Source organism: Symphalangus syndactylus, chromosome 23 (genome assembly GCF_028878055.3).
Source record: "Symphalangus syndactylus isolate Jambi chromosome 23, NHGRI_mSymSyn1-v2.1_pri, whole genome shotgun sequence".
Lineage (NCBI taxonomy): Eukaryota > Metazoa > Chordata > Mammalia > Primates > Hylobatidae > Symphalangus > Symphalangus syndactylus.
In genome coordinates, this window is record NC_072445.2 from 26,735,192 (window position 1) to 26,807,280 (window position 72,089).

The following is a 72,089-nucleotide window of genomic DNA, read 5'->3' on the forward strand; positions in this document are numbered from 1 at the left end:
GAGGAATAAATCCTCTGAAGTGGCTAAATTCTCACAAAAGAAAAGAGAAAAGAAAAAAGGTGGTGTGGTGGAGGAAGAAAAATGGCCAGCAAAAGAAAAAAGATATTTTTGATTTTGACTACTTAAGGGGCTTTCTTTACATAGCAAGGCCACCTCTTTGCTAGCCAGGCCAAATTGAAAGAGCAATGGCTGTTGCCTTACACTGCAGTTCCATAGCTAAGGGTTCTGCCATCTTTTTTTTCCACCACAACAGCATGATTTTGGTTCCTAAATCAAGCCCTTTCTGGTTTGATACTTGGTACTTCTGCAATAGCAGCAATTTGTTCTAGCTGAAATATGGTAATCAAATTTAAAAACTTTTTTAAAAGGAGCTCAATGGTTAAAAGTTAGCTTAATTAAAAGCTACCATCCAAGATGTGTGTGTGTGTGTGCACGCATGCATGTGTGTGTGTGTGGTGGGGGGTGGGTGTTTGTATTTAAAAGGACATCATGGTTTGTTTGTTTTTCTTCTAGGACTTCGTCTCTTTTTTTGAGCAAAAGATTTTTTTCTTCTCAGTTGGCTGAATTCTGTTTTCTTCATTTACTTCTGTTGTCTCTCCTTTCTCTTGCACCCTCTGCTGCATGAGGGGCCTAAAATAGTTTATAATAGCCTGGGGTTCCTTAAAGAAAATGGAGAAAGCACCAGACTCCCTATTGGGGAGAAACTCGTTTTTCCTTATGGAACTCCAAGAGTGTAAACAGACAACTTGTATCAGCTCTCAAACTGCTTGCATTTGTATTGTGTTACCTGATTTATTGACTAAAATAGGTATTGCAACAGAGGCTACTCTTCAGTTTTTAAGGAAGAGTGTAATTTAGACACTTTGAAATGTCTTCGCTTAAAAAAAATTGTTTTAAGTGCACTGAAAAAGCATTACATGATCTAGCCTCATAATAATTCTCCCTTTTTGGAGACCCAGGATTCAGTGTGGACTCTGCCCAGATTTCAGAGATCTAGGTAAAAAAGAAATAATCCCTTTCTGAATAAAATTGGTCTCCTCATACAATCCTATGATAGAGTTCTATAATTTTATGTTTGATTTGGCATCCATCTTTAGTCTCCCTTTAGCACCACTAGACTTTTTCTGTCTGTACCTTGAGATGTAAATTTTGCTATCTGATTTTTCATCTAAGAGTTGTTTCCTTCAATATGCAAGTTTAGGGCTATTTAGCTGACAGCTGCCAGGCTAATGAAACAGGTTATCAAGAGTTTGCAAGTCTAAGACAGGGGAAAACAAAAGGAGGTCTTAGGAATCTATAAGATGTGCTTCTACCAGTATGCCTAATACATCTATGTATCTATGTGTTATGTACACCTTTCACTACTAAAAATATACAAAAGAGCTGTAATTAATTGGCTTACAGAAAAATAAAGGTGCTGAAATCAAATGCTTTATCAGAAAAAAGAAGACTAGCCAAATGCTTTTTCAAGTTTACGTGATTTAAGTAAAATCTGTAATAAATAAGCTAGCTTTAAAATTATTGGCAAAATAATATTAGAAATGTCTTAAGAATTGCCAGCATACATTTTTGTTTGCATTTATGGATCAAGTCATTTCATATTTATCCCTGCCAAATACTATAAGGTGTCAAAATTTGGCATAGGGTTACGAAAGTATAAACCCAGCCTAAAACAGAATGATCTTTGTTTGTGTTAATTTTTAATAAATAAGACATTGATATTGGTTTAATGAAAATAGCTACATCTTGAATTATTTAGTAAAATTACCATAACTTCTAATCTTGTGGCCTTAGGGAGTCTAGTCCACAGGCAATAAGGTTTCTCTTGGGAAATGACTGTTATCTTTGTTTCAAAGCTAAACTAAACTAAGTTCCTTCCACAGTTAGTTCGGCCTATGCCCAGGAATGAACAAGGATAATTTGGAGGTTAGAGGCAAGAGGGAGTCAGTTAGGTCATATCTTTTTCACTGTGTCAGTTATAATCTTGCAATGGTGAGTTTCATAACTTTAAATGATGACTATCACAGTTTTCATAAATAATCTAGGTAAACAATTAAAATAATTAGGTAAATGTAATGGGATAAATACTTATAGATAAACGTGTCATAATTTAGAATCTAAAGTTGCATTAGATTAAATAATGGATATTTCATTATTTGGGTATTTTACAATGAAAATATATTATAGGAAAATATTTTTTCTAAAAAACAAAATGTGTCCTTTTTAAAAGGTGAACAATTTTTGTCAAATTCAAAGCTTATTTTAAGGTTATATATAAAACAAGATAAAAGAAACCAGGAAATGAGGCAGATGTAAAGAAAGTTGCAGAAATAAAAGGTATTTTTTGCTAAGAAAGCTCAAAGAGAAATAATTTTATATGAGAAAGAATCTTGTATGGTAAATTTAGTTCTCGAATAAGATGACTGGTTGTTTAAGAAAGAGGGATGTTCAGGACAAATCAGAAAGTCCAAGCATGTCATGAGTCATCTGTGTAAGTCACAATAAGAGGATTTATTTAAAAAAAAAAAAAAACAACTTTCAGCCGGGCACGGTGGCTCACACTTGTAATCCCAGCACTTTGGGAGGCCGAGGCAGGTGGATCACCTGAGGTCAGGAGTTCAAGACCAGCCTGGCCAACATGGTGAAACCTCATCTCTACTAAAAAATACAAAAAAATTAGCCAAGTGTGGTGTCAGGTGCCTGTAATCCCAGATATGCAGAAGGCTGAGGTAGGGAGAATTGCTTGAACCTGGGAGGTGGAGATTGCAGTGAGCCAGGATTGTGCCACTGCATGCCAGCCTGGGTGACAGAGTGAGAGTCTGTCTCAAAAAAAAAAAAACTTTTATATGATCAAGTTGTATATGATTAAAGGGAAATTATAATGGTCTTTCTAGAAATTGGGTTTGATGTAAAAAAAACACACTTATACACTAAAGAATTGATTAGAACAATAAAATTTTCTTAGGAGATTGATTTACTCTTTTTCTTTTTTTTTTTCAGAGATGGATTCTTGCTCTGTCACTCAGGCTGGAGTTCAGTGGCACGTTATTTTTGTATTTTTAGTAGAGACAGGGTTTCACCATATTGGCAAGGCTGGTCTCGAACTCCTGACCTCGTGATCTGCCTGCCTCAGCCTCCCAAAGTGCTGGGATTACAGGCACGAGCCACCATGCCTTGCTGGATTTACTCTTAATAAATTGTAAGACATTTTAATTTTTTTAACCCAAAGTTCAACTTTTATTGCATCTCACCATTTTTGGTTTTCTCTCCCCTTTCAAAAGGTGTAAAATAGTAATGCTCACCTTCATCTCATTTTCAGCTCATGTGAGTTTTTTTCCCCTCGAATTCTGTTTGTTGTGGCCTGATGCTAACAATAAAGGTCTAAAGGAAATGTTTTCTTCCAACATAATATTTTGTGCACTGCAGAAGGTCTTTTGTTTTGCTTTTTGGTAACTGACTAACAGATTTTACATTTTATTGAAATAATTCCTATGCCATTATTATTAAGTTTTGGTTTGTTTAGAAAAAAACTGAGATTAAAAGAAAATTTTTTAAAAATTAAAGATATTACATCCGTGTATCTTTCTGTATGTGCTTTTAAAGTACTTGTGACATTGAGTTACAGGGCTTTGACTCCTGGGTCTAAAAAGGACACCAAGTCTTGCTAAATCTTAAACACTGACAGTAATTAAAGCCTCATCTTCAGGCCTGGTAGAAGATGTCAATCAAAATAAACTGCATTCCTAAAACACAAGGCCAGAAATTAAAGCTACTCAACTCCTCAAGGCCCAGGGACTGTTTTGTGGAAGAGGTGTGTGTTTAAGATTGTAAGGACTGATTTTGATAGAGAAAATAAGTTCAGTTTCTCTATAAATTAACTGTTAATGTCAAAGGCATACTGATGCAAGACCATCATATGGTACCCTGTGTAGGATTAACAAGGTTTTCTGGAAACATTGACCGACTCCTTAATAAAGGTTATAAAGGTTATAAAGGGCTTATTGAAGTTATATCTTATGGTCAGGATTAAAATTTTATAGATTGTGTATAAAATTTTGGAAAGCAAATTTAATTGGCTTCATGCTGTTTTTATTAGGGCTTGTTTGGGAAATTAAATCTCCTCTCTAAAATAATGAAAGTTTTTGCCTTTTTTTTTTTTTTAATCCTTGAGTTATCACTTTGGTTAAATAAATGACTTTTTACAATGACCTGCGATCTTATTTTGTGATATCAAGTGTTTTCAATCTTTGATATTTGACAAACTTTCCAAAATCAAATTATAAATTATGTCTTTTTCTGACCTAATTAATCCTTTAAGATATTATGTTCCCTAAAGTCCAAAAATGACATATTTGGCTTATTTGGTATAAAAATTATACAGGAAGCATTGTGAAATATGAAATGGTATTTAGTTTTCTTTGGGCTGTATTTGTATAAGTGTGTTATTGGTATCTGTTCCAAAATAATAGGAAACTCCTAAAATTCTGACATGACTTAGTGTATGTTATCAGTAATTATAATTGTTATGTTAAATTATTGTATGCCACAGAGGTAACAAATTTTCTTGTCAATGGTGTCTTTGACTGTGGCTGCCCTAAAACTTTTTGTCATCCATGGACAATTGTTGTCTTGTTTTGTTCCTCTTTTGAAGGTAGTTTTATAATCAGCTATAAAACTCTTAACACGTGTCCTTGAATGCAGTTTTCTGATAACTTTGGAGATTGTGACATTAGAAAAGAGGAAAAACTTTCAGGACTCATGGAGAGCTGAAATGTTCACAAATATCAAGCAGAACAGAAATTAACTGCATGGACTGAACCAATAGAAGACTGAAGTAATCTTTTTGACTTTTTGCACAAAACGTTGCTGATCCTTTGTTTTGTTTTTCAGAGTCAAGGAAACTTTTTTTTTGAGCTATTGACAGCTTTTAACAAGTATACTCCTATGAACAAAATTTGGAGCTTGTTTCTCTCTACCTGATTTCTCCAGAATTTGGAAACTATTTGTAAGTATTCGTGATTTATGGCAATATGGTTATTTGCATAAGTGAAATAAGAATCTGTTTTTATTTGTAACAGGACACAATTGGAGAAACTGGTTATTTTACAGTCTTTGGCTGGAATGGTGTGCTTTCCTTTAAGGTATTAAACTTGACTTATAGAGCCAATAAAAAATTCTTGGGGAAACTGGCCTCATACCTTGTCTGCACAGTCCCTGAACAGTGTTCCTGACCTGTGGTAAGTAAAGAATGTCACTTTCTGACAGGCCCAAGAGCCCTAAATTATGTTGGGACTCAAAAGGAGAATAATTCACCCAACTCATAGGTATTTGATGGTACAAATCCGTGGCTGGGCTTGGCTTTAAAAAAGCCTTATCTGAGATTGCTTCTATGGAAGAAGTCCATCAAAGCTAATTTTAAAAGCCTATGTGAAAAATAATTATTCTTGCTTCACTTCATACAAATAATCTGGCCAAGTATAATAAAGCAAATTGGTTCTTCTATGATTTATCTTTAGTAAAAATGGGAAACTAGAGAGAGAAAAAATATGTTTCAAAAACTATAGTACACCTGTTGTTAGATTTTAGTCTTGCCTAATGTTTTTCTATTTTTATTATTTTCTACAGTTTAGACTGAATTCTTATTTTTCCTGGCTACAAGTCTCCAAAATAATGTTTTCAATTTTTTTCCTTCATTTCCTTCCCCTCACCCCATTTTTCCTAATTTGAAATAGTTGAAAACTAAGCTGTACTTTCTAAAGTCCTGCAAACTGAATCTAGACAACTTAAACTTCAGAAGAAAATAAAAGCAATCTATTTAGATACATAAGCCACTTTCATACCTACCTACGGATGTATGGACTTCAAAGTAATGTGGTCCATATAGATTTTCAAGGATTGTTCTCTTGTTTGTTGTTTTTCTCCCTTCATCCTACTATTTTCTCTTCACAGGACATGAGACTTCTCAACCTGCTAAAAATGAACTTTCCTAATAACTTGGGACCTACCCCTGTAGGAATAAACTATCCTAGCCCTGAGAGCACAGACTCATTTTCTTCTAAAATGCTTTCTTCAAAAGATTTTTAAAAAGAAAATTGAAGAAGTGTGAAAGGAAAATAAATCTTGGGGCCCCAACATCACTAAGCTAAAGGGAAAAGTCAAGCTGGGAACTGTTTAGGGCAAACCTGCCTCCCATTCTATTCAAAGTCACCCCTCTGCTCACTGAGATAAACGCATATTTGATTGCCTCCTTTGGAAAGGCTAGTCAGAAACTCAAAGGAATGCAACCATTTATCTCTCACCTACATATGACCTGGAAGCCCCCTCCCTGCTTAAGTTGTCCTGTCTTTCTGGAGATAACCAATGTACATCTTACATATATTGATTGATATCTCCTTTCCCTCTAAAGTGTATAAAAACAAGCTTTGCCCTAACCACCTTGGGCACATGTTGTCAGGACCAACTGAGGCTGTGTCATGGGTGCATGTCCTCAAACTTGGCAAAATAAACTTTCTAAGTTAACTGAGACCTGTCTCAGATATTTTTGGGTTCACATACTCATCCAGCCCTGGTGTACCCTCTGAAGAATGTTATGCCAGTGCATGAGAAACTGGTTATATACTTGTACCATTATTAACATTAAACTATTGAGCACTTAGTGCTCCTGTCTACATTTCTTAAAAATTCTTAAAATTTTCATTTCTTAAAAATTCATTTAACAAATGAAAACTCAGATTTCTTAGAAGCTTTGTTACTACTCGACAGGAAATGTGGCATACTGTGTATTAGAACTGAGGGAGAATCCCAACTCTGGTCCCTCCTAGCTCTGTAATCCTAGGCAAACAACTCTGCTTCAATTTCATCATCGATGTAATTGGTAGTGAGGAGAAGCAGTAAGTTGCTGAGTGGTTGTGAAGATCAAAAGTAACATATATGGAGCATCTGGCACATATTAGGAGCTTAATAAATTGGTACTTCTTTTACAACCATCAAGGAAAGGTAGGAATTTCAGGAGACACAACATTGCTAGACTGCAAGTAGCAGTGAGCTTGGAAAACACTAGCCGTGGATGCTTTTGCTGCTACAATGGTAAGAGGTCTCAATCTCCTCTTACTCAAAAGCCCAGCATTTGTAAAAGCTGGGGTTAACAGCTTTCATCTGGCCACCAAAAGCCACCTCGTTGGCACTTTAATTTTTAAAGTTTTGTGACTGCTACCAGTGTTTTTTCTTTAAGTATCATTCAGACAAACCTTCGCTGGCTCCTCTACCTTCTTCCTCTCCAAGCAGAAGCCTGGATTAAATATAAAACAGCTTGCTCATCAGCAGCAACCTCCATGACCTTGGGTAGTGGCGTTGTGGAGTCGTGCTTCAAGGCTGGCAGGCCCCAGCTGTCAAGGAAAGGTAGGCCAGTGAGTTCCTCATCAGATAGTTGCTATGAAGGCTCATTTGGTGTGGGCAGCTCTTCCCTGGCACAGCCAAACTGTCATCCTTCAGAGGAGTGTTCTGCCAAGGGGATGGGTACCAGACAAGTAGGTTGCTCTGTTTGTCTTTGATCTGGAGAAGGAAGGGGAATCAAGACATTATTCAATGTCTGTTATGATCAGAAAGGGTTATATTTATTCCTCCCCACAAACTGAGTAAAGCAGAGCTTCCCAAAAAGTTTGCACAGAACATTAATGTGCCCTGTATAGTTACCAAGTGCCAAAATGCCAATTGCCCTCAGCCTTTGTGAAAGCAAAACAGGACTTCATTCAGGTGATCAGAGCTCCCTGATCTGGTCACCTCTCACTGTAGATGGCAACATCCTTTGCAGTAAAAATATTCTCATTTTCAAAGTGTACAATGTTATGAAAAAGTTTGGGAAAGACTACTATAAGGTATTACCTTGGTTTACAGAGGAGGAAGTTGAAGCTCACAGATTAGGAAGCACACCCAAAGATCACACTTGCAAACAGCAGAACCAGCATTTGATTCCAGGTTAGTTTGCCTTCAAAGTCCAAGTTCATTCCACTTTCCTCACATTGCTGAAAACAACACAAAACCATAAAAACAATAACACCAGGAATCTGAGTAGATCTTTTTGGTTTAGGAAGTGCTTTGACAGAAGAAAGGAAGACATTAGAGGTGATGGAACGAACACTTCTCATATGCCTACAATGTACCTCGTGCTTTACATTAAGAGTCTTATCTTTTTAACAGTTTTAATTTGTTTTACATAACTTATAGTAGATAAACATATATGTTTTCTACTATATTTGTAAAAATGGTACATTTTTTACAAATTTAATTTGCTCTTTCATAATTTTCTCTCCATGCCCCACTACTTTTTTTTTCCTGTTTATTTATTTTTGTATATTTAGGGGGTACAAGTGCTGCTTTCTTACATGCATATGCTGCACTGTGGGCTTCTAGCATACCCATCACCTGAATTGTGAACACTGTATTCAATAGGTAATTTTTCAACCTTCATCCCTCTCCTCATTCTCCCACCTTTTATAGTCCCCAGTGTTTATTATTCCACTCTTGTCCCCCACTCCTTCTAATAACTGATTCAGTTCTTAGAGAAACATTTAATGACAGAAACTGGACTTAATCCCATTTCTTTTGACTGCAAATTCTGGACCCTCCTTGCCCCAAGAGCAATGGAATAATTAATTCAAAAGAGATTTTCAACATAAAATAGTCATATTTACTGGACCAAGACTGTACAAAATAAACTTTTAAATTTCATGCTATTTTTAGGTTTTTTAATACATTTCTATTTCTCTCTGTATACCTTCTGATTTCCTAGTTCATAGTTTTTGGGTTTCAGAAGGACATCTATGTCATGTGCTGGTGGAGGAAGATACGAGGTAAGACCAAATGGCAGATTGGTTAGGAGTTGAATCCCCAATCACTTGAAGTAGAGGCTTGAGAGATTAAAGTAACTCGAGAGTTAGCATAGCTAGAAGACTCTCCAGTGATGATTTCTTTTTAAAGGAAATTGTCTCTAAATACAATCCTTAACGAAATCCATGGAAATAAAACAGTATCATTTCATAATATAATTCACCAAAATTCATGGTATCAAAAATGAAAATTCTCTGTCTAGAGATGTCTCTCAAGCATACAACAAAGCCATTTTGTCCTGTCTAGGAAAAGCGAATGTAACTGTTGTGAGAGATCATGAACCATTTCCGTGTCCAGGGAACTAATCGCTGCTTATGCTGTGTTCAGTAAGGTCAGGGGCACAATCCTGTAGTTGTAGGCCTTTGTGATGGGGAAATCTGGTAGATTTTCTGAGTCATAATTTGATTACAATGGTGATGGCAATAGCTGAAACCTTGACTGTGAGAATTTGTCCTTGAAGATAAATTATTACTGAGGTTACATCTGGCATTATTTTCTTTTTTTCATTATGCAAAACAAGTAACTAAGAATATGGTCAAACCCCATCTCTACAGAAAATACAAAAAAAAAAAAAAAAAAAAAAACCCAAAACAAAACTAGCTGGGCATGGTGGCGCAGGCCTGTAGTCCCAGCTTCTCAGGAGGCTGAGGCAGAAGAATTACTTGAATCTGGGAGGCAGAGGTTGCAGTGAGCCAAGATTGTGCCACTGTACTCCAGCCTGGGAGACAGAGCCAGAGACTCCGTCTCAAAAAAAAAAAAAAGAAAGAAAGAAAGAAAGAAATATTTTACAGTTGTTTTTTAAATGTTTAATAGCTTGGATTAGATATATGTTCATAAACCTGCTGTCAAGTTAGTACCAGTGTTGATCTGGGTTGCAAGGAACTTAGTTTGAAAGTTTGGATAATATGTAAAGTGCCACAGTTATATAACTAAGGCAATTATCTGTCAGTTAGATTAAATTTGTGTTTGTTTAACAAATACTAGGCACCCACTCTGTATGGGTCCTGTTTTCGGTGCTGGGGATATTGGGTGAATAAGAAAGACAGCATTTCTGCTGTCATGAAGCTTTCCTTCTAGAAAGAGAAGACAGAAAATAAACACAATACATTGGATCACTTTAGGTGCTGTTTTGAAATAATAGAGAGCACCTGTTGTTACGAATGTGTCAGACTGTCTTCTGGTTAGTTTTGCTAATAATTTACCTACAGTTGGAGTGATTCTGCAGGTCAAAAATGCTGCCAGCTCTTAGAGAATTTTCCTTTGCTCCTGCTGAAGATAAAATCGGACAGTTATAGTAGAGAATTTTTTTTTCCCCATTTCCCTTCGAGTAGGGCATACAGCATTCTTCTTAAATATGGAGTGGGTTAATCAGCATAAATTGTAATTGGAAGACAGATGCTTTAGTTCTCTTTGAGAATCCCTAGTTTCTGTTATGAATCTGTAGATCCTTAGAAACACAGTATTTAACGAATGCCTAAAGCCTGAAGGGTTTATGAGAGATTTATGAGATTTACTCAGCACACCAAAATAGTGTCATCATGTTAAAGAAATTTGACTGATATTTTAAATTGACTTACCATGTTGTTATGCGGTGAAGGTTTTTATTTTTTTCAGAATTTACTTGGGATACAAACAATAATGAGTGGCATGCCTTTGATAGTATTACATTATAATCTTTAGGAAGACCATGCTGATATAAAGTTCCAGGCACAGGATGATAGAAAACATAGAGAATGTAAAACAAGAGGAAAAAGTACAAGTAGTCATGTTTTTCAGAAATCTGGTACACTTGATGATGTCAAATACGTAAGAAATAAATAATTCATATTAGTATATTACACTCAAAGTTGCTTATAAATCCTGTTTTTTTTCCCTCATAAGAAAATAACATAAATTCTGCTTAAAGACAGACTCCTCAATAAGGGTTTCTTCTCTTTTATCCACTCTTGTATTTTCTAGATGTAGAAAGGAGGTTCAGAGTCATTACATTTTAACTACAGTAATATGTTTTGGGGTTTCCAAGTTTTAGTTTTCAAGTTATGGCTGGTTTATACAGCTTCAGGGCTGTTCTGTATTCAGATGATTATAAAGTGGTTGGTTTGAAAGGCCAACATAAGTCTGCAAATATTTACTTCAACTTTTAAAGTCTGTTAACAGCTCAATTCAGGTAACATGTTGTTGCATGATTAAAGAAAGCTGAGTTTCCTTTAACTGTACTTAGAAAGAATACTGTTGAAGTAATAAACAACAATGGCTATTATGTTTTTTTTTTTTGAGGCTTATAGTTTTAGTAATCGCATTAGTGACTGCATTCCAGAGGTCCAGAGCTTAGAAGGACATACAAGCTGTAGTAAAGATTGTGGAAAAATTACCAGAAATAAAAAAGGAGAAAGAGAGAGAGAGAGAGAGAGATGAAGAAAGGGAGAGGGGAAGGGAAGGGAAGACCAACAGCCTGGATTAGGGGTTTGGATTTCTTACTTACTAGTTCATTCATTAAGTCATTCATTCCTTCTTTCAAAATATTAGTGTGCTGGTGATAAGACTTTAAGCAAATAAGTGAACCTCTTAGCCGAAGTTCTGGGAAAAAATTAAAAATTTTTTTTTTTTTTGAGATAGGGTCTTCCTCTGTCACCCAGGCTGCAGTGCAGTGGCACGATCTCAGGTCACTGCAGCCTCTGCCTCCAGGGTTCAAACGATTCTCCTGCCTCAGCCTCCCAAGTACCTGGGACTACAGGCACCCGCCACCACACTTGGCTAATTTTTGTATTTTTAGTAGAGACAGGGTTTCACCATGTTGGCCAGGCTGGTCTTGAACTCCTGACCTTGGGTGATCCACCCGCCTTAGCCTCCCAAAGTGCTGGGATTACAGGCATGAGCCACTGTGCCCAGCAAGATTTTTTTTTTTTTTTTTTTTTTAGTAAGAAAAACTGGAAAGGATAATAATTCTGTCTGTGTCTCACAGTTATTGTGAGGCTTAAACAACAACATATATGAAAATGCTTTGGAAAAATTCTCTAGAGAAGAAAGTTCTTCACAGGTGCTATTAATAAAAGGCATATGCCCATTTACCATCTTATTTCTGAAATCATATTTGAGGTATTTCAAGCAGCCTCCCGTGGGGCTCTGGCCCAGTAGCTCACAGTGCAAGATGAACAACATGTTTATCTTGTGAGAAAGCTAGCAGAGTGTCTTAATATTTCAGCTGAGTGTATGAGGGCACAGTTGGAGCACAGCAATCTCTCTTTGATTAGTGCACAAAAACTACTGATTTGCATATTTAAGATATGATGCCTCATTGTATGGGAAGAAGTTGGGCAGATGATTCATCTGGAAAAGATCAAGGAGGCTGATTCATTTAATTCAGGGCTTATTTCTGCAAAGCTGTTTTTGAATGTTTGCAGATCTGGATCACATAATTATGGCATTAATTGAGACATTAGTTTGTGTTCATCATTGTGTTCAAATTCATAAGCATCCTGTTATTTAATTCTCACTACAACCATTTGAGGTGAACAATAATATCCTCAGTTTGCCGTTGAAAAAAGTAAATTTGGATGACTTGAGCATTTTTTTTTAAAGTTTACATATCTAGTAATTGGCTCAGGGCTCTCCTGCAAAGTTAGCTGTTGTCTCTGAGGACACCAGGGTCAGTGACCTGGGGTCAGTGATCTTACCCACACCCCGTCCCTATTTACTGTAGCATTTGCAGAAGATGCTGTGTTCCTTCTCACCTCCTGCGATGGTGGCATCATCCTGGACGGCAGCTCTCCCTCTAGTTAGGTCAGTCCATCTCTTGCTTCTCAGTGATGCTCTAGTTCCAGCAGTCAGTGAATACTCTGCAGGGGTTAATGGAGGAGCTGGGAAGTGTAGGGGTTCAATAAAAGGAAAGATGAATAGATTTAATGAATATTTATTAAGTGCCTACTAGGTATCAGGTACCGTGCTAGGTACTGGGACAAAATAACAAGCAAAAGACAGGATATTTCTCATAGAGCTTATAGCTTAGTTGGGTGGGAGGAGACTAGTGTTAAATGAAGAGCCACATAAATGAATGCACTGTTCCCGGAATGAACCGAGGATCAGGCTGCTTATTCTCATGGCCCAATAACGAGATGCAGATGAACTGGGAAAGAAGAGAGTTTACTTCTGTAACCGGGTACAGAGAGAAGGCCGGGAAAATATCAGCAGACCAACTTAAAGTTACAAAGTTTTGCAGAGCTTATATACCTTCTAAGCTACATGTCTACGTGTAAGTGTGCATTCATCAGAAGACATAAGTTATTAATTTCTTCTAACCTATAACTAAAGTCTGTGTCCTAAAGACCTTCCTCTGGAGCTCAGTAAATTTACTTAATCTAGATGGGTCCAGGTGCCAGAGGTAATTACCCTTATCTTGTCTCCTTGCTAAATCATGGAGGTTTGGGGAGTTCCTTCAGACCCCAGTAAAACTTGTTTAATCCTAAACGGATCCTGTTAAGAATTCCTTTGTTATCTTGTCATGCTTCAAGGCCCAGGAAAAGCCTAGGCAAAACTCTCAGTGGGCTTTGGTTACCTTCCAGCCTTCGTATAAGGGCAACGGCTCTATCATGTTTTTTTTTTGTTGTTGTTGTTAGTTTGTTTGTTTGCTTTTGAGAGGAAGTCTTGCTCTGTCGCCCAGGCTGGAGTGCAGTGGCATGATCTTGGCTCACTCCCATCTCGGCTCACTGCAACCTCCGCCTTCAGGGTCAAGTGATTCTCCCGCCTGGGCCTCCAGAGTAGCTGGGATTACAGGCACCTGCCACCATGCCCGGCTAATTTTTGTATTTTTGATAGAGACGGGGTTTTACCATGTTGGCCAGGCTGGTCTCGAACTCCTGACCTGAAGTGATCCACCGGCTTCAGCCTCCCAAAGTGGTGAGATTACAAGCATGAGCCACTGCGTCCGGCCTTCTATCAACTTATTTATTTATTTATTTTTTGAGGCGGAGTCTTGCTCTGTCCCCCAGGCTGGAGTGCAGTGGCGGGATCTCCGCTCACTGCAAGCTCCGCCTCCCGGGTTCACGCCATTCTCCTGCCTCAGCCTCCCGAGTAGCTGGGACTACAGGTGCCCGCCACCATGCCTGGCTAATTGTTTTTTTTATTTTTTAGTAGAGATGGGGTTTCACCCTGTTAGCCAGGATGGTCTGCATCTCCTGAGCTTGTGATCCACCTGCCCTCGGCCTCCCAGTGTGCTGGGATTACAGGTGTGAGCCACCGCACCCAGCCTCTATCAACTTTTTAATATTTAACTTAACACTCAGTCAGTGCTGAAACAGTTGTCGTGGAGGCCTGTGTGTTCAGCTGTTAGTGAGACCTGGCCTGCTACAGCACAATTTAAAATTGTGATGTTTCATGACAGTGAAAGAGGGCTATGACAAAGAATAAGGGGAAGAAGATATAGTTTGGATGACAGGGGTGTGTTTTTCAGAAAAGGCCTCAGTGAGGAAATGGTGTTTAAAATGACATGCTTATAAACTATGTTTGAATACTGAAATACTTGTATATTGATAATTCTAAAATAATACAACTATTAGCCTTTGAAATTTGTAGTTAATAGTAGGAAATACATTTATTTTTATTACTTATGCACAGTTTTCTTACCATTTTTAAAAGTAAATTGCAGATATAAGTGAATACTTCTATGTATGCTTTAGTTAGAAATTCCAGGAACTACTATTTGATTATCTTCATATCACCTGGAATAAGCCATGAGCATTACTGATTTTTACAGATAAAATGTCTCTTGTTTTGTGAAGGATTTTTCTGTATTTCCCAATTAACTGTTTCTATATATATAATAAAAATTGTCTTCTCACCATTCAATGTGTCTGTTTTAAGGTTAATATTGTACCAAATGTGGACTAATCCTCATTTCTAAAGCTTATGTAACCACATAGTGTTTTATGTCCAATAAAATGTGATTTATGTACTTGGTTTACAGCATACCTAATTTTTCATAGAGGAAATGGACATTTTGGCAACCTTTAATGGTGACAAAATGAAACACTTAGAATCTTTTTTTTTGGGAAAATAAGATATGTACTTTCTACCTTTTGGATATGAATTTTCACTTGTTTTCTACGGACAGTTACTTCTCAAATAGTGTACATTACAAATAAAGTTATCATAATTAGTGGGAAAGAATATTGATCAAAATATTTTATATTCCATCTTTGCCTCTGTTCAAAAACTTCATGTAAAATTGTATATGTATATTTCAAAATGTAAAAGTAATGTTTGTAAGGATCTTCACAATTATCAAAGCATTAAATGTACCATTTATTTTTTATTTACTGAATAAAAGGGAAGTTTATTAAATGATACAAATATCACATTTTCTCTGTTTTGATACTTGTTTTTACAGTTTATAGTTTATGTTATCTGAATCCAGGATTGTTTCATTTTTTTAAATAGAGATGGGGTCTCCTTATGTTTCCTGGGTTGGTTTCCAACTCCTGGCCTCAAGCGATCCTCCTGAGTAGCTGGTATTATCGCCAGGCATCACACCAGCTGGCCTTTTTAAAATTATTATTATTATTTTAATTTTATTTTTTAAATTAACAAAATTTTTTTGAACTAAAAGTAGATCTGCCATTTGATCCAGCAATCCCACTAATAGGTATCTACCCAGAGGAAAAGAAGTCGTTATATGAAAAAGATACTTGCACATGCATGTTTATAGCAGCACAATTTGCAATTGCAAAAAATATGGAACCAACCCAAATGCCCATCAGTCAACGATAAAGAAAATGGAATACTACTCAGCCATAAAAGGAACGAAATAATGGCATTCGCAGCAACCTGGATGGAATTGGAGACTATCATTCTAAGTGAAGTAACTCAGGAATGGAAAACCAAACACTGTATGTTCTCACTTATAAGTGGGAGCTAAGCAATGAGGACACAAAGGCATAAGAACTCTGGGGACTTGGAGGAAAGGGTGGGATGGGGGTGGGAGGGATAAAAGACTACACAATGGGTACAGTGTACACTGCTTGGATGACAGGTGCACCAAAATCTCAGAAATCACCACTAAAGAACTTATTAATGTAACCACCACCTATTCCCCAAAAATCTGTTGAAAATTTTAAAAGAATCAAATACAATACAATAAAATATATAAAATTAAAGAAATTTTTAAATAGGGATGGGGTCTCACTATGTTGCCCAGGCTGGTCTCAAACTCCTGGTCTCAAGCGATCCTCCAACCTCAGCCTCTCAAAGTGCTGGGATTACAGGCGTGAGCCACCATGGCCCACCAGATGCTGACTGGAGTTTGAATTCAGGATTTCTTTTATGATCATTGTTTATGATTAATGTTAGGAGTTAAATTTTTTTTTCAAAAAAGTCTTATTTAAATCAATGGCACAACTTACAATTAATGGCATTTTAGAATTGGCATCATATGGCATGATTTATATGTTGTCAGCCGCAAGCCTTGATTTCATCCACCTGGGGTAGAAAATGAAATACTATTAAATTTTAATGTCCAACTTTCCATGGTTCTTCTCCCCAGGCTATGATCCCTTGACCTCTCCCTCATCCTTCACTTTCTCACGATTCTCGCTAGGTATTTCTGGGCGTCCTGGACGGCGTGCCTTACACCAGGTTTATAACCCGATCCTCCCCTGGAGGTACCTGCTGCTAGCTCTCCCGCTCTGTTCCTGGCCACGCCCACTGCCTTCCGGTGGCCTGAGGGAGGATTACCTGAGACATCCCAGCGTCTGCCTGCGTGCAGTCCCCAGAGGCTGTCCGCTCAGCACGGTTTAGTAGTCGGGTTCTCGGCGACTTCAGTTTAGTCCCCAAGGCTTGCTCTCCTTGGTCCAGGAGCAGCTCTGCTCAAAGCCAAAGGGTCTCCAGGTGTCTCAGGGAAGCTTCTGTCACAAACTTACTGCAACCTTTGTTTCTCCAGCCTTCCACACACACACAAGTCTCCATGGAATCACAGGGCAGTTGCAACTCACTCCCCTTTCAACAGGAAAACTGCAACAGCCCCCTTCTACCCAAAAGGCATCACGTCATTTAAAATAAGGATGAGGCGGCCGGGCGCGGTGGCTCACGCTTGTAATCCCAGCACTTTGGGAGGCCGAGGCGGGCGGATCACGAGGTCAGGAGATCGAGACCACGGTGAAACCCCGTCTCTACTGAAAAAGACAAAAAATTAGCCGGGCGTGGTGGCGGGCGCCTGTAGTCCCAGCTACTTGGAGAGGCTGAGGCAGGAGAATGGCGTGAACCCGGGAGGCGGAGCTTGCAGTGAGCCGAGATTGCGCCACTGCACTCCAGCCTGGGCGACAGAGCAAGACTCCTTCTCAAAAAAAAAAAAAAAAAAAAAAAAAGAAAAGATAAAATAAGGATGAGGCAGGGCGGTCAGTAATAACAACGGCAACCACAATAGCTGTCACTCCATTTTGATGTTAGGAAACTCAACAGAGAAAATCAGAGAGGTTGCATGAGTTGCTTAAGGTCACAGATCTAAGAGGATGTTACAATTATTAAAATTTATAAATTTGGGCTGGGCATGGTGGCTCATGCCTGTAATCTTAGCACTTTGGGAGACTGAGGCAGGTGAACACTTCAGTTCAGTAGCTCAAGACCAGCCTGGGCAATACAGGGAGAACCCGTCTCTACAAAAAATACAAATAATCAGCTGGGCGTAGTGGCTCGCACCTGTAGTTCCAGCTACCTGGGAGGCTGAGGTGGGAGGACTGCTTGAGCCCCAGAGGTTGAAGCTGCAGTGAACTGTGATTGCACTACTGCACTCCAGCCTAGGCAACAGAGTGAGACCCTGTCTCAAAAAAAAAAAAAAAATCTATAAATTTGGTGAGTTGCCCCAAAGAGTTGGAACTATGACTTCTTCGGGTATGTTGAGGCTGGTTCTGGGAACATTGGAATTACTGCAAACTGGAACCAACTGTTGCTATTGGAACAATACTGCTACTACTGGGGAGAATAGGGTTGGTGTGATAGTAATGGTTCCCTTTTAGACTTTCAGTTCTTTAGAACCCGGCTAACTCTGTTTCTGCCTCCTGAATAGACTCATCCTGATGCAACCAACTCATGTCTTTTTGTCTCCTCCTCTCCACTACTGTGTTGATATTATTTAGAATTTTAGTCCTGGATTATTACGCTATAAATATATTTTTCTCTCTCTTTGTTCGTTTTTGAAAATAAAAACAGCATCTTAATTTCATATGTCTTTATCAGATAAAAATTTTATTTTTCATTTATTATGTTTTTTGTTAAAAAACAGCTTTATTAAGGTATAACTGACATACAATAAACTGCAAATATTTAGAATGTATGTTTTGGAAAGTTCTAACATAGGTATATACTCTTGAAACCATCACCCTAATCAAGATAATCAGCACACTTATCTCTACCTTCCCCCTCCCGCCACCGCCAAACTTCCTTGTGTTCCTTTGTAACCCTGCTCACCCACGCCTGCCTGCCTGTTTCCCCTGTTCCCAGGCAACCACCCACCTTCTTTCTATCACTATAGATTAGTTGCATTTTCTAGAATTTTTTATAAATGGTTAAAACAGTATGTACTCTCTTTTATCTATATAGCATAATTATTTTGATGTTCACTTATGTTGTTGCATGGATCAATAGTTTATTCTTTTTATTGCTAATAGTATTTCATTATATAAATGTGCTAAAATTTGTTTATCCATTCGCCGAGTAATAGACATTTGGATTATTTCCAGTTTGGACTATTACAAATAAATTTGCTATGAACGTTTATGTACAAGTCATTTGTGAACATATGCTTTTTTTTCTCCTGAGGTAATTCTTTGGAGTCGAATGCTGGATCATATGGAGGGTGTATATTTCACTTATTTATTTATTTGGAGACAGGGTCTTGCTCTGTTGCTGAGGCTGGAGTACAGTGGCATGATCTCGGCTCACTGCAACCTTCACCTCCCAGGTTCAAGTGATTCTCATGCCTCAGCCACCTGAGTAGCTGGGATTACAGGCCTGTGCCACCAGCTAATTTTTTTATTTTTAGTAGCGATGGGGTTTCGCCATGTTGACCAGGCTGGTCTTAAACTCCTGTCCTCATGTGATCTGCCCACCTCGGCCTCCCAAAGTGCTGGGATTACAAATATGAGCCATTGCCCCTGGCCTGTATATTTACCTTTTTGGGAAACTGCCAAACTATTTCCAAAGTAGTCATATTAATCTGTTTGCTTTGCTTGAAGCTGGGTAATTTATGCAGAAAGGAGGTTTATTCGACTCACAGTTCTGCAGGCTGTACAAGCATGGCACTTTGCATCTGCTCAGCTTTTGATGAGGCCTCAGGAAGCTGTTACTCATGAGGTGTAGGGGGAACAGGTGTGTCACATGGTGAAAGCAGTAGCAAGAGAGATGCCAGGCTCCTTTAAACAACCAGCTCTTACACAAACTAATAAAGAACTCACTCATCACCAAGGGGATGGTGCTAAACCATTCATGAGGTATCCGCCCCATGATCAAAATACCTCCCACTAGGCCCCACCTCCAACATTGGGGATCACATTTCAGCATGAGATTTGAACTATATAAGTGGTTGAGTCATTTTACATTCCAACTAACAGCATGTTAGAGTTCTAGTTCCTTTAAAGCTTTGGCAACAGTTGGTATGGTTAGTGTGTGGTGGTATTTTATTACGGTTTTAATTTCTATTTCCCTAATGACTATTGGTGTAGTCTGTCTTTCATGTGCTTATTTCCCATCCGTCTACCTTCTTTGGTAAAGTGTCTGTTCAAGATAAACCACATTGTGCACCATAAAATGTCTCAATAACTTTAAAAGTGTTTAAGTCATATAAAGTGTGTTTTCGGACCGCAATGTTATTACATTAGAAATCGGTAACAGAATGATATCTGGAAAATCCCCAAATATTTGGCCCCCAGTGTTGCTGTTAAGAAATCTGCTGCCAAATCTTCTTGTATCTTTGGAGGAGATATGCTCTTTTTTTCCTGGAAGCTTTTAGTATTTTCTCTTTCTCTTTGTTCTTAAATGTGCAATAATCTTTCTAGGTTCTTAATCTCTCCTATTTGGCATGCAACCTTTTCCATCTGACTTCTTTTATCTTTAATTTAGAGATAATTGTTTTTATTGTTCTCTTAAATATTTGTCCTCCCTTTATTTTGTCTTCCTTTGGACTCCTGTTTTCAGGATGTCAGCATGTCTACTTTTATCCTCGATGACATTTAAATTTTTATTTCTGTATGTCTCTCTTTATCCTTTTTTCTGCCTTCTGAAAGATGTCCTCAGTCTGCTCTTTCAGTTTTACAATTTTTCCTTTGGCTGCATTCAGCTTGCTATTTATCCCATCTAGGAGTCTTACTTGGAAGCATAATTTTTTATACGTTATGTATAATGTCTGTCTGTCTTTATGACTTTTTTCCCACTTCCTATTACCAGTAGCTTTTTGACAATATTGGTTGTGCTTATTTGTTTCAGTTTTTTGAGACAGTCTCACTCTGTCACCCAGGCTAGAGTACAGTGGTGCAATCTCAGCTCGCTGCAAACTCCACCTCCCAGGTTCAAGCGATTCTCCTGCCTCAGCCTCCCGAGTAGCTGGGATTACAGGTGCCCACCACCATGCCCAACGATTTTTTGTATTTTTCGTAGAGACAGTTTCACCATGTTGGCCTGAGTGGTCTTGAACTCCTGACCTCAAGTGATCTGCCCACCTCCACCTCCCAAAGTGCTGGAATTATAGGCGTGAGCCATCATGCCCAGCGTGGTTGTGCTTACTTTAAATTCTTAATTTGTTTGTTCCAGTATTTCTGCTTGATATCGTGTATGTTCAGTGTGTATTTTTCTTTTTACAGTGGTTCTAACCTCAGGAATTTTAAGCTGTGAGCTGATGTTCCCCTGGAGTTATCAGGTACCAATGTGACATACCAATACTGGGTCCTACTTTCTGTCTTCCTTATGGTTTTAAGATTAAGGAGTTGAGTCCCAGGGAGTCCCTTAGGTGTTGGAACTATAGTCAACAACCCATCTGTTGCCCCTCCACTAGGCATTACTCTGCTGGGGATTCTCCTCTAAAGCCTTTGAAGGGGAGCTGGTAGTCATCTCATAAGTGATGCATCATTTACCACACATGAGGAGGACTGGAGGAGTGAGTGCTCAGGGAAGCTGGTCAGCCTCCCCTTTTTAGCGTGGGTGATTGCTGCTGCCTCCTGACTCACAGTGGTTATGGGACAGGCAATGGTCCAAAGGAAAGAGGAGAGAGAAGGAGAGCAGAACCTAGCAGCACTCTATCTATTATTCTAACTCTGCATTCCTCCCCACCCAAAGTTTGTGATGGCCTTTAGGCCATCTCCAGGGGTTTCTCACAGTTTTTTCCTAGAGCTGATTCCCCAGAGCATCTGTGGCCTGTGCCTGATCTTGCCTGTACTTCAGGGGCCAGCAGTGGGGGATAGGTTACTGAAAGCTTTTGAGTTTTGCTGTGAGAGGATTAATCTTTCAGCAGAGCGCAATAAAAGGAGGAAGGAAACTCTGTTACCAGTCTAAGTAAGCAATAATGGAGATCTGGATTAATGGTTTGTATGTTGAAGTGAGAAGACTTTTTTTTTAAGTATAAATGATTTATCTGTTAGTTGAGCCCAAGCTTGAAGAAGCTGCTCTTTTATTTTGCTTTTTGTTTTTCTTACATATGTTTATTCTTAGCCTTTTCTTTTCTTTCTTTCTTTTTTTTTTTTTTTTTGCAGTGAATTCTGCAAACTAAGCACTGGAAGAATGTCAAGATGTTACAGTGAAAAAGGAAGCTAAACGAGGCCAGATTGGAGAGCAAATTGTTATTATTTAAAACTTATGGACCACCTTGAATATGCCAAGTCCTATTTAAGAAACTACAGAAACATGATTCCTTTCATTTAACAGCTAACATTTTCAGGAAGTATACACATTTCTGTGTGTGTTTCACTCCACATACTGCCAATATTTAAACTTGCTTAGTTTGAGGAATTTCCTCTTATTAGTTTCCTTTTTCTCAACTTTTTTTTTTAGGGTGGTTCTCTTTCTTTTTTAAATTTTGTTTCTGTTTTCTTTCCTCTTTAAAAATAAAAATAGAGACTATGATCAAATATTGCATATGTTCCTATTACTGGGTTGAAAGTTGGTAACTGAAACACTACCTTTATTCTGTGATTTTTCTAAAAGCAGGCTGGATGAACTATTTGTTACCCTTTTTGCAATTGTTCAGTGTGTTTGTCTCTCCGCAGAATGGTAACTGGCTGATCTCCATTTTCATTTCAGGTTAAAATCAAGGAAATCAATTTGAACTGTAGCACGCCAGTTTTGTGTTAATTACAAACATGAAAAATGTTCAGTTTTAAGTAAGATAATGTTGTTTATTTTTCCCCCTGTTTTTTATGCCTCTAATTCTGCTATAAATCGTATGTAAAAAGAATTTGGTGAGACGCAGTAAGAATTCTCATAAAATGCTGATGGGAACGAAACTTCTGCTGACCATGAAGGGTACTTATAGATACAGTGTAGCTACTCCCCCTATGCTCCCACCCCCACCATATACCAGTGGTTCTCAAACTTTAACATTTATCGTAATCACCCAGAGAGTTTGTTAAAACAGGGATTGCTGGGCTCCACCTCCAGAGTTTCTGATTCAGTAAATCTGGGGCAAGGCTTGATAATGTGCTCTCTAACAAGTCCCCAAGTCATAGTGACACTACTAGTCTGGGGATCAACTCTGAGAATCACTGCCATATACCGATATTTCTCAGTACTGACTGCACCTGGGGATTTTAAAGAGAATACAACTGCCAAAAATTACCAGTGCTCAGGTCTGTTCCCACTGGTTCTGATTTAATTGGTTGGGAATGAGGCCAGGATACCTGAATTTTATAAAAGTTCTTCAGGAGATTCTAAGTTATACTTAGGTTCAAGAAGCACTTCCTTATACTCAATCTCCACTCGTCATCCAGAGAAACTCATGTAGTTTCTGTTCCACCTTCCATTAAAACCTTCAATGTCAAGATATTATCAAGATATTTTTATATAGATTGGGATGCCTATTAGTCTTGGTCACCACCAAAATGCAAGTCACTAAGTATTTATCCCCTCCCTTACTCTTACTATTTCTCCATGGTTTCTCTCCACTAATCCATACCTGCTCCTACTTTGCCTTCCACCATGAGTAAAAGTCCCTTGAGGCCTCCCCAGAAGCAGATGCCGCCATGCTTCCTGTACAGCCTGCAGAGCCATGAGCCAATTAAACCTCTTTTCTTATAAATTACCCAGTCTCGGCCGGGCGCGGTGGCTCACGCTTGTAATCCCAGCACTTTGGGAGGCCGAGGCAGGTGGATCACGAGGTCAGGAGATCAAGACCATCCTGGCTAACACGGTGAAACCCCGTCTCTACTAAAAATACAAAAAATTAGCCGGGCGTGGTGGCGGGCGCCTGTAGTCCCAGCTACTCGGAGAGGCTGAGGCAGGAGAATGGCGTGAACCCGGCAGGCGGAGCTTGCAGTGAGCCGAGATTGCGCCACTGCACTCCAGCCTGGGTGACAGAGCGAGACTCCGTCTCAAAAAAAAAAAAATAAAATAAATAAAAATAAAAATAAATAAATAAATAAATAACCCAGTCTCAGGTATTTCTTTATGGCAATGCAAGAATGGACTGATACAGGTAATAAATCATTCATTCATTCAAATAAAGTTACCATAGTGTTGGGGATACAGAAAAGAGCCAGCCCCTTAAGGAGCTCAAAGTCCTGAGATTACCCTTCCTTCATTGTGATTTAGTGCCACTTTTGAAGACAAAAAAGAAGTAAGAGTCTTATTTCATGAATATGTGGCAAATGTATGACTCATTACATTTATGGTTCCACTAAGTTTAAATTAGGAGGAAGTTCCTAATAAGTACTTTTAAGCAAAAAAATAGTTGTGATCGATTGTAAAATTAGACACAAATTATCTCATCTCTTTATGCATACCCTTTGCAATGTGAATTTGTGGTCTTCCCATCATGAGGTGAATTCTATTTCTCCACCCGGTGAATCTGGGCTTGGCCATGTGACTTGATTGGCCAATGGGACATTATTAGCAAATAAATGCACTGCAAGTAGAGGCTTGAAAGGTGCTTGTGCATTGTTGGGGCTTGCTGTCTTGCTGCTCTTCGAGCCTTGAGATAACCATGTGAATGAGCCTCTGGATGAAGAGAGACACAGGGTCATGCCATCCCTGTTACTCCAACTAACAAACACCAGCCACCAAACCTAAGTCGGAGGCTCTCTTAGCCCAGCCAACTCCAGCTGAACCACCAGCTACCCTATGGATGTGTGAGTGAGCCAGCAGCCAGCAGCTGTGCAGGCCCAGACCAAAAGAACTACCCATCGGAAAGTAGGTGTTGGATTCTTTCCAATCCACAGAACCAAGGACAATAATACATGCTTTAAGACACTACATTTTGGGGTGCATTGTTACACAGCAAAAGTTAACTGATACTATAGAATTTTTAGTTATCTTAAAATTTTTTAAAATTTAATTTAACCTGCTGCGACTACTGGATTAGGATGAGTTCAGAAAGTAAAAATAGAGTCTTAAAATGTAACATTTCTCACAGCTGGCTGTCAGTTCTATTGAATTTTTACCTAAGGATTTAAATGAATTAGTTGACAGAGAACTTTATTTTTTATTGTCTCTGGTGCACAGCATGAAGTTGAAGTTGGGTGAGGGGTAAAATTTTCGGTTAGTAGCTGGATGAAAGATCAGCCGATTCTCCCAGCTTTTAGTCTTGCTCTTCCTAGTACACTATCAGTCAGCGTTTTCTTAAGGAGTGATTGGTATTTACTGCCTTTCAGTTCAACAACAGGCTACTTTTTAAATATAAAAATTACCACTCTGATTTCTATCCACCATCTACTCATCACTCAGTCACTCATTCCTACTATGCAATGGCTCCAAGGGATATATCCTAGGAAGCCATAATTATAGTCCTTGGCTGTAAATCCATTGGATGCAGCAGTTGTCTCTGTGCTGTCTCTCTCTCACCTGCCACTCCTCAACCCACTGTAATCTGGTTTCTGCTCTCCCATGCTAATGAAACCTTCTCACCAAGGCCACAAAGAACTTGGTATTGCTAAATCCAATGGATACTTCTCAATTTCTATTTTAACCTCTTAGCAGCATGTGACATTGTTGATCACTCCCTTCTTGAAGAACGTTCCTCCCTTTGCTTCTGCTATACCACTGTCTTCTGCTCTTCTTCCTGTTACTCTGACCATTCTACAGTGTCTGTTGAGGGCTCTTTTGTATCTCCCCATCTTTAAATATTGGTGTTCCTTCAGCTTAGGTCCTGCGTCTTTTCCTCTTCTTCCTCTACACACTCTTCCTGGGCAATCTCCTCCCTTGCATACCTTTGATTATCTTGTATGTATTCATCTCTTCCAAAGCAATGTCTCCAATTGAAGTCACTCTCCTGACCATCAGAAATCCAGCCATCTACTGAAAAACATCTCTTGGATATCTCTCAGGCACCTACCTCAATCTCAATATGTCCAAAACTGAAGACTGAAACCTCCGCTTCCCCCACCTGCACACTGCTTTTTGCTCCCTCAGCTCTTTTTGTATCCCATCTGCAGTGTCTGACATGGCTGTTTACCTAGTTACCCAAGACAGAAACCCAGGCATCATCCTTGAGTTCTTCCATCTCCAGTTCATTCATATGTCCCACCAGTTCTACCCCCATGAATAGTTCTTGTTTAAATCCAGTTCTCCTCATCTGCACAGCCACATTACCATGTTACCCAGCCCTGAGCCATCCTCTTCTCTTGCCTAGGTTATGAAGCAGCTTTGTAACTGGAGCACTTGCCCCGGCCTTGCCACTTCCCCTCCATTTTCCACACAGCTGTCAGAAAGACCTTAGAATGCAAACCTGGTTATGAACGTCCCTTCTGTTAAAACTCTTTAATTTCTTACCACTTCCCTTTGTATAAACACCCATACAGTTCATGATTTAAATTAGGGGAATGATTCATAATGTGCCTAACTCTCCAATCTGATTTCTTCCAAACTTTGTCATCTAGCCAACCTAATTTCTTTTGGTTCATCAGTGTTCTCTTCATCTCTCAGCATTTGAATATATAGTTCCTTTTGTCTGGAATACTCTTCTCCCCTCCCTCCCCTATTTGGCTTGACTAACTCTAGTTATTCTTTCAGGGTCCAGGTTACATGATCCATTCTCTGAGAAGCTTTCTCTGATGTCTCAGGTCTGGAAACCCACCCCTTCCAGCACCTCCAGGGATTTCCTCCATTAGCGTTTTCTGAAATGTGTGCTTTTCTCTGGGAGGGAGACCACATGGGATTTTCTCAACTTTAAAGCTCCAGCAACTACCACTGGCCCTGGCACACATCGCCGGTTGTTGTGCTGAATTTAATTAAATGTTAGGATTGTTTTCTCTTTCTCTCTTTTCCTTCCTTCCTTCCTTCCTTCCTTCCTTCCTTCCTTCCTTCCTTCCTTCCTTCCTTCCTTCCTTTCTCTCTCTCTCTCTTTCTTTCTTTTCTCTCCCTCTCTCTTTCTTTTTTCTTTTTTTTTTTTTTTTAGACAGGGGTCTCATTCTGTTGCCCAGGCTGGAATGCAATGGCGTGATCCTGGCTTACTGCAATCTCCCCCAAAGACCAAATCTCCCAGGCTCAAACGATCCTCCCACCTCAGTCTCCCAAGTAGCTGGGACTACAGGTGCGTGCCACCACCCCTGGCTAATTTTTGTATGTTTTGTGGAGATGGAGTTTCGCCATGTTGCACAGGCTGGTCTTGAACTCCTGAGCTCAAGTGATCCCCTCACCTTGGCCTCCCAAAATGCTGGGATTACAGGCATAAGCCACGGCGCCCAGCCGGAGTTGTTTTCAAGTTACCTATTTCTTGTAGCAAATTAATCTGAACATTTCACTAATGAAATTATTGTATGTGTTCTTCAGTCTAATTATATATTTAGACTGTCACAATATTTTAGATAATAATGCTATTTTTCTTTATTGTGGTAATTGTGATTGGCTTTTATTCTTCCAAAGTAATTACTTTTTGTTTTAAAATATTTTCTCTCTTTGATGTATCTAGATTATGTCAATATGGCTGTCTTAAATGGCCACATTAGAAAAAAATTAAAAAGGAGCCAGGTCAGTGGCACACACTTGTAGTCCTAGCTACTTGGGAGGCTGAGAGGGGAGGATCACTTAAGCCCAGGAATTCAAGTCCCAGCCTGGGCAACATGGCAAGACCTCATCTTGAAAAAAGAAAAGAAAAGAAAAAAAAGAAACAGGCCAGGCGAAATTAGTTTTAAGAGTATATTTTATTTAACCCAATATATCCAAATTAGTATGATTTCTTCATATAATTATGTAAAAATTAATGAGAGATTTTACTTTTTTTTCTTACTAAGTCTTTGAAATCTGATGTGTAATTTACACTTTCAGTCCACCTCATCTTGGACTAATCATTTTCAAGTGCTTAGCCACACGTGGCTAGTGGCTGTCATATCGGACAGGGCAGCACTATACTCTTCTCAATTCTCAAGTATTCTAATCACACAGTTTTCTTCTCTATCTTTCTCCTTCTCCATTTCAGAGAATGCATGCTCCCAAATCATGTGTCTCTAAGCTAAGGCCCAGCTTTTCAAAACTGAAATGTCAAACATTTGATTCCATTGTTATTTTCACTTTGCCAGGTGTTACCTGCTCTGAAGCTTTAAAGAACAATGCCCTGGATGACTTAATCTGAAAGGGCAAGGAGAGCATGGAAATGTGAGTGGGCGCATGTGAAACTGTGTTTAAAAATATTATCCAGCCACACCTGTAGCAATTTCTAGAGCTTAATTTCTCCATTTACTTTCAAGAGCCCAATTTCTCCATTTACTTTCTAGAGCTCAATATCTACCTTATAGTGTGTAACAATCATGTAAATAGCACAAAATGCTTTGTTTCTTTATAGTTTTAGTTTTGAATTGTCTATGTTGAAACTCAAATTTTGTTTTCTAAATTTTTGTACAGTCTTGAAAATATTTTTCCAGTCTGCCAGAGTTTTTAATCTCCACGTTTGCTTGCATGTTTCACCCCAAACTGTCTAGCATGCACTGCAAAATTATAATTTTGTAAAATAAAAGATCACGGTTGCAACTGTTTGGTGACTCCTCATGGTTTACAGTTTTATTTTTTTTTTACTCTGAAAAGTACATATTTATTTTTAGTATTTTTCCTTTTTTAATCCCAAAAAGATAATTAAAATCAGGAGGACCACTTGTGAAAATCTCTATGTGTAGATATTGCTAATATTCTGGACCCAGGAAAAAGATGGATTGAGGGCATTTCTCTATAGTCAATTTTTTTTTTTTTTTTTTTTTTTTTTTAGACAGAGTCTCACTCTGTCACCCAGGCTGGATTGCAGTGGTGCCATCTCAGCTCACTGCTACCTTCACCTCCCGGGTTCAAACAATTCTCCTGCCTCAGCCTCCCAAGTAGCTGGGACTACAGGCATGCGCCACCATGCCTGGCTAAGTTTTTTGTATTTTTAGTAGAGATGTGGTTTCACCATGTTGATCAGGTGGGTCTCCAACTCCTGACCTCAGGTGATCCTCCCGCCTCGGCTTCCAAAGTGCTTGGATTACAGGTGGGAGCCACCATGCCCGGCCGAGAGTCAAATGTTTTTTAATGTTTACTAGGTACTGCGTGGCAGTCAGGCCCACAGAAGATGAGGGTACAATTTGAGAGGCACATGAGGGCTAGAAACAAGAGCATGTGTGAACTGTATGAATAAGTGTTTGTGATTGGTGGGTATATGGGGCACCTTTTACATTTCACTTGGCATCAACAGGTGCAGATATGACCTGGTAATGCCTCAGATGCACTGCATATCTCACGCTGTTCTGTTACTTCTCTGTTCTTGCTGTGTGGATGTCCTCAGAAACCCACTGAGACATTGTGACAGATGCACACACTTGAAGCCCAAGAGAATAACACTCCAGGGGGCAATCTGAACTGGGGGATGGGAGCCAGGGTATAATATGAATGTGTATTATACATATCTCCTTCCTCTATGCTTCAGAAGGATAATTCTCAGTGGCATTTTACACAGCTCCTCAGAGCTCCTGATTGCCTGCAGCAGTGACTATCTTGATTATGTACCCGGGGACTGGCTCTTTCCCCAAGTTCCCTCATCTGTTCCTTGGGATCCGTTCCCCAAATAAACTGACTACAAGCAAACCTTTGTCTCAGGCTCTGCCTTTGGAGGGATCCTGCGCTCATATAATGGCACAGAGCAATGAGTGAAAGGAAAGAACCTGGTGTGTCTCCAAGATTTGGTTTAAACAGCTTGGTAGTCAGTGGACTTAGAGATGAGACATCAAGGAATAAGAGTCGTGGCAGAATATGAGAGTGGGGAGATGATGAGTTTGGTTTTATGCCTGTTAAATTGGAGAGGCCTGTGGGACAAATAGATGGATATTTAATAGGCAGTTGAAAATTATGACCCTGGAACTCAAGAGAGAGGTCAAGGCTCAGGGAAGATTACAAGTTATTTGCATATGGGTGGCAGATAAAGTCTTGCTTACGGAGAAGTTCACCTTGGGAGAGTGTGTATAATGAGAGGGGAGGAGCACTAAGGACAGAACGCTGGGGGAGTAGCATTATTAAATCACACCAAGAAAGAGGAGCCCACAAAGGGATGAAAATAAACCACAGGAGGAGAACCCTGGACAACTGGGATCCCAGAAGGCAAAGGATAGTTGTTGAAGGAGGGAATGTCCAACAGTGAAAAAATCATGGAGAGGTCAAGTAAAACATGGTGATTTTTACCTTAGAAAGTGCACATTGAGTGTTATGTACTGCAAGTGTGATCACAGTGGGGTGAGGAGTGAATGGGAAATGAGAAACAGGGGGCAGCAAATGTACACTACTCTTTAAAGTGGCTTAGATGTGAGTGAAATGAGAAAGATATGGAATTACTTGAAGGGACTAAGATGTCAAGAAGGTTTTTTTTAATATAGAAAATATATAAAGATATTTTATGTTGAAGTCTGGATCTAAAATAAGCAAATATTATAGAATTTGCATTTAGGAGAATGATGAAATCCCTACTGTTAGTTAGATCTATTACTATTCTATTACTTACAGGAGTTAATCTATACCTGGCAAAGCCATGTGTAAAATTTTCCCATTATGGAGTTTTTATTTTAGAATCCCAATTTAGAACACCTCTCACTGCCCCATACCAAAGCAAAATTTCATTTTTCTCTGGTTCCTGGTTAACATCTTTTCCTTCAAGTACTTGTTTATCAATATCTGATGCTCTTTGGTGGTTAGACACTCCCTTTTTCCAGCCTTTCTGCCCTGCCTTCACTGAAGGGAGAAGACTGAAAGATCCACATGTGTGTCAACTGCTCCTTTCCTGAGGGCTTCTCAGCACTTACAACTTTCTGTTTGTCACACTATGAGCCAGTGTAGGGGCCCACATATAATAGGCACTTTTTTTTCTTTTTTTGAGACAGAGTTGGGCACTGTTGCCCAGGCTGGAGTACAGTGCCGTGATCTGAGCTCACTGCAACCTCTGCTTCCCAGATTCAAGTGATTTTCCCGCCTCAACCTCCCAAGTAGCTGGGTTTACAGGCATATTACACCAAGCCCGGCTAATTTTTTCTTTTTTTAGTAGAGACGGGGTTTCATCATGTTGGCCAGGCTGGTCTCGAACTCCTGACCTCAGGTGATCCACCCGCCTCAGCCTCTCAAAGTGCTGGGATTACAGGCATGAGCCACTGCGCCGGCCTGCACTTTAATATTTTGAATGGATAAGTGAATGACTGTAACCAGAAGTAATTGAGAAAGTTGTAAAAGAGAAGTTTCTGCTGTTACCTATAGATTCACTTCGCTGCCCAATTTATTAAATCCTGAATATGTTTATAGGCTATTTTAGCTACAGATTTCATTCTCTTTCAATAGTTCCCCAAATTGGAAAACATTAAATAATGAGACCAAACACTCCACAACAGAGGGAAGACAAGAAGAAACTGAACTGCTGCATCATTCAACTTCATCTTTGTGACATTTTCTTGCTGACAATCACAACAAAATTTAAAGCATTCATAATTCTGATTTTAAGTTCTATTTTGCACGGTGTTAAGAAGAGCAGATTTCCAATAACCCCTGCTACTTTTCAGGGTTTTCAAAATTGGGTAATAAATATCCCAACTGTACATCTGTTAAGTAGTAAAATTATGTATGAGCTATATGAAGAAATGGCCGTAACTTGCTCTAGTGGTACCAACCAACAGCTAGCTTTGTAAAAATTCTTCATATTGAAATATATTTACAAGCCAGATTTTTAAATTGATACATAATGCCTGTACATATTTACGGGGTACGTGTGAAATTTTGTTACATGTGTAGAATTGCGATGATCAAGTCAGGTATCCATCACCTTGAGTATCGATATGGTTTGGCTGTATCCCCATCCAAATCTCATGTTGATTTGTAGTTCCCATAATCCCTATGTGTTGTGGGAGGGACCAGGTGGAGATAATTGAATCACAGGTGCGGTTTCTCCCATCCTGTTCTTGTGATAATAAGTTAGTTTTCATGAGATCTGATGGCTTTTTAAGGGGCTTCCCCCTTTGCTGGGCACTCATTCTTCTTTTTCTGCCGCCATGTGAAAAAGGACATGTTTGCTTCCACTTCTGCCATGAGTGGAAGTTTCCTGAGGCCTCCCCAGGCATGCTGAACTGTGAGTCAATTAAACCTCTTTCCTTTATAAATTATCCAGTCTTGGGTTTGTCTTTATTATCAGCATGAGAACAGACTAATATAGTATTAATAATTTCTGTGTGTTGGGAACACTTCAAGTCCTCTTTTCTAGCTATTTTGAAATATATAATACATTGCTGTTAACTATGGTCAGCCTACTCTGCTATCAGACATTAGAGTATTCCTTCTATTTATCTTTATGTTTGTACCCATTAACCAACTTCTCTTCATTCCCCCACCACACACACATACTCTTCCCCTACAAGTCAGATTGTGACTATAGAGTCTTTCTAGTCATTCTGATTTTTTGAGTGGTGAAGTGGAAGGCACTTTGGACTTAGAATAATGGGCTTGTGTTTAAGTTTAATATCTTCACTATGCAATGCACTGATACATGTGATCTTGTTTGGTGAATGAAAAAGGAACATGACAATATCAAGTGTTACCATTATTACTAAGTCTTTAAAAATGGCTGGGTACATTACCTCATAAGTTAACATGTATTGAAAATAACATCATCTTCTGAGTCAGACAAATGTGAATAGCATTTCTGACTCTACTCTGTACTGTAATTACTTGTCTCCTCTCAGCCTTAGTCTCTGTTCTGTAAAGTGCAGAGAAAAAATTCTTACCTAATAATGAATACCCTCTAGTGTAGTGAGGATTATATAAGATAAAGTATTCACTGGATCTGTCAAATAGTAGATGCTCAACGAATGTTAGTTTTCCTCTTAGTTTCTGCATTTATAAAATTGTGATTACATTTTACTATTTTGGTTAGTTTTTTAAAATTTCTATTTATTATTTTTTTTTTGAGATGGCATCTAGCTATGTTGCCTAGGCTGGCCTCAAGCTTGGGGGCTCAAGCAATCCTCCCACCTCAGCCTTCCAAATAGCTGGGATTACATGTGCCCACCCCCCTGCCCCCCCACCAAGCCTGGCAATTTTTTTTTAAATTTCTTCTATTTTTTTGACACAGGGTCTCACTTTGTTGCCCAGGCTGGAGTACAGTGGTGCAATCACTGCTCACTGCAGCCTCGACCTACTGGGCTCAAGAGATCCTCCCACCTCTGCCTCCCAAGGAGCTGGGACTATAGGTGTGTACCACCACACGTGCCCAGGCAGGTCTCGACCTCCTGGGCTTAAATGATCCTCCTGCCTTGGCCTCCCAAAGTGCTGGGATTATAGGTGTAAGCTACCATGCCTGGCCAGTTTATTATTATTAGTATTAGACTTTAAAAATTATTTCAAGAAAATAACATTTTAAACTTAAAACTGTTGAAAAATTGGAATTATGATGAAGTACCTCACTGACAATCACTATAGGCAAGAAGTATAGTTGAAAGTATATTTTATGTGGAATCAGAAAAACCTAGATTCTAGTTGTGGTCTTAACTATTATTATCTCTATCACTTGTGACAATACGTGGCAACTTACACAATGTTGGGTGAGGAAACAGACTAGTCCCAATTCCTAAGCAACTGTTGGCATGAGGGCGGGAAGTAAGAAGGGGAAAAGAATGTTTAGTAACACGGTCAAATGAGAATTTATTTCCAGCTTTCATTTCAAGTGGGAAGTGACTCCTAACAACTAAAATAGGTTTAAAACCACACACACACTTAGTCACCACAGCATGCAAGATGATAATTTTCAAAAAGGAAACCATGACTCCAGTTCCCACAGATTCAGTGGCAGAGATCAGCAATTTACATCCATGGCTAGGATTTTGCAGCCAATAATGGGCAAAGCCTTTCATCCTAATCAGCTGATTAAAAACTTAGTCTTAAAGGAATGCATGTGAACAAGCTAATAAGCAAAGCAAACATTCTGAAATCACTCCTAAGGATCTCGAAGCAAGAAGCAGACATCTAAATGATTGAGTGGAGTATACGTGTCATGAGTCATGTAGAGAACCAAACTGGAACCTAGCTAGTTCCTTCACCCCACTAAGAACTTTATGGAAGAGAAGTCAGAGATGGTACAAAAACATAGTCCATGTCCTTTAGAATCTTGTGTACATATTCATTTACTGCATAAATCTCACAAGGTGTCATTCAGTCATTCCAACCAATTGTTTTATTTCCTTAAAAATCTGGAGTTTAGGTGTTGTTTTAGATTTTTGAACATTAGAATTCAGATTGTAGCCCAATATGCAACACCTGGTAAAGAAAAACCAGGGCTTTTGCTAACTCATATGGCATCTTTGAATACATGAGAGAAGTGAGCCACTTCCTTCAGGTAGACGCAGCCTGCACCAGCGGCATGGCATGGAAAACAGAGCACAGAATGAATTCCAGCTCTGCTCATCACCTTGACTGCATGCCCAGGGGAGTGGACACTGACTGTGTATCACTTCAATTATTTTGACCTCACGTCTTATTCCAGCCACAGCTGCAGTGATCAGCTCTATGTTGATGTCAATCAGTCTCACACAGGTGCCCTTGAATAGTAGCTCACCTACCGCTCTAGGTCTCTCACTTTCTGTTTTGGTACTTTTGTGATCCCTCCATGGTCTAATCCATGGAAACCTTCTTGGCATCCACACGTGCAAGATTAACATGCAGGATGTGCAGGGAGAGAAGGATGCAGGAGGGCGGAGTTAATAATGCTCTATGAGGGAAGCCTTGACCAATGGGAGAGAAAGAGACCAGTAGATAAATGATAAATGCTCTGTCCCCCCCACTCCCTACCCCTGTGAGGGTTCTAAGACACATTTCCAAAGGGTGTTCAAAGGGTCCCAAACTGATTGTTTGAAGCTCTGTCTTGGAGGGACTCACCATAAGACAGACTCATACAACTATATGCAGTAGTGCCAACAATGATCCCTGACCCTGCCTGCTTCAGATTCCATCTTAAAGAGACTCATTTGTCTCTGGGTGCTTTACATGTTACATAACTGCTTGACATTTCTGAGCTCCAGTGCCCTCTCTATAAAATGTATTTAAGTGTAAAGCACTAAGTAAATTTAAATCATTACTTCTCCTTTCAAATCTCACATTCACTACCATATAAACAAATACTACCATATAAACAGATATAAAAAATGCCTTTGTAAAAGAAATAATTTATAAAGATCTCTAGACTCATGACAACAGGTAATGAGTGTTTTAGACTGAGCTGCTGATTCTAGAAAGGGCTCATTTCTAATTTATCTTTATCTGGGCGGTAAGGTCGTTAGGCTCAGTCTGTCTGATCTGTGCTTTATCACTGCCCCACTTTTCCAGAAGTTTATGCCAAATCTGACCCCTTGATCTGCATGGTTTTCCTGCTTGCCTGTGTCTGGTTTTAAGCACCATTCATTCTGTACGGTTCTTTAACATTTTTAGAGCTTGAGGTGCTAATCAGGTGCACGCAGCTTTGATCTACTTCCTCTAACCAGCCCCCAGCTGGGGTCTCTTCTCTGTCAATACTTCTGCAGGTACTACTCTGTGACATCAAAAGGAATCTATAATTAATTTATTACTCTATTGGACTTTTAACTTATTTTCAGTCTGAAAGATAGCCTTCCATTAACAGATGAAATAAAACATTGAATAAAGAACTCTTTTCTTTCTAAAGCATTATTACTTTATTTCATTATATTAAAATGTATCACAGTAAAATCAGATTATTGTCATTCATTACAATTTCTTCGCATATTCATTGGATGCTAAATATTTCCATTCCTGGAGTCAAGTCAGTGTCACAGAAAACTGTACCTAGCTACTTTTCATAGCACACTATTATCATATCCTTGAGTTCACTGTCACATTTTTGGTACTGTGAAATGGACACTGGGTGTTTAGGGACATGGGTTTAGGCCCAATTCTGCCATTGGCTGTGTGACCTTGGATGACCACTTAATTTCTCTGGCCTCCAGCTTCCACTTTTATAAAATGTGACTGTAGGCCTAGATATACCACATTCTCTAAAATTCTATACGTATCTCCTCTCTCCATTTGATCCTCTGTGACCTGGGTCAACTCAGCACACACTAGGGTCAAGGTATCAGTATTAGTCTGTCCTCCTTTCTTACTTTCTCCTTCTCAGTTGTCCTTTGCATTTTTTAAAAACTCACACCAATAATTCACTTTGAATCTTACTATGGCATTTTGTCCTGGGCCATAAAAACCTCTAGGTTACCAACAATGAGACGCTTTGAAAAGTTGATGTTGGAGGAGTTTCCTTTAGAAAAGGCACTATAAGCATGGCACATATCTTTCCCTACGTATTTCTGTTAATGGAGTACCATTAAACATAGGGTCTTTCGGCCCATATTCAAATTTTCTGATTTCCTATAGAGCATTGGAGAAGTGGGTATGAGATAATTTTCATTTAATGACCTTCCTTCTTTGTCCATTTTTACTGTGAAAGAATGACTTTTTCCTAATGGAGCATCCAGTGAGAGCAGAGCAGATGCTGGAGGAGGGGTTGAGGGAGGCAGCCCCTTGTCTTCCCCTGGGGAGAAGCTGGTGTCTGTTAGCCATAGGATTAGAATACAGAGATGGTCGTCTTGAGGACATGTATTAAAAAGTCAGGTCAAAATGATAAATGAAGTCGGATTTTTTTTCTTACAAAATGTCTGATTTGGTGGGTTGACCTGACAACCACTGGCTGTCTGCATTAGTTTGCTAGGGCTGCTGTAACAAAGTTCCACAGACTGGGTGGCAAACAACAGAAACTTATTTCTCACAGTCTGAAGGCTGGAAATCCAAGCTCAAGGTGTCAGCAGGTTTAGTTTCTTCTGAGGCCCCTCTCCTTGGCTTGCAGATGGCCGCCTCTTTGCTGTGTCCTCACTCACACAGCCCTTTCTCTAGGTGCATGTATCCTGGTGTCTTTGTGTTTTCTCTTCTTATAAGGACTCCAGTGAGACTGGATTAGGGACCTGCCCTAATGGCCTTGTTTTAACTTAATCACCTCTTTAAAGGCCCTGTCTCCAAATGCAGTCACATTCTGAGGTATGGGCTGTTGGGGGTTCAACATGAATTTTGGGAAATTATAATTTTATTTTTTATTTTTCTTTCAGCCTAGAGAATTTCTTTAGCATTTCTTATAGTGCAGGTCTGCTGACAACAAATTCTTTCATCTTTCATTTGTTTGAAAATGTCTTTATTTTATTCTTCTTTTGCAATGGTAATTTTTTTGAACATACAATTTTGGGTTGATAGGTTTTTTTTCTTTCTTGTGGCATTTTATTTATTTATTTAAGACAGAGTCTCACTCTGTCACCCAGGCTGGAGTGCAATGGCGTGGTCTCAGCTCACTGCAACCTCTGCCTCCTGGGTTCAAGTGATTCTCCTGCCTCAGCCTCCTGAGTAGCTGGTACTATAGGCGCATGCCATGACACCCGGCTAATTTGTGTATTTTTAGTAGAGACAGAGTTTCACTGTGTTGGCCAGGCTGGTCTTGAACTCCTGACCTCGTGATCTGCCCACCTCTGCCTCCCAAAATGCTGGGATTACAGGTGTGAGCCACTGTGGCTGGCCTCTTGTGGCACTTTAAATGTTCATTTTCTGACTGCTTTTCACCATTGTTTTCACTGAGAAGTCAGTTTGAGTATGTGTTATAGTTCCCCTGAATGTAATGTATCTTTTCCTTTGGCTTCTCTTAAGATTTTTCTCTTCAACTGTTTAAGGCCTTTCTTGTATTGCTATAAAGAATTACTTGAGACTGGGTAATTTATAAAGAAAAGAGGTTTAATTGGCTCAAAGTTCTGCAGGCTTTAAAGGAAGCATGGTGTTGGTATCTGCTTGGCTTCTGGAGATGCCTCAGGAAGCTTACAATCATGGCAGAAGATGAAGGGACAGCAGGCATATCACATTGCCAGAGCAGGAGCAAGATGGTGAGGGGAGGTGCCACACACTTTTAAATGACTAGCTCTTGTTAGAATTCACTATTGCAAAGATAGCACCTAGCCATGAGGGATCCACCCCCATGACCCAAACACTTCTCACCAGGCTCCACCTCCCGCATTGGGGATTACAATTCAACATGAGGTTTGAGCAGGGACAAGTATCCAAACTATATCATCATCTTGGGTTTTCTGCATTTTGGCTATGAAATGTCTATGTATGTTTTTCGTAGTGTTACATTGCATGGATTTCACTGAGCTTCTTGGAACTCTAAAACTAAATTTGGGAAAATGTCATTCTTCTCTCCTTCAAATCTTTTTTTATCTGTTTTCTTTCTCTTCTCCTTCTGGCACTCCTAGTATACATATGTTAGAGCATTCCGTATTGTTGTGCAGGTCCCCAAAACTCTATTCATTAACAATTTTTTTCTCTTGTTCTTCAGATTGGATGAGTTTTAGTCTATTTCAGCTGCTACACTGTAACAAAATACCTTAGACTAGGTAATCTATAAACAATGGAAATTTGTTGCTCCCAGTCTGGAAGCTGGGAAGTCCAAGATCAAGGAGCCAGCAGATTTGGTGTCTGGCGAGGGCCCCATTCTTCATAGATATTGCCTTCCAGCTGCATCTTCAAGCCTCTTTGATGAAGGCACAAATCTCACTGATGAAGGCAGAGCCTTCATGACATAATAACCTCCCGTAGGCCTCACTTCTTAATACCATCACATTGAGGATTAGATTTCAACACAGAAATTATAGAGGGACACAAACATTTAGATCATAGCAGATGATTTCTTTTGATTTGTCTTCAAGATCACTGACTTTCCTTATGCAATCTCTAGTTTACTGTTAAGCAATTTAATGGATATTTTATTTCAGAACATGTAACTTTCAGTTACAGAATTTCCATTTGGTTATTTTTTATAATTTTTATTTCTATACTGAGATTTCCCACCTGTTTACTATCTTTATCTTTTCTGTTAAGTCCTTAAACATATTTACAATGGCTATTTTTATGTCCTTCTCTACCAATTCTAGCATTTAGGTCACCCTAGAATCCATAAATAAAGCTTCATGGGAACACAACTATGCTAACTTATTTATGTGTTGTCTGTGGCTGTTTTCATGTTACTCAATGAGATAATTGAGTGGTTGTGAAAGTGATCATATTACTTGCAAGCCTAAAATATTTACTGTCTGAACTTGTAAGAAAAATTTTGCTCTGCTCTAAAGAATGCCCCCACACTCGAGGGTACAATCCTTCTTATTCTATGACTTTCCTGCAGTCTCAGGAAGTACCCAAAGTGCCTAGTTTAGCTCTCCCACTCAAGCTAGGCTGTAAATCCAAAGTCTCCCAGCACTCAGCTGTCGCTGCTACCTCCCTTCAGCAGTAAACTCTGCAGCAGCCTCTCTCTGCTGGGCTTGTGTAGTTTTGCCCTGCACATGTGCAGCCCTGCCCTCAGCCAAGGATCTGTAGGGAACTCCCACTTAAGACTTCTAGGAACTCATCTTTGCGGCTCCCTCCTTACTGGTACCATGCCCTGCAAATTTCAAACTTTTTGCATCCCTGAACTTCAGTCTCTGCCTCCTTAGCTCAGGGAGACTGCTGTGCTCGGTTTGGGCTCCACTTCATGGCCTCTATTGTTCAAAAAGTTGCCCCCAAACCTGGGGCAAATGTGCTGCTCACTTCATAGGCTTCCTTTCTCTGAAGGAGCGCAGTTCTATGCTGCCTGGCTTCCAATGTCTGAAAATAGCTGTCATTTATTTTGTCATTCAAAAACCTTGAATTACGGTAAGGGAAAGCATAGTCATAAATGAAATGATGTAAAGACTTTAAGTCTACCTAACATCTAGTTTTTTCTTTTTTGCTAATTGGACTATTCCTCTTTTCATTCATGTCCTTTGTTTGTTTATGGAAAAAAATTACGATGACCACACTCTTCTGTAGTTGTAGGAAATTTTACACCCATTACAACATTATGCATTTATATTATCCTTGTAAAATTACCGCTACTAAACTCAAAGCTAATAGCACTATTTTCTTACGTTAAAACAGTATTTTTAGAATTAGAAAAAAAAGTTCTCAAAACCATCTGTAGATATCATATATATTTAGTTTTTATTATATTACTGCACTCCCCTTGTCAGTTGATGCCAGGTGGAGTATTTGTTAAGGGTCCCTAAATTTAAAATTTGGGGAATTGGAGGCAGAATATGCTTGCAGAAGGCAATGCATATTATGTTGATTGGTCAAAATCCCAACTTGCATGGCTAAATTTCTGTGGCACAAAGAAACTTGAAATTAGCAGATTAGGCCAGGTGCGGTGGCTCACGCCTGTAATCCCTGCACTTTGGGAGGCCAAGGCAGGTGGATCACGAGGTCAGGAGATCCAGACCATCCTCGCTAACGTGGTGAAACCCCGTCTCTACTAAAAATGCAAAAAATTAACCGGGTGTGGTGGCGGGCGCCTGTAGTCCCAGCTACTCGGGAGGCTGAGGCAGGAGAATGGCATGAACCCGGGAGGCGGAGCTTGCAGTGAGCCGAGATTGCTCCGCTGCACTCCAGCCTGGGCGACAGAGTGAGACTCCGTCTCAAAAAAAAAAAAAAAAAAAGAAATTAGCAGATTAATTTGAACTATCTCTCAAAATGTTGAGGTTTTTTTTGTTTGTTTGTTTTGTTTTGTTTTGTTTTGATGGTGTCTCACTCTGTAGCCCAGGTTGGAGTGCAGTGGCGTGATCTTGGCTCACTGCAAGCTCCGCCTCCCGGGTTCAAGTGATTCTCCTGCCTCAGCCTCCCAGGTAGCTGGGATTACAGGCACCCACCCCCACACTTGGCTAATTTTTGTATTTTTAATAGGGACAGGGTTTCACCATGTTGGCTAGGCTGGTTTACACCTGTAATCCCAGCACTTTGGGAGGCCGAGACAGGTGGATCACCTGAAAATGTTAACTATTTTACATTTTATCTCAATTTCAGAAATTATTGCACCAGTAAATCTTAGTTCTTTTAAATTACTAAGCACATCTTAGATGTCAAAACTGAAATATTGCAGTAAGTGCCCATAGTCTTAGTGATAAAATTCTCTTGAATATTCTAAAACTCTTCTCCAAACAGATGATTTCAACCAAAAATAATAAGTTATACTGAGTACTCAATTATACATTTAAACTATTATTATTATTTTCAGACAGAGTCTCACTCTGTTGCCCAGGCTGGAGTGCAGTGGCACGATCTTGGCTGACTGCCACCTCCACCTCCTGGGTTCAAGCGATCCTCCTGCCTCAGCCTCCCGAGTAGCTGGGATTACAGCCACACACCACCATGCCTAAGTAATTTTTGTATTTTTAGTGGAGACAGGGTTTGCCATGTTGGCCAGGTTGGTCTCGAACTCCTGACCTCCAGTGATCTGCCTGCCTTGGCTTCCCAAAGTGCTGGGATTACAGGCGTGAGCCACCACTCCCAGGCTTTAAATTGTAATTAGAAGGTTGACACTCTGACAGACTTAATTATCCTAAACATTCCCAATAGAGCAAACACTAAATTTTGCACATATTCTCTAGTCTCAATAGAGAAATGTTATAACTTTAATTATTTTGAGCATTTTAATGCTTGATTTTGAATTTTACTGGAATTGAAAGGTACTTACCATAAAGGAACAAATTTCATTGTTTCACACAATGTGGAGGTTACTTGCCTGAAGTTGTGTAATGACTGGCAATTTCAGCCAGGAGGCTTACTGTTTTCTTTCTGACAACCTTGATGGGACACACAAAACCTGATTCTTGCAACTTTGCCATGAACTTCGTGATTTCCAGAGATTGGTAACCACTTAGCCCCACAAACTTCTAATTCTCTACACAGACTATCTCTCTTTCCTTGACTTTTATGGTTTGTAAATAAATGTCTTTTACATACAACTCTGAAGTGCTTCAGATTTTATGGTACCCCATAGGGCTATAATGCCTATAGAAATGGGACCACATTGAAATTTTGGAACTCTCTTTTGGCTTTGTAGACTAGTTGGTCGTAACTTCCCAAGTCACACTTCTGAAATACCTGTGAGGGATTACTGCTTTGTGCTGCACTAGATGACCTGCAAGGTTTTCTAACCATAGATAAAGCAAGTCTGTGATTCTCATGGACCAATTTTATGTGTTTGTTGGAACCAGGCATCCAGAGGTTCCTCATTTTGTCTGTGTAACCGATGTCTTTCAAGAAATCTGTCTTTCAGCCAGGCACAGTGGCTCACGCCTGTAATCCCAGCACTTTGGGAGGCTGAGGCGGGCAGATCACCTGAGGTCGGGAGTTTGAGACCAGCCTGATCAACATGAAGAAACCCTGTCTCTACCAAAAATACAAAATTAGCCAGGCATGGTGGTGCATGCCTGTAATCCCAGCTACTCGGGAGGCTGAGGCCAGAGATTTGCTTGAACCCGGGAGGCAGAGGTTGTGGTGAGCCGAGGTTGCGCCATTGCACTTCAGCCTGGGCAACAAGAGTGTAATGTCGTCTAAAAAAAGAGAACCTGTTATTCAATTGTGACCCATCTTAGTTTACAGCCCTGGATTATTATATGTAATTTCTTCTTTGCCTCTTCTCCACTACCACCTATCCTCCTATCTCTCTCTTCTTTCTATTACACACAATGAATGAGTCCCTACCTCTGTGCTGGGCATCATTCTAGAAATAAAAAGGTAAGCAATGTAGACACAGATAGTGAATAAATACACATTAATAATGTTTTAAAACTTTAAAAATTGATGCAAACTTTCATATCACAAAATGTATAAATCTTAAATATAAACTTGATGAATAACTTGAGTGAGCTTAAGTGTAAGCTCAAACAATAACTTAATAGTTTTCATAAGTGCTAGAAATCTTATCCAGGAATCATTGAGATTTTACCAATGAGCATAATATCCCAAATAAAATAAATGGGCTTTGATTTGAATTGTCAGTTTGAAGACCATTACTCAGATATTTGAAAGTTGTTAGTTTGGGACAAGGTCATCACACCATGGCTTGTGGGACTAGGCGCTAATAATGGTTTTTATATTTTTGAAAGGTTTAAGACAAAAACGGAAGAAGAAACAGAAGGAGAAAGAGAAGGAACAGAGACTATATGTGGACCTCAATGCTGAAACATATTTATTATCATGTTTCTTATAGAAAAATGTGCTAACCCTGGAGCTACAGACTAAGTCAACTGGAAGCCAAGACAGTGATTTCTTTTCTTTGTTCTTTAGCCTAGTAAGCCAGGTGTGTCAACAGGTTCTTTTTGACTGGCATTCACATGTAGCTCAATAATAAAAGGCCTTAAATTTTTACTAACTTATATCAGCCCCACCTAGTGAAATTAAATACAAGGAATAGTTTACTGAAACACAGTGTGCCAGAACCATTAAGTCAGGACAGTCTGAGGTTGTTGACCTCGATTTTGATATGAACTGGATTTTTTAGACACGTAGGAATAGTTATGGCTATATTTAACTATTTTCATGGCTCTGGTGTATGTTTTGAAGACTTTCCCACAGATATTCTGATTATCTACTGGCTGGGGCCTTTAGAATAGACGGGAGAAGGGGAGAAAGCAGGGAATGGATACTTGGGGTTGTGATTTAGCAATTTCTAATCATATCCCTATTCTTTTTTTTTTGAGACTAGGTCTCACTGTGTCACTCAGGTTTGGAGTGCAGTGGTACAATCCTCGCTCATTGCAACCTCCACCTTCTGAGCTCAAGTGATCCTCCCATCTCAGCCTCCCAGGTAGCTGGGATTACAGGTGCATGTGCCACCACACCTGATTAATTTTTGTATTTTTTGTAGAGACAGGGTTTCACCATGTTGTCCAGTCTGGTCTCGAACTCCTGGATTTAAGTGATCCACCTGCCTTGGCCTCCCAAAGTGCTGGGATTACAGACGTGAGCCACTGCCCCCAGCCATAAACCCTATTCTTCCTTCTCTCTCCAGATACTCTACATGCCTTTTCCTCAAGTTGACCCCAGCTCAGACTTTGCCTCAGCCCTCAATATCCTACTCTCCAGAGGGGAATTCTACCTCAAATCAGGCCCATGGGGCTAGCATTTGTCTGATAACTGGATAAGGGGCAGCATGGGAGTTTTTAGGTAGTTTTGATGTTAGATTTGTTGTTATGGTTTGGGCTGGTCTGTGTGATTAGATGGACTATGGTTATTAACATAGAGAGAAAGCTAGAAATAATTAAGAGAGCGTTTGAGCCATAGTAAAATGGGTGGATCTTAGGGGAAAGTTTGCCCTGAAAAGGGAGCTCGAGTATAATTCAGGAAATTTGGATAAAAGTTACACAAATAGAACAAAGATGCCTGGGGTTAGAGATAGGTTGCCAAGAAATAAAGTACCCACAGTTGCAGTCCTCAATGTGCTTCCAATAGAGTATGTTAGATAGACAAGGTAGAGATACAGGTCAGAGATGTCGCTAAACTTCTTACATTGCACAGAACAGCCCCCTGTGCAAATAATTTTTAGGCCCCAAATGGCAATGGTGCTGAGATTGAGAAACTGCATTTGGGAGTATCAGCATTCAGGAAGCCCCCTTTCTCCTCCCCTGCCAAGCGGGCTAGAATTGGATACAGTCCAGAAATGGGAAGAATGGCAGTGTGAAAGAAGGCTAGTCAGTGAGATGGAGCTGAGAAGGACCTGGTCATGCAGCAGGGCTACAGAGTCCATCACAATAAGAAGACCTTGGATTTTATTGCAAATCCTCCATGAGTTTGCTCATCCATCCATTTCAAATGTAGAGATTCGATCAAGTTCCTATTTTCCAGGAAGTTCCAGGCAGTTTAACCACAAATAAGGGGAAGTCTTAGGTAAAGCACTGCAATAATGCTTTCCTTACTTGCTTGTAGATTCTATAGCAGAAAAGCACCTCATACAGTTTTATGTATAAATTAACCAGCCTAAATATTGTCTACTAACTTTCTTGCATCTTTGAGACTTTTCAAATACTGCACTTGTCACTTTGATCTCTCTCATGTGTGCCGTAGTGTCTTGCTGAGCTCACTCACTTCCTTATAGATAAAAATGACTGAGTCATTTTTAATGGTCCATATGGTTAATTATTTCATAATTGATTATTTAAATTGGCTTAATTCATTATTTAACAATTAGTTGGTTAATATGTCACAAATACCCAGAATCATGCATCTTTATTGGAATTTCCATAAGTTTTTCTAGACTAAATAGGACCAAAAAGGTAAAGAAAAAAATTTTTTTTTTTTTTTGGTTTTGTTTTGAGATAGAGTCTTCCTCTATCACCCAGGCTGGAGTGCAATGGTGTGATCTTGGCTCACTTCAACCTCTGCCTTCTGGGTTCAAGTGATTCTCATGTCTCAGCCACCCGAGTAGCTGGGATTACAGGTGCGTGCCACCATGCCTGGCTAATTTTTGTATTTTTAATAGAGATGGGGTTTTGCCTTGTTGACCAGGCTGGTCTTGAACTCCTGACCTCAAGTCATCTGCCTGCCTTGGCCTCCCAAACTGTTGGGATTACAGGCATAAGCCACTGCGACCAGCCAGAAAGAATTTTTTTTTTTTTTTTTTTTGCTACAATTGTCAGGAGGTTACATTGAATCAGCTTTTGAACATAAGCTTTCTGACCTATTAAACTGGCATTTAATAAATGGAATAGTTTCTTCACTTTTCCAGTATTGTTGCAATTCAGACCCAAGGTTGAAGATCCTAATTGCTTCAGAAAAGAAAATATAAAGGAAAAAAAGATATAACCTCCTTTATTTTGCCAATGGTACATTTGTAAACCAGCCAAAAAATAGTAATTTGGTTAAAATATAAAAAAATACCTATGAAGGCTCTGTAAATAAATAGACATGACTAACTAAGAATGCCACAGAAATGTCAATTGATGTGTTCCCTCTTTCTTTCACTTTGACCCAGGGGTTGCAAACAAGCCAATGATTCTCAGCCCTGGCTGCATTTATTGAAACTTTCTCTGACAAATCTTTCTTACTTGGCTGGAAACTCTGTGCCAGGAGTTGTTTCTTTCTTTTTTCTTTTTCGATGACTTTAGGCTCATTTTGTGGGCCTTTAAGCAGGTATCCAATGTTGGGATAGGTGGATGGATGAATGGATGGGGGAACGGAATATACGATTTTAAGTTGTTCTGTCCTTTATTTGATTTGTTTACTAATTTGAAGAACAAAGCACGATCCCTTCTCGTTAGCTGGGCAATCTGCCCACATTTTAACTGGCTGACACAGTTCTTCCAATAACTTCTTGGTACCCTGTGGAGCTCACTCAGCCTCTGTTCTCCCTAAATCAAATTTTATCTTTAGGCCTGAAAGTGAGTGTAACAGGATTATTCTCCACTCTGTGTTTTTTGTGTTCTTTGCTTACTTAATAGCTTATGATTTTAGGTTTCAGAAAATGGAATTGGTTTATTTCTTAGTTGAATCAAATCCTAAAGTCAACACCACAATACTCAACAGGATGCAACTCAATTTAATTTAATTTGTTTTTGTTTTTGTTTTTGTTTTTTGAGACAGAGTCTTGCTCTGTCGCCCAGGCTGGAGTACAGTGGCGTGATCTCAGCTCACTGCAACCTCTGCTTCCCCAGTTCAAGCAATTCTCCTGCCTCAGCCTCCTGAGTAGCTGGCACATGCCATCACACTCGGCTAATTTTTGTGTTTTTAGTAGAGACAGGGTTTCACCATGTTGGTCAGGCTGGTCTCGAACTCCTGGCCTCGTGATCTGCCCACCTTGGCTTCCCAATCTGCTGGGATTACAGGCATGAGCCACCGCACCTGGCCTTTATTTTTTAAAAATAGAGACAGGGTCTCACTATGTTGCCCAGCCTGGTCTTGAACTCCTGGGCTCAAGCAATCCTCCTGCCTCAACCTGCCAAAGTGTTCAGATTACAGTGGTGAGCCACCACACCTGGCCACAACTGAATTTTAAATGCTGCTACATGAATTCAGATACAGTTTTTTGTTGTCAGTTTACATGATAGGATTACTTAAATGCTTTAGCATTTTCTTTTTCTTTCTTTCTTTCTTTTTTTTTTTTTTTTACTAGTGATTTTACTCTAGAGGAAGATTCTGTTAATATCTAACCTGTAGCTCTGTCCTTTTTCTGCCATTTGACAGATGGGCTGGTTTTTACCCTCTTTCTTTCATTTGGATCCTTATCTCTTAGCCTTTATTGCTGGAACTAGGGCAAATGTTTCCAAATGATGTAAATATATGAAAGTAAACACAGTGTTAACAATATAAAAGCAGTGTCCAGACCTAATGTTGACCATATAGCAGATCCTGTCTTCTATTTAACAAATATAACCAAGGCAAAATATGGTTCATGACACCTACTGTGTCAAACAAGAGAAAGGAGACAGTCTGGTTATTACATTAACTGTTACCATCTGCTTCACAGGGTAAACAAAAGCACTAATATTTAGAAGTAAATTGAGAAGAAAATGCCGACTTCCACTAGGCAGGGGGTTCTTGTTGCTAGACAAAAAAGTCGGGGAAAAGACAGCGGATAGGAGAGTGGGGAATGTGCGGGAGGTGGTGCACAGGAAACAGAGAAAATGACTCCTTTCTTTTTGGAGCATGAAGCATTAGGCTACAGTGAAGGTGTAGAATGACACAGCGATTTTTTTTGTGGGCTTATGAATGCTTGGCATTCATTCGTTCATTTTTCAGCAAATGTTCATTGAGCACTCACCATTAGGCAAGTACTGTTCTGGGTGCTTAGGATACATCACTGACTATAACAAACAAACATGCCTGCCCTTGTGGAGCTTACATTTTAGGAAGGGGAGGCACACAATATGCACAATAAATAACTGTATAGAAAGTCAGAAGGTGATAAACGTTATGAAAAAGACAGATTGGAGCAGGGGATCAGGGATGTGAGGTTAGGTGCATGGTCAGAATATTATATTAAAGAAGGTGGCCAGGGTGTTTAGGTCTCTTTGAGAAGGAGGGATTAAGCAAGGATTTGAAGGAGGTAAGGAAATTCAGCCATTCCAGGCAGAGGGAACAGCTGATGCAAAGGCCTCAGGCAGGGAGGGAAGCTAGAGGGGCCAAAGAACAGTAAGGAGGCTGGTATGGCTGGAGTGGAGTGAGAGAGGGGGGAGTAACAGGAGAGGAGGCAGACCTAAGAATTGCATGAGGTTCTGTGTATTCCCTCTGTCTCCTATTCCATTGTACCCTTCTCCCCCACATACAGATGTGCTTCAACTTTTCTGGATAAAAAGGGACAGATTTAGTTGTCAGAGCCCTTTACCTTTGCCCATCTTGTCTTAGCCCAGGCGATGTTGCTTTGACACATCTTGGAGGCATTTCTCCTCTTAGGCTGCTAAGCTATCTACAGTCAGCACAGGGATTTCTTTAGATCCCATTGTCTACCTGTTCTGTGCCTCTGCATGCCTAAAATTCTGTGTTAGGAATGTGACCGATCGGAGCTCTGGAGATGAAGAATCTGCTGAGTTGTCTTTCTAGATGGATTTTTACATTATTTTCCCATAAGAGGCATGGATTTTATTCATTAATTTTTTAAATAGTTTTTGCCCGTTGAAGTAACACATACTTAAAAAAATTCAAACAGTACCAAAGTTATTAAATGAAAGTTGTCTCTTGTTACTCTAGAAGAAAATTTTTCTTTCTTTTTTTCTTTTTCCATTAGAATAATTTTTTTAAAATTTTTTATTTCAATAGGTTTTTGAGGAACAAGTGGTGTTTGTTTACATGGACAAGTTCTTTAGTGGTGATTTCTGAGATTTTGGTACACCTATCACCCGAGCAGTGTACACTCTACGTGATGTGTAGTTTTTTGTCCCTCACCCTCCTTCTGTCTTTTCCCCCTGAGTCCCCAAAGTCTATTGCATCATTCTTATGCCTTTGCATCCTCATAGCTTTAGCTCCCACTTATAAGTGAGAACAAACGATATTTGGTTTTCCATTCCTGAGTTACTTCACTCAGAATAATGGTCTCCAATTCCATCCAGGCTGCTGCGAATGCCATTATTTCGTTCCTTTTTATGGCTGAGTAGTATTTCATGGTATATATATGTATGTGTGTATATATATATGTATATATATATATGTATACCATATTTTCTTTATCCACTCATTGATTTATGGGCATTTGGGCTGGTTCCATATTTTTGCAATTGCGAATTGTACTGCTATAAACATGCATGTACCAGTATGTTTTTTGTATAATGACTTCTTTTCCTCCAGGTAGACACCCAGTAGTGGGATTGCTGGATCAAATAATAGTTCTACTTTTAGTTCTTTAAGGAATCTCCATGCTGTTTTCCATAGTGGTTGTGCTGGTTTACATTCCCACCAGCAATGCAGAAGTATTTCCTTTTCACCACATCCCCGCCAACATCTACTATTTTTTGACCATGGTCATTCTTGCAGGAGTAAAATGGTATCATATTGTGGTTTTGATTTGCATTTCCCTGATAATTAGCAACGTTGAGCATTTTTTTCATATGTTTCTTGACCATTTGTATATCTTCTTTTGAGAATTGTCTATTCGTGTCTTTAGCCCACTTTTGATGGGATTGTTTGTTTTTTTCTTGCTGATTTGTTTGAGATCCTTGTAGATTCTGTATATTGGTCCTTTGTCAGATGTGTAGTTCGTGAAGATTTTCTCCCACTCTATGGGTTGTCTGTTTACTCTGATGATTATTTCTTTTGCTGTGCAGAAGCTTTTTAGTTTAATTAAGTCCCATCTATTTATCTTTGTTTTTGTTGCATTTGCTTTTGGGTTCTTGGTCATGAAGTCTTTGCCTAAGCCAATGTCTGCAAGGGTCTTTCTGACGTTACTTTCTCGAAGAAAATTTCTTATGTAGTCTTCCCCAAACTTTCAATTATGTGTACATATATGTATTTACATGAAAAAGATCATACTATATGATGTTTGCAACTTTCTTTCTCAGCACATGTACATATACCGTGTTGTTTTTAATTGGCACATGGAATAAAACACAACATAGATAAATAATAATCATTAGAGAAATACAAATTAAACCCACAGTGTGACAGCCCTGCATACCTATTAGATGCATTATGAATAATGCTGCTATGAACATGGATATACAAATCTGTCTTTGAGACTCTGCTTTTAGTTCTTTTGGGTAAATATCCAGAAGTAGAATTGCTGGATAATATAGTAATTCTATTTGTGATTTTTTGAGAAACAACCATAATGTTTTCCGTAGTAATTGCACAGTTTTTTATTACCATCAACAGTACACAGGGGGAGTTTTAAACTTTTTTATTATTTTGTTTTATTTTATTTTTTTGAGACAGACTTTTTTTGACAGAGTTGCACTCTGTCACTCTGGCTGGAGTGCAGTGGTGCCAGCAGGACTCACTGCAGCCTTGACTTCCTGGGCTCAGGTGATCCTCCTGCCTCAGCCTCCTGAGTAGCTGGGACTACAGATGCATGCCACCACACCCAGCTAATTTTTGTATTTTTTGGAGAGATGGGATTTCACCATGTTGCCCAGGCTGATTTTGAACTGCTGAGCTCAAGCAATCCACTCTCCTCGGCCTCCCAAAGTGTTGGGATTACAGGTGTTATCCATCATACCTAGCCTTTTTTTAAATATTTTTGATACAAACTTTTATGAACACCTATTTGATAATTAGATACTACAATATATGAAAATTAATTTATATAACTTACAATAAATTTGCTATATATTATATTCCTAGAAAGAAACCTTGCATTGATTAAAAATAAATAGAATTTAAATATGTACTAAAATTTTTTTCCTAGAAATACAGCATCTAGAAGGCCAAGTTGTGCAATGTTCAGGAAAAAAACATCCATACTGAAATGGATCAAAATTATGTGGGGCAGTTACAAGTTTGGCTAGAAAACACAGTACTTAAACCACTGAACATGATTACGTGTCTAATGTTGACATTATTAGAATAGAACAATTATCAAATTCAGAGTTAACTAAAGAATCTGTTTTGAACTGTGAAGACAAAAGTGAAGAAAGGGAAATGTTAGACATTTCAAAAACTTGAAATAAGTATGTGAGCAAGCCGGCGCGGTGGCTCATGCCTGTAACCCCAGCACTTTGGGAGTCTGAGGCAGGTGGATCACTTGACGTCAGGAGTTCGAGACCAGCATGGCCAGTGTGGTGAAGCCCTGTCTCTACTAAAAATACAAAAAAATTAGCCGGGCATGGTGGCATGCACCTGTAGTCCCAGCTACTCGGGAGGCTGAGGCGGGAGAATCACTTGCACGCTGGAGACAGAGGTTGCAGTGAGCCGAGAACACACCACTGCACTCCAGCCTGGGCGACAGAGCAAGACTGTCTCAATTAAAAAAAAAAAAAAGAAGAAGCAAAATACCTTGATTTTTATTATATACCAGATGTAGCCCATTGTGAACAAGTATGTAACATTATTAAGTATGTTCACATTGAGAGTGATGTCATATCAACAGAAAAAAGTTATACTGACTTTATTGAAATGTGAAAGAAAAAACTAGATATGATCTACCTCGTGAAATTATTCATGAATTGGAAACAGATAATATTGACATCAAAATGCTAATTGCCTGGGAAATGATAATAGAGCAAATATGGCTTGTGTATACAAAGGTGTGTGGCCATTATTTCCACCAAAAATGATTATGTCAAACATGTGATGTACTCAGCTCATAGTCTTGATTTAATACATGAAAACATTGCTTCTGTGAATAGAAATATGGTAACCATTTTTAGTATTGTACAGAGGATATATACATTTTTTGGACAATTCAATAGACAGATGTAATATTATATGTCTGTTCTAAGAATTACATTGTGGATAACTGATAGGCATCAAGATCAAATGGAATCAAGACATTTTGTATGTAAATTAAAGACATTTATCAAATATTAAAAGATGTAATATCAAATGACAGAATACATAATGCTATAATTGAAAGTATCTTGGTGCAATAGATTATACATTTTAATGAAACATCTGTATGGAATAATGTTTTAAGCTAGTGGAAAAAATTAATAAAGCTCTATTTTTAAAAAAAATTACTATATATAAAGTTGTATGCTTAATAGAAGACCTATCTCTTTGCTTATAATAAATAAGAAAAAACACTTTGAAAAAATATTTGATTAATAAAAAGGTCTTAGCAAGGATGAATATATCTCCAAAATTTGTAAATGAATGAAAAAGAAAAAATTTAAAAATTGGAAATCTGTAAAGCACTGCATGGAGATATTAGTATGGGAAAAGTGCATGTCAAACAAAATTCTGGAGACTATAGCTATCTTAATTTCATATTTAAATGAAAATGTGAAAAAGCAGGTAAAGCATCTTAATATTTTGATTTTTTTTTTTTTTTTGAGACAGGGTCTCACTCTGTTGCCCAGGCTGGAGTGCACGATTTTGGCTCACTGCAGCCTCCACCTCCTGGGTTCAAGTGATTCTCCCACCTCAGCCTCCTTAGTTAGCTGGGATTACAGGCCTGTGCCACCATGCCCAACTAATTTTTGTATTTTTTGGTAGAGACAGGGTTTCACCACATTGACCAGGCTGGAACATTTTGAATTCGTAACTAAAAAAAAGTTATTTTCTATGATTACATTTGATGTACAAAAAGCAGTCACCCACTTGACTCTTAAATATATTGACAATTTAAGTTCTGTAGAAATTTCATCCGAAATAGTTTTAAGCAGTGTACAATTTCAATGATTTGTAATATAAAATCAGTATAAGGTTCAGATTTTCTAAAATGGATGCAAGTATTTTACTTGGTGCAATCTTATCCAAATTTGGAAGTGGCCTTGAGAATTTTTTTTAACAGCAATCACAGTGGTGCCCCATAAAATAATGTAAGATAAGCAAAAAAGTCGATTTTGAAAATATTATGGATGAGTTTGCTTCCATTAAAGCCAGGAAAGTAAGATTATGATGAATTGTTTTGTTGTAAATAAAATCTTTACATTGAACATAATATTGTGGGTTTTAATAATATGTATTTTTAAAATTTTTCAATATTTTTATTACTTTAGTGTTTAAATATCCACAAAATACATAAAAAACATGTATAGAGGGGTGCAATTTTTGTTTTTTGTTTTTCTGCTTTGGGCTCCAACATGGCTCAGTGTGGCATCTCAATGGATTACAGTAATAAAAAGGAACAAACTCCTGATGCATGCCACAGCATTGGTGAATCTCAAATGCATTGTGTGAAGTACAAGACGCTGACTCAAAAGGCAACACTCTACATGATTCCATTTGACCTTCTAGAGTAGGAATAATGATAGGAATGACCTTCTAAAGTAGGAATAATGATAGGAACAGAATATAGATGTTTGGTTGCCAGGGACTGGGGCAGGGGTTGTGGGATTGGTGAAAGGATTGGCTACTTAGGAGAAGGGGAGGATTTTTGAGATAGATAGAACTGTTCGATATCTTGATCGTGATTGTGGTTACACGATTGTATGTTTTTGGAAAACCTCATAGGATTCTACATCAGTATTTCTATTTCTCTGTAGGTACTGCTGTGAGCCTTAGATAATTTTATAGCAGAGTAGCATATAAAAATTTTTGTTTGGAGAAGATTACTTTGGCTATGTAAGAAACACAAATTAAGTCTAGGATAATAGCCCTTGTACAAATTGTTGACTCTCTGAATTTCTTTTTTGTCCTTGGTTATTTCGGAGTTCTCCACTTTGCTCTACTTTTATGGCCTATTATTTAGCTAACATCTTCTTTGTTTGGGGGACCTAAATGTTCCTTGCAAGTAATAGGCCCAGGATGTTAACTGGTTTCCCCAGAATTGCCTAACTCCACTTGAGGCTGAGAGTTCAAGAGTCTCTTGAAAACACATGTTTTCTCAAGGTTGGGCTTAATTACCTTTTAGTAAATTCTTGGCTTGGAGAACAACCATGTTCAGGGTGCATGTCAGAGCAAAGCTTTCTAGTCTTTGGAGGTTTTCACCCACACCTCAATTACATTCTTTATTATCCTCTTGGCAAGCTGGGTAGATTTCTAAATCACATGGAGTTCCCCTAAGAGTTTGTATATCCTGAGATGTATGTTTTCTTCCCAAGTAACTAACAATAGTAAGCTTTTATTATTTTATGTTTCCATAGTCCATTTCACATATACATTATAGCTATCCTTTTATAAAGGATTTTGAAAATTTAGAGTTATAAGAAGCTTTAGCATCTTGCTACTCAAAGTGTGGTCCACCAGTCAGCATCTGTATCACCTGAAAGCTTGGTAGAAATGCAGAATCTCTGGCCTGACACCAGGCCTACTAAGTCAGAATGCATATTAACAACTCCCCACCCCCAACCCATAATCTGCAGGCACATGAAAATTTGAGAAGCACCAATGTAGTTATTGTCTGACTTAATCACTTACCTGGGGCTTACGCAGCAACCCTGCAGAGCTCTCCCACAGCAACCCTGCAGAGCTGAAGTACGGTTAGTTTATTGTATTTTTGTACCTTACAATACTATATTATACAGTATTTGTATAATACAGTGCTTGTACAGTATAACATGAGTATTGAAAAGATAATACATGGAATCTTTTGGCTATCATATTTATCATATAAATAAATGTGTTTAGCCGAAATTTGATAAGCACACATAAAACATTCCTAGGGAACTGTTAAATATCATTTGCATTGCAAAGCTGAGAAAAGTATCTGCTTAGATATTTTCAGGTAGAGGGTCATCTCAGAGTAACAAACAAGAGCAAAGATGCTTTGTGCAGCTGCTTTACCTTCTACCCTTGTGATATCCTGCATCAAGGATGCCCCGAGGGGGCAAATACTAAAATTAAATCATACTGGTCAGTGATATTTTTGGGATGAGTCCTGGGACTAGCTCAGCATTCAAATGTATGTAGTGTTTAGAATTTAGGAAGAATTTTTGATGTCTTCCTACTGAGTGACTAATGCATAAAAATGGTTTAAATTAGTCAAATTTAAGCAACATATCTATCTGATATTATCTCAGATTCTTAAAGTTTCAGGATTTCTTTTTTCATTTCTGCCTGCATTCATTTAGTTGTTTAGATGATTCCCCTAAACTTTCTGCCAAATTGTATATTTACATTGAGGTCATCTTTCTAACTATAGTTCTACAATTCCCTATTTAAACCATTGGGTTTAGAGGTGTTTGAGAATTCAGAACTTTTCAAAGTTAGGAGATCCTATTTATTATGTAATATCCCGAGTAGGGTCTGGGGCAGTACTATTTAATCAAACATGAATATTTCTGCAACATATAAACAATTCACACTAAATCATATGAATGAAGACATCAAATAGCCTCTCCTCGGGTCACATCAGGTTTTTGTCACAAAATCAGTTACATAAACTTTTCTGTTTTCATACTTTTCTATTTTGTTTTTATATTTTGCCATTGTGGATTTAAAAAGATGGACCTGTGTACAACAACAATATGAGAAGAAATTTTAGAAGTTCTTTAGTTTACGTTTTTTCTCAAAGTAGTAGTAAGGACAGCAAAAATTAATGTGAATGGGTATTTATCCAAAACTAAAATTTCTCAGTATTCCATAACTTTCTCAATATTTAACAAATAATACAGTCATAATATCCTGTGAGGCTGAGGCTATCCTTATACCTGCTCATGCCAATTCTCTTCCCCTTTCTTTCTGAAAAATAAAGCCTAAACTAAAAATATTTGCTTCACCACAGTGTTGTGCAGCTGGAGGGGCCGTATAATTCAGGAGTGTCCCATGAGATAGAAACAGAGGGTTTCTGTGAAAGCTTTCGGTTTCCTAACACAGGTCTCTCCCCTTCCCAACTCCCCCTTTCTTCTCCCTGTCTGGAATACAGATGTAATACCTGGAGATGCAGCAGCTATCTTGCAACAAAGAAGTAATAAGCATTAAGACAAAAGCCTCATTCTAAGGGTGGTGGAGGTAAAAAAACAGAAACAGCAGCCTGTTGAACCTCCTTGGACTGCCCCAGACTTCTTGATTCGTGGGGCAAACTTACTGTTTAAGCTACTGTTTTTGAGTTTCTGTTATTTGTAGCTAAACATATTCCTAAATGCTATAGTATGTCACTGCCTTTTTTTCCTCATTTATTTACATTTATTTATTTATAGACAGGGCCTCCCTTTGTTGCCCAGGCTAGATTGCAGTGCACAGTCATAGCTTACTGCAGCCTCGACCCGCTGGGCTCAAGGGATCCTCCTGCCTCTGCCTCCCAAGTAGCTGGGACTACAGGAGCACACCACCACACCCACCCAGCTAATTTTTTAAATTTTCAGTAGTGTTCCAAACTTGTGTGAGAGTGTAACCACCCAATAGGCTCTTCCTGCCCACTGCACAGACAAAATCAATCCACCAAGGCCAAATCATTGCAATAAAATTTAATTGACACAAGGCCAGCCACGCCACGTGGGAGATGGAATTATTACTCAAATCAATCTCCCTGAAAATTTGGAGGCTGGAGTTTTTCAAGGGTGGTTTGGGGGGCCAGGGAGTCTGCTTCTGGGTAGGGCCACAGGACTGGCTAGTGGGGTTTGGCGGGCCTGGGTGGAGATGTTGGTTCATTGGTCGTCAGAAATGCAGAAACCTGAAAAGACATCTCAAAAGGCCAATCTTAGGTTCTATAATAGTGATGTTATCGGCGGGAGTAATTAGGGGAGCTGCAATTTTTGAGACCTCCAGAGTAATGGCTGGTAATTGTTTAAGTCTACACCTTAGCAGAATTCAGGCTCCTCTCATCCTAATAACCTGGTGGATGGATTAGCTTTCATTAGCTTTACAAAGTGGTATAATTTTGGGGAAGCGCTATTACCATTTAAACTCTAAACTAAATGTCTCCCAAAGTTATCTTGGCATAAGCCCAGGAATAATTAAGGCCAGTTTGGAGGTTAAAGGCTAGATGGGGGTTGGTTAGTTCAGATCTCATTCACTGTAATAATCTCCTCATTGTTATAATTTTTGCAAAAGTGATTTCAAGAGAAGAAAACTATGTATATGCATATGCATTTTTGTGTATATGAGTAAATATTTCTGTAGAGATGAACAAAAAGGTGATACCTAGGCTGGGCAGCAAAGTGAGACTTTGTCCAAATAAAAAAGTTAAAAATTAGCTGGTTGTGGTGGTGTGTACCTGCAGTCCCTGCTACTCAGGAGGCTGAGGCAGTAGGATGGCTTGAGCCCAGGAGTGTGAGGCTGCAGTGAGCTATGATTGCACCATGGCACTCCAGCCTGGGCAACAGGGAGAGACCCCATCTAAAAAAAAAAAAAGAAGAAAGGTAATAACATTGGTTGCCTTTGGGTAGAGAAACCAGGTGGCTGTAGATCAGAGCCAGGAGTGAGGCATGGCTTTTGTACCTTTTGAATGTATTTTTAAAAATTAAATATATGTATCTTACCATATGATTTAAATTATGTACATTTCAAGAACAGATAAAATGAATTATGGTGATTGAGGTCAGAATACTATTACCTCTATGGGGAGATATTTACTGGAAAGTGGCATGAGGTGGTCTTCTCCAGCTAAGAGATCAGAGATATCCTCTATCCTGAATTAGATGGTGGTTACATAGGTACATGTATATGGAAAAAAACCATCAACTCCATACTATTATTTGTGCACTTAGTGTACCTCGGTACAGTTTTAGAGCATATACTTTGAATAATAAGAAAGAAAATTAAGATAATTATTAATATTCTGTGGGCTTTTTGTTCACTATCATCTTAGTTCAAATTTCAACAATTTCCCTCGTTTAAAGTTTTTTTAAAAGAGTTTTCATGTGAGAATGTGTATGTATACATATGAGTGTCAATGCAGAGGGGACTTGTGGCCAATCTGTATGTTATTTCTTATATAAAATAACCCTTTATTGACCTCACTTCATTGTCCAGTTATCACCCCAGTTTTTTACAGTCATGCTTTTTCAGCACTGCTGTGTGTAGGTGGGTGTATGTGCCTAGACTCAGGACTAAGTATACACCCAGGTACGAATAGATCAAGTCACATACTTAAGGATTTGATGTTGGAGTTTGCTTCTATAGCAAATGAATTTCTAAATATTAGCTCAGTGCAGCTTTGATGAGTGCACGATGAATCAGCAAAAGCTTAAATAAGGGAGTGTGCACCAATGACAAATTCCCTTTCCAAGGGAACTTTGATCTCTACTGGATGACTACCTGCTTCTGCTGTGCACTCTCTCTCTCTCTCCCTCTTTGCTTCTAGCATAACAAATAAATTCCCCTGCCTTGAACGCATTTTCCTAACAACAGTGGTGAGATGTGACAAGGAAACTTGTTTGGAGCAACGTCTGAGTCACAATAGAATTAGTGTCAGGTACAAATGACCACAAAGTACAGGTGCTGAGTCACAGTGATTTGGGATTCTCTAGTGAAAAGGACATGTGGAGAACTTAACTTTTATTTCCTCTCTTTTGCTGGTGTTAGTTTGGAGGTACCATCACACGATCACCTTTCATTCACTAACGCTCACATTTTAGGTGCTTCTCCTTCTTACATAATAAAAGGGCAAAGCACATAGGCCTGGGGTCCCTGGGGAAAGCCAAGTCTGCCTGGCTGCCTTGAGGACTCTGGACTGGATTTGACATGGAGGAGTTGGGGATTGATGATCAGGGATCAGAACACTGAAACCCAGATTAATGAGTAAAGGAGTGAGAATATGTGTATGTGTGTTTCTTAATCCCATCTACCAGGTGATTACAAAACTCATTCGAAGTTGAACACAGTAGAGGTATTTCAAGTTGCTTTGAGAGAGAATTACACACACACACAAAATCTTTAGGAGCCAGACAACCACTGTGGACACCAATAAGAGAGCTCCAACATTGGTGAGGTATAGACCCCTCAAAATTGTGGGTAATAACAGCAAGGTCCATCTGGCAAGATTGGTCACCTGTGGTGGAAGTGGTGGTGACAGCGGGGATGCAACTGCAGCAACCAATGATGATGATCTCACTAGGGTGGGGAGGTGTTAGAGGCATCTTCACAGCAGCACAGTGCCCAGAATGCCAAAGAGCAGCAGGATTGATCCAGCATCCTTTCCTGATAAAAGAGGGCTAGAAGACCAGAGGCTCCGGGGAGTCTACTGGGTGAGTATTAGTCCACTCTCACATTGCTATCAGGAAATACCTGAGACTGGGTAATTTATAGAGAAAAAAGGTTTAATTGACTCACGGTTCTGCAAGCTGTACAGGAAGCATAGTGGCTTCTGACTCTGGGGTGGCCTCAGGAAGTTTCCAATCATGGAAGAAGGCAAAGTAGGAGCAGATATCTCACATGGCAGTAGCAGGAGGAAGAGAGCGAGGGGGAGGTGCCACACACTCTTTAACAACCAGATCTGACAGATAACTCATTGTTCCAAGGACAGAACAAAGGGGATGCTGCTAAACCATTCATGAGAAATCTGCCCGCATGATCGTCACCTCCCACCAGGCTCCACCTCCAACATTGGAGATTACAATTCAACACAAAATTTGGGCAGGAACACAGATCCAAACTATATCAGGGTGGACCCCTACATCTAATGTTTCTTGCCCTTGCTCTTGGTAGCTAATGTCTCATTGGACTCTAGTGTCTGCTTGTTCTATTGGATCAGGACCTCCTTGAGGGAAGGAGCCATATTAAATTCATCTCTGTGCCCCTAGTGTTTAGCAGTGTTTATTGAGTTAGTAAATAAATCCATCTCTATTCTTTATCAAAACTCTGAGCTGTGATGAAAAAGTCAGTGTCTCCACCTGTGCTTTGGATCCCTCAGTAGGGCCTTTGCTTCTACAGTACCATCATCCTACACAGAGTGAACACCTACTGAGTGCTGACTATGCCTGCTATGGGTACTATGATCTCTAAGTTTTTCTTTAAGCTTCGTATGTAAAATTTTTAATTGCTTTGCTATTTTAATCTGATCACATTCCCCTGGTTCCTCCCTTTTAACTTTAGGCATATGCAATGTGCCCTTTTGCACAACAGTCTGAAGTTTTATTTCTATGATTCCTCCTTTTCTGCACAAATTTTCATGTTTCTCATACTTCCTATTACTTCTGAACATTTTCCTAATGACAGAAGTCATAGAAGCAGTCCTTAAAAGTTGATTTTTTGTTTGTTTTTTTGTTTTGAGACATTCTGCCACCCAGTTTGGAGTGCAGTGGCATGATCATGGCTCACTGCAGCCTCGACCTCCTGGCTCAGGTGATCCTCCCACCAAAGCCTCCTAAGTAGCTGGGACTACAGGCACCTGCCACCACACCCAGCTATTTTTTGTATTTTTTGTAGAGATGAGGTTTCACCATGTTGCCAAGGCTGGTCTAGAGCTTCTGGGCTCAAGCGATCTGCCCACATCAGCCTCCCAAAATGTTAGAATTATAAGCACGAGCCACCGTGCCCAGCTGAGAGCTGATTTTATATTAATATCTACAGCTCTGGTTAGACACAATCTCAGGGAATTTGTGGCCAGTCTGTAGTGTTGTCTCCTTACTTAAAAAATACTCCTTCCTTGACCTCACTTCAGTGTCTAATTATCATTTCATTTTCTACATCTATTCATGAAAAACTGTATAGAGTGGGGGAAATCTACCTTTCCACCTCCATTTCCTCATCATCCAATTCCACCTGAACTTGCTGCCACCTGGCTTCAGCTTCACCACCTATGAACATATCAGTTTCTCTAAAGCCTCCCATGCTTTCCTTCTGACCTTGAGCCAGTGGGCTGTTTTCATACTTCTCTTTCATGCTTACTTAGTTGGTTTAACATTGTCAAGAAGTAAAACAAAACTCCCAAGCCCAAAGCCTCCCCCGCTTTGAGACAGTCTCCCCATCCTGACACCTGTGACCCTGAGTTCATCTGCATTATTCCAACCCATCTGGTGAATGAGTTAATGCTGATTTTTGATCATCCAACATGGTGTCAGCCTCCTTCAGCCTTCCAAGGTGAGCCTATGACTTTCCTCCCTTCTAGGTCCACATACGTTGGTTTCCTCCCAACTCTGCATCTTTACCCCATTCATGGCACTCTTAACCCCACATAGCCCCTTAGTTTTCTAAACCCATTTAAAACCTTACACCATCAAGGAGAAACATAGCTTCTTAAACTTTCCCTACTCTAATGGCCCCTCAGGGTTTGTGTGAACAGCGGGGGTTTCTAATTTTTTTGGTATAATGCTAATTTATCAACACATGTATACTTCTTGTTAAATATGCTTAAGGTTATTTTTTTCATGAGTGTGTATTGCTCCCTGAGATCCTTTCTTGCATTTGGGTTTTTTCCAAAATGCTTAATATGGTCCTCCGTATGCAGAGGACACTAGCTAAATATTGGTTAAAGTGGGTAACAATTAAAAATGTAATACTCCTGCCAGCTGAGTAAATACTTAACTTGCTTAATATGACCGTGACAATTTGTCCAGACACTGCCATTTCCTGCTTTCAGGGCACTGTTCTCTGTTGCTAACTTATTGCTCCTCTGGGTCTCCTTTTCCTACCTGGCTCAGATGTAGACTGTGGGGCTTACAAAGTTAGATGAGGACATTTTCTTATGGGTTTTGTTACCTATACCAGTAAGTTAGAAGGAAAAACTCACTAAGGAAAAACAGAACCAAACCATTTTTTACACAGCCAACACAGAGCATTTCACCTCTAGTCTCCAAAATATATAGGGATTTCTCCCCACCAGCAACCAATAAATTCCCTAGCAGATAACAGCTATGTGTACTATAATTTAATTCAATTCTGCCACTATCTACCTGGAGATAGCATCAGATCCCACAGAATAAGTGTTCCACCCCACAGGACTGCCCCCACTTCGGAGGCCGATCACAAGTTACAGGTTGTCACCCATGCTTCTGCTGACCAGTTATAAGTCAAGATTCCCACTACTCTCTCCTTGGGTTCAATTAATTTGCTAGGATGACTTACACAACTCAGAGGAACACCTATTTTTGTTTACTGGTTTATTATAAAGGATACTAAAAAAGATACAGATGAACAGCCAGGAGGAAGAGATGCATAGGCAAGGCATGTGGGAAGGGGCACAGAGCTTCCATGCCCTCTCTGCATGTGCCACCCTCCAGGACTTTCCACAAGTTCAGCTATCCAGAAGCTCCTGAACCTGGTCATTTTGAGTTTTTATGAAGGCTTCATCATGTAGGCATGATTGATTAAGTCATGAGCCATTGGTCAGCCCCTGTTTCTTCCCTGGAGGTGAAGGTTGATTGGTGGGACTTTAAGTCCCAACTGTCTAATCATGCCTTGGTCTTTCTGGTGACCAGCCCCCATACTGAAGCTACTTAGGGGTCCCTAGCCATCAGTAATCTCCACAGCATATCAAAGACACTCATCACTTTGGAGATAACCAAGGGTTTTAGAAGCCGTATGCAAGAAACAGGAGCAAGCCCAAATACATATTTCATAATATCATAACCATGTGACAACTTATCATAAAGACCAGGTACTCACTTACCAGACTGAATGCCTGTAAGAGTTGATGAGGTTTACTTGAGCGGAGAAGGAACTGATCGAAGCCTCTCGTGCCAGACAGGATGAAGTTCAGGTTTGCCATATTCTAGTAGTATGATTTTGGCCAAGTTACTCAACTTCTTTGTGCCTCAGTTACTTGTGTCAATGAAAGGAGATTGAGAAAGTGAATGGGGCAAAATGTTAACATTTGATGAATCTGGGTAAAGGGTATACAGGCTTCTATCTACTATTTTTGTAACTTTTCTATAAATTTGAAATTATTTCAAAATAAAAAGTAAAAAAAATACTCTTGTGACTTGGAGACTCAATTTTTCCATTTGCAAGATAGTTGAGTTTCCATGTATGGTCTTAAAGAATGATGGTAACATTTTCTGAGTGGCAAACTGGGACATTTTGTCTGAGGAATCTCTTTAAATTTTTTAAAGGTAAAAGTCTTTCAAAGATTATAAGTTAAAGCACGTTAATAAATAGACTTTTTAAAGAAGAATAAAAATATGTGACAAGAAATAAAAATGTAATAAACTACCTTTATTGGTTAATAAAAGACTTGAATTTTAAAGTCAGCAGTATATTGATCCACTAGTATTCTTTGAAGAACTCAGTTTGCTCAATAATGATTTTTTCCCCCAAATTTCATTGCAAATCTCATAGTAATGAAATTGAATTATCATTGTTGACACCTCCAATACATCCAAAGTTCTTAATCTAACAATATTGCTTCTCAATGTGCCCAAAAGTGAAAAGACAAAATCATGTGTTTTTATTAGGTATGAAATATTCACATTCACATAATAAAAATCTGTTAAGTAACTTTTATCATCTCTAATACAAGGAGATTTTATCATCTCCTTTTGTGTGTTATACTCAGCTAGTAAGCTCTCTTTAAAATACACTTTTGTGATACAAAATTAATTTTAAAACCATATTACCAAATAGCAGAGAATGTCAAAAACATGACAAGTTGGCTTTCAGTTTAAAATGGAAATATACTCCATTGCAACTTTTCCTAATTTTATACAGAGTCATGAAGACACTGAAAAGTGATGAATCCATATAACCATGACACTGGAAATGAAGTTTGAGTGGCAGTCGGAATCCGGGAGGAAGCATTGCTAAGTGAAAATCTTATGGAGCTTGACTAAAAATCCCTGTCAGGAACCGTCAAAAGCTGTGTCCTTGACATGAAAAATCTTGCTGGAAGCTGAGAGAGGTTTATGCCTACTCCGTGATCCGGGAACACAAGACCTTTACCAACCAAAAAAGTGGATAGCTGTTCTTCTGCCATGAAGGTTAATAAAGGTAAACATTATAATGGCCAGGGCTGGGGTTGAGGGAGAAAGAAGGAAGAAGGAAAGAAAGAAAGAGACAAAGGTAATAATATTAGTAAAGGTAAATAATGTTAGTGTCTCTCAAAACAAAAATAATTTGAGAGAAAAAAGAATCATTTTGTATTGATACAAGACGTAATCCATAAAAGAGATGTAAAATTCATGAGCCTCTATAATATTACAACCTTAAAATGGAAAATTGACAGAAATATAATTGTTGTAAAAGACATTAAAATATTTTTCTCAAGATTTGGTAAAGACTAAAAAGTAAAACAAGATTGAATGAGTAGGCAGATCTTGAATTTTGTATTTTAAAAGTGGACAATATACCTTTTCATGCAACCATGGATCATTTGCAGTTAGCTGACCATACCCCTGGGACACAGAGGAAATTTTACAATGAAATAAAAATGAGAACATGTAGAAGCCACATTCATATGATCAAAACTAACATACACTAAGAAAAGTTTAAACAGTCTTCAATCCATGAATTATCTAACAACTTCTAAAATGAAGTCAGAGTATTTGTTTTTGAAACTTTGAAGTTTATATGTAATCTATAAGAGAATATTCATAACAACACTCTTTATAACAACAAAATGGTGGAAATAAACCAAATGTTTTTCGGTAGAACATACCTATCAATGGAGAACTGTGCAACTATAAATGAGGAGTCTCCAAATATGTTTCTATTTTTATATACTCTGCAGAATGCATTGTTATATGAAAAAAGCAAAAATGGAGGCAAATATACAATGTGCTACCATTTATCCAGAACAGGTAATGAGAATATGAATATATATATATATATTAAAAATCACAACAGTCCAAGAGTGGTGGCTCATGCCTGGAATCCCAGCAATTTGGGAGGTGGAGGTGGGAGGATCATTTAAGCCCAGGAGTTTGAGACTAGCCTAAGCAACAGAGTGAGACCTTGTCGCTACCAAAAAAAAAAAAAAGTTAACTGGGCATGGTGGCATGCACCTGTGGTCTAGCTATTTGGGAGGCTGAGGTGGGAGGATCACTTGAGCCCAGGAGGTCATGGCTGCAGTGAGCTGGGATCATGCCACTGCACTCCAGCCTGGGTGACAGAGCAAGACCCTGTCTCAAAACAACAAAAACAACAAAACAAGGGCATAATAAAACAAAACCGAAGAAAAATTAAAAATTGATTACCTATATGGGAACAGAGTAGAGAAAACACGGATTAAAAACAAAACTTCTTGATTATACTTTGTTTTATAAGTTTGACTTTGGAATGGTGCAAAGATTTTACATAATTATCAAATCAAATTAACAAAAAATTTCTAAAAACCGAAAGGAAAATAAAAATTACTATACTGAACTAGTTGCTTAACTACACAGAGAAGAACTATATCAAGTAGCCTAAAAAAAAAAAACAGCGATTTAACATACAAACCTAGTGGGATATACCGTAAGAATAAAAAAAACTGCAAATACACTTTATGCCACTTTCAATTACCATGCTGTTTATAATAACACTGGCACTGCTATTCTGAAACTATGGTATATATTACAGGATATGGCAAATAAGTACTTATATTGTTAAGAACCAAGTTGTAAGGATGAGAAAAAAATATAAAAGCGAAGAAGTGCAAACCCTATAATCCTAAACTTGAATTGAAAACACCAGTATGAGCTCATGATGTGTTTTCTCCTAACAAAACAAAATAACAACTTATTTCCTAGCTCTGCCTGCTAAAAAGGCCTAGAAACAATGACCAGCTCGGCAGCAATGGGTTCCCATAACAACACCCAGACTGTAGTTTCTAATACAATTTTCCACTAAAAAGAATACATATTCTTGGAAGGTCAGCTAATTCGAAGACTGGGGAGCCAAAAATTCAAGAAGGCCTTTATCTTGGTTCTTTTGTGCTGTTATAACAAAATACCTGAGACTGGGCAATTTATAAAAAAATCACAACTTTATTTCTTGCAGTTCTGGAGGCTAAAAGTTCAAGATTAAGGCACCAGCAAGTTCAGTGTCTAGAAAGGACTCAGCCTTTGCTTCGAAGATGGCGCCTTTCTGCTGCATTCTCTGAAGAGGATGGACGCTGTGTCCTCACACTGCAGAAGTCAGAAGGGGAAAAAGGGCCTAAGCTAGTTCCCTGTAGCCGTTTTGCAAGGTACTAATCCATCCCTCGCGGATGAATCACTTCCCCAAAAGTCTTAACTCCCAACATCACCACAATAGAGATTAAATTTCAACACATGAATTCGTGAGAACACATTGAAACCACAGCAGTCTTGGAACATATTGTCATACCGTAAAGCAAGAACATTTCATTGACCACTAAAGTCATGTCAGAAAGGACTCAGAATCCAATTTGAATATCTGGCCAAATTTCAGTGGCCAAAAAAAGAGACAATTTGAATGAGGGATTGAGACATGGTAGATCTGTTTAAATCCATGCATTCATAAAAGAACTCTTGGTCACCTATAGAGGGTTCTGGGAAATGAGGTCATTATTTTGAGAACTGGTAAATACAAGGAAAGGATCAAATGTGAATCCTACCTTTCCTGTACTAACTGTACCACAGAATAACCAAATAGTTGACAAAGGAAGTTTCTTTAGCATGAAGTATTCTTGCTAATACGTGATTAAGGAATGAGAATTCGAGTATTTGCACATTCGAATGAAATAGTGGATTTAGGCTAAAATTTCTAACATCACACTAAGAGAAGCAACTGGGCACCTGCTAACAAAAGTCCTGTCACTATCACCAATGGTGTCTTCTTGCAAAAATATTCCAATTATAAGTGATCAAATTACCTATTAGGGAGTGAGGGCACAGGTAATGCAGGAGACAGCAAACATATGAACAACAGACACCACGTAGATGCAATTAGCAAAATCCACAATGCTGGAAATTCTACAGGGCAAACTGACCTAGTTTCTTCACCATATACGTGGCAAAGAGGGACTAGGGGGTGGAAGTGGCAGATGCTCTTGGTGCCCATCCATATCCTCTGTGCCCTTCACTGTGCTCAGCCTTGCTCCCAACTGTCAGTAGCTGCCTTTTGGTGCCTAAGAGCTTTTTTTTTTTTCTCCTGAACCGCAGAAGGCCAGAAGTGCCAAGCAATTAACAACCCCAGAAGCAACCCTTAACCAATGATTAAATAAAGTGGATGATTACATACCCAAGCTCCTTCAACTCCCAGGGGCATAATTCTGAGGTGGGTGTATGTTTATCCCTTTTTCAAGAACTTCCCCGAAGGATTAAGCTTCAGTCACCCACTGGTAAATTGCTTAACGGCTCAACCTCTATGAGTTTGGCTTGCTTTTTCTTGTATCACATGCTGTCTCCTTTATGGTGTACACTGCACTTTACTTGAATCCTGTCTTAGATGTATTTCTGGAGGAACTCAAACTAAGGCAGACGGGGAACTATAGATTAAATGAAACAAGAGATGTCAACCAACTGCAAAGTGTGGAGCTGAGCAAAAAAACAAAACAAAACAAAAAAACCGTTCAAAAAGTTTATGAGACAATCGGGGATATTCAAATACCAACTGAATATTTTATATCATTTAGAAATTATTGGGGTTTTTAGGTGGCATAATACTGATAGGCTTATCTCTAAAACCATAATCAAATATTGGATATTTATAGATGAAATGTTAGGATGTCGGGGATTTGCTTTCAAATTAATATGGGGTGGAGTTGTGATTGGTGATGAGTTGATAATTATTCAAACTGGGCACTGGCATGTGAGGCTTTATGATACCATTCTGTCTACTTTTGTAGATGTTGGAAATTTTCCCTAATTAGATACAAAAAAGAAAAAAGCTGAAAGCTCTATGGGGATTGTTAATAAGTATGTTCTTAGTGATTAACAGTGTTCAGTACATAGTCAGCAAAGAGGCACTCAAAACACTATTCATTGAACAACTGTTTTGTCTTATGTTGGGGATACCAAGGCAAATATTGTTGACATTAACATTTTTAGCTGACATACTGGAGATCTCACCAAGAGTTTTATACAGACTGGAGGAAAAAAAATCATTTTATCAATTAGTACAATGTCGGGTTCAAAAAATGTTATACTAGCTCTACTTCTAACTAAAATATTTTTCAGCTTGTGATTCATCACCATCTGTGTCTTGAAGGTATATCTGAGTTAACGTATATTTTATTAGAATGTGCTGTTTTTTGCCAAAATGCTGGAATTTCTGGGATACTTTGATGATTCAGTGGGACAGAATATGATACTGAATATTTGAAAGCAGGACTTGGTTAGAAAATCTAAGATTGCGAGTGCTGAATTTACCAAGTAGATACATGTTTCTGAAATTTACAAGGTAACTGCTTTTGTTGGGACCAAAACCACACAGCTAATAAAACTAAAACTGTACTGGGAAAATCATTTAAATAAAAGAATAGTATATTAAGTTGGAGGGTAGGGTATATTTGAAGCCTTAGAAGCTTGTAAACAGAAACTTGCAAGAAATTCCTGCAGAAATTTTCCACTTTAAAAAATATAGATAAAGCTGGGCACAGTGGGGCATGTCTGTAGTCCCAGCTACTTGGGAGGCTATGGCAGGAGGATCACTTGAGGCCAGGGGTTCAAGGCTGTAGTATGCTTAGATTGTACCTGTGAATAGCCACTGCACTCCAGTCTGGGCAACATAGCAAGATTCCATCTCTAAAAAAATATAAATTTGATACAGATGTATCTATATATCAGTCTCTAAAAAATTCTGTCACTTCCATGAGTTCACATTATTGCTGAGATTTATTTTCTTGCAAGATTTTCTAATAACGTGATAGTCCTTGTTTTCAAGCTGTCAGGTAGTAAAACAGTAATTTAATTTGGCAATAATATACGACATTCTAAGAAAACGCATTAGAAGGTTTTTAAGAAGTGTACTGAAATATTTTTGGAATGTCCTTCAAACAGGCAAAGTTTAAACTGGAAAGAGTAAAAAGTTAAGTATTATATATTTATAAAAAATCAAACTATTTTTTCCTTACCTGGTTAAAAAGGTGTTCCCAAGGTTGCAAAATAGCTTTGTATATTAAACAATTTTTTATTGGATTAATTCCTAGTTCTAGTTTAGCTAATTATTTTTGTTTTTCATTTATCTTTTTCACCTCTATGTAGCTTATGTTATTAAGTTATGTTATTAAGTTTTTAAATAAAACCTAGGAGGCTTCTTAATTCTTTATGGAAAATTCTGTGAGAATAACTAGCTAAATTTTAAAACTACAACCAAATAAGATTGACATAATAATATGCATATACATTGCTATTCTCACATTAACAATAATAAATTTGTATCTTCTAAGATATCTCTGAGAATAAAATTTCCAGCCATATAATCAGCTAAATTAACTCAAATTTACTATCTGGATTTGGCTGTTTAGCTTGTAGGTTAAAAGTTAAAAGGTTTGCTATTTCTTGGAATCAAAGGTTATTTAATGAAACAAAATTAATTTCAATAAATGATGCATTTAAAGTTTTTTCCAACAAAGAGTGTAAGAGATTTATCACAGGTTCTAAATAACAAATTTAATTTCCCTAACATGTTAAGGAGGATTTTGGTTCCCCCAAAGGACTGAGTTGACTAACCATTTATAATAAGACTGACTTTAAACTTCCTTTTAACTTGACAGTAGTTAATTCTAACTTTATTAAATTAGAATCCCCATTAATTCACCCATTTTTCTTTCACCAATTTTGTTTTACAATTAAGGTTTATCTGCAGTTTCTGTTTTGACCATTTTGCTGAATAGTGCTGAGTTCTGCTGTTTGCCTTCCTTCAGTCTTTCTGGCTGAATGGCTTCCTGAATCTTCTCAGAGGTTTTCATCTGAGCCCATGATGGGGTTCTAAAAGCACATTCTGTTCGTGTACTGGGATAGTGGGATGTGAGGGCAGAGAAGTTCTTCCTGAGCGTGAGTCCTTCATCCTCTACCCACTGTCTTATAAACCTGTCTCAAATTCCATGCACTTTTGGACCCACTTACATGAACTCTCAGGAGCAGGTACTTTGTCACCTCCAGAGGGAAGGCCAGGATCCTCCTGGCAGGTACTGCTGTGTGCTTGCCCCTGAGCCAGGAGCTTTGCATTTGCTATCTCATTTGATCCCCTCAACAACCCTACTAGTGAGGAAATATCCATTTCATACATGAGGAAATTGAGGCCCAGAGAAGGCACTGGCTACTTAGCTGTATGTTGTCAGCCTGTTGAAACCAACGCCTCCTGCCTACACTGCCACTGCCCATATAAACTGGTACCACCCACGGTTATATGGCAGAAAGCAGCACTTCGAGAAAATGGACCAGCAACCGCCATGTGTTGAACAGGCAATGGGCAGGAGGAAATAAAGCAGTTATAGCACCTGGGGGTGTAGGTCAAGGCAGTAACCAAAATAAAGTGGAAGCACGGAAAAAAGCTGGGGAAATAAAAATGTTCAAATTTCACATTTCCTCATGAAGGCCAGATCAAGTTGGAGCTTGCTTAACAGCAGACATTAGGCAGCTAGACCTGTCTGTAGGGCAAAGAAATTTTTGTTGAAAAGCCCAGTAAGTATTTACTCTGCTGGAACAGAGTCTTTTTCTAACGCCGGGATCTTTTCTTTGTGTGCTCTGTAGAATGAAATGTGCTTGTTTGGGTGGGGATACAGTTACACAATTCTCCACGTTTTGTTTCATCTTTCCTGTCCGTGTTGTTGATCTCTTTTTCCTTTGCTCTATCCAAAGATATCAAAGAAGCCAAGAAAAATGTTATCTTTACTTTAGAGTTATGGATTTCAGATATGGGTAGATGGCTCTGTTACGCAGAAGCGTCAGAGCTGGTTATAGGAGAACCAGGCGGCACATACGTGATCCCAGACACCGAAGTAACCTCTGTCTCACTCCTTCACTTCCAGCAAGGTATTGTGCTCTGAGGGGCTGACAAGAGAAGGTAGATTATGGGTCTGCCAAGGCTTTTTACTGGTCTCTGTTTATCTTTTTCTGAGTGCCAATTCAGCATGATCTAGACCAGGATCATTTGTTTGCAGGGATGGAAAACAAACTGAAACTGGCTCAAGTGAAGGCTCACTGGAAGGCTCACTGGGAAACTTACTGGAAGGATGTGAGGAGATGTTCAGGAATCTATTTGCAGAAAACATGTTCGGGTATACTGGGAGCTCTCCCTCTCTCACGTCGTCTCCCTCACTGAAACCAGGATTGCTGTCTATTTCCTTGGGGCTGTTGCAGTCATGCTGTCTTACTAACTGTAATGTTGTGTTAGCTACATGACTGCTCAAGTTTTTTTTTTTTAATTGTGTTCCATTTAGCCAGGATGATGCAAGTTGTTTCAAGAAAGGCTATAAAATGCTTGCAATAAAAGTCATGTTCGTTCACATTCATTAGAAAAAATGAAATAAATCTATGCTGCGTAACTTTTTTCGTGCCAAGTGCAGGAGTGGAGGTTGTCAAATCAAGACTGGATCATCAAGTACATAATGATAGGGTGCCAAAATTCCAAGGAGCTTGGGAGTCACTATGGTTGAGGGTGGTCAAAGAATTTGCTTCCCCACAAGGCATGTGGCTTTGGGCCAGCACACCTCATAATTTGTTCTCTTCTATTTCCCACATCCGTCTTATAGTGTCTCAATTTAACCAGGGGAATATGGAGCGTGAACTCTTTCTATTTACCCTTTTAACATCCAGGTAGATATTTCTGAGATACATGGCAATGTATCAGGGTTGAGTTTGCTGCTCTGGTTCTTATCCTTTTTTTTTGAGAAAGGGTCTTGCTCTGTCGCCCAGGCTGGAAGGCAGTGGTGCAATCTTAGCTCACTGCAGACTCTGCCTCTGCCTCTCAAGTTTAAGTAATTCTCGTGCCTCAGCCTCCTGAGTAGCTGGGATTACAGGCACCTGCCATCGTGCCCAGCTAATTTTTGTATTTTTAATAGTGATGAGGTTTTACCATGTTGCCCAAGCTGGTCTCGAACTCCTGGCCTCAAGTGATCCACTTGCTTTGGCCTCCCAAAGTGCTGGGATTACAGGTATGAGCCACCATGCCTAGCCTCTGGTTCTTATCCTTTTGAAAGTCTTAAAGTCTCCTCTTCATTCATGTATCAAATATTTGATGAAATATTTGACCAGATGTCAGATTCTAGAACATCAGACCCAGATAGTAAACCAGTGGGTTGTAAATAGCTACATGAAGGGCATTGAATCTAAACAGAACCAGAGTGAGAGATTAAGGTCAAGGAACTGGAAGGCATATCTGGATTTATTTATTTATTTTTTTAAAAATACAGTATTTGTTTGGATGGAGAATGGAAAAAGAACTTGCAGTCTTGGTTCTGTGCAGTGCAGGTTGGCTACTGCTATTGCTGTAACTCTGTCCTATTGTCCTACCCGTACTACTGTTGTAACTTCCAGAAGGTGGGACTTGATGAATCACGCACACTTCCAGAGTGTTTGGTCAGGGTGTCCCTGGGTGCTGCGAGGATGGCCAATGCTGTTGGCATCAAAAGGCCAAGAGATGACTTTGGTCAGATTAGATAAAGACCATTTAGGGCCATGGAGATATGGAAGCAATTTTCTTCTTTCTGAAGATGATGCAACAGATGACAATAAGCATTTGGGTGAATCTCTCCGGCCAGGCTTGAAGGCAGTTTGTGTCACCTGGTGAGTGGGTGGATGGGGAAAGTTAGTTCTAATTACTATTCCAGGGCCGTACATCCAGAGCCTTTCCATTTTAAGGCAAGAGGGGGACTAACGTTCCCAGTTCATTCGCAAATGACTCAAGAGAATGGGACAGAGGAAAGG

At 39.0% G+C, this 72,089-nt stretch overlaps 2 long non-coding RNA genes across 5 annotated transcripts in view; one reads left to right on the forward strand and one right to left on the reverse strand.

Moving 5' to 3' along the window:
• Window positions 1-482: 482 nt before the first annotated feature.
• LOC129472964 (uncharacterized) lies at window positions 483-58,779 on the reverse strand. 4 transcript variants are annotated; one of them, XR_010119125.1, is made up of 6 exons: window positions 58,675-58,779; window positions 16,281-16,356; window positions 12,618-12,743; window positions 7,882-8,021; window positions 7,266-7,551; window positions 483-7,135 (listed from the first exon to the last, which is right to left on the reverse strand). It is a non-coding gene; the product is annotated as an uncharacterized lncRNA (long non-coding RNA). The 4 variants fall into 4 exon arrangements; XR_008654155.2 differs by having other exon boundaries at window positions 483-7,551; XR_010119124.1 differs by lacking the exon at window positions 58,675-58,779 and adding an exon at window positions 16,612-23,724 and having other exon boundaries at window positions 483-7,551.
• Window positions 58,780-70,129: 11,350 nt separating this feature from the next.
• LOC129473473 (uncharacterized) overlaps window positions 70,130-72,089 on the forward strand; it is a 3,012-nt gene continuing 1,052 nt past the window's right edge. The window contains exons 1-2 of the long non-coding RNA XR_008654269.1: window positions 70,130-70,196; window positions 70,325-70,441. This is a non-coding gene — a long non-coding RNA (uncharacterized lncRNA). The remainder of the gene's footprint in view (window positions 70,197-70,324; window positions 70,442-72,089) is intronic.